General features: G+C 52.8%; 1 protein-coding gene across 1 annotated transcript; it reads left to right on the top strand.

Moving 5' to 3' along the window:
* The first annotated feature begins 31,248 nt into the window (after positions 1 to 31,248).
* Positions 31,249 to 51,693, top strand: CTTNBP2NL (CTTNBP2 N-terminal like). Its single transcript, XM_074163399.1, has 5 exons — positions 31,249 to 31,302; positions 36,343 to 36,450; positions 44,257 to 44,487; positions 46,731 to 46,838; positions 47,665 to 51,693. The coding sequence occupies exons 2-5, from the start codon at positions 36,352 to 36,354 to the stop codon at positions 49,135 to 49,137; spliced, it is 1,911 nt and encodes a 636-aa protein (XP_074019500.1). The 5' UTR covers positions 31,249 to 31,302; positions 36,343 to 36,351; the 3' UTR covers positions 49,138 to 51,693.
* The last annotated feature ends 18,466 nt before the right edge of the window (positions 51,694 to 70,159 follow it).

The following is a 70,159-nucleotide window of genomic DNA, read 5'->3' as shown; positions in this document are numbered from 1 at the left end:
TGGGGTTTCTGCAAGAAATGCACAACCATGCCCAGTTCTCCGGGAACACGGCGAGGCGGTTTTAAAGGTGCTTGTGTTTGGGTTTTTAACGGCAGCCGACAGCTCCCTGCCGAGCACAGGACTTTCCTGTGGCCCCCCCCTTGCCCCTTGTCTGTCAGCGAGCATAACAAACCCCAGTTTTTAAATCGGGAGTGATGAGAAGTTGGTGCAGGGGGGAGCAGCCGGAGGGGATGGTGGGGGGATGCTCTCCCGTGGGGAGGACGGGAGGGGAGATGCTGCTCAGTGGGTGCATGGAGGGCTCGCACCGAGCGCCGCGGGACCCGCTGCTGCTGCTCCTCACTCGCCCAGCGAGGCATTTATCATGGTAATTATGGCATGCATTTCTGCACAAGCACTTGTCCTTGAAGGGGACATTCTTGCTGCTGATACCGGGTTTGTTTGTGCGGGCAGAGACATGACGGATGGCTCTGGGAGGGAAGCAACCCTCCTCGAGACGCCTGGGAAGCCGAAGGCATTACCATGATGATGCTCCGCAGTGCCTTCTGTTTTGTGGTTATTTCTGTGTGTCTTCATTTTGCATCTGATTTTTGTCTGCGGGAGTGGTTTGTGCTCCCAGGTCGCTCATGTCAACAGCACAAATCTGATCTTTCAGGCTTTGGACTTTGTTTAGATACCCCTTGAGTCAATGCTTCCCATCAGAGAGGCTCCCTCAAATCCATCAATAGAAGATTTATTATTAACAGTGGATGTCTGGGCTGCAGCAGCCTGGCAGGGCCCCTGGCAGGGACCCATCACACCAGCCACGACCGTCCCACGTACCAAACCCACGGGCTGTGCCCTGGGGAGAGCAGAGCCAGAGCAGCTGGGAGGAGAAACCAGTGGGTACTGGGAAGGCGCTGGGATACAGGTGTGTCAGAGCCGCGATCACGGTTTGCACGTCGCATCCTCCAGGGCTGCGTCCACTGGTTTTTTCGATGAGAAGGGAAAACCTGACAGAAGTCAGTGTGGTCGGTTAAATGCAAAGAAAGGTCTTTGTGTCTATCAGGCATCTGTCTGTCATGGATCTGTCTGTCGTTAGAGCTGTCGGGCATGTCACAGGCAGCGTACGGAAATAACTGTCTTATTTTGAGGATGAAGGTGATTCTCTACTTGGTTATACAAGAGACACTTTGGGATCCTTTGGAAATGAAGGTGAGGGAGCAGTGCAATTCTCGATACTGGTTTGATGCCTCGCCAGAGGTGCGGCATCCCATTTCCACGGTTCTTTTCTTGCCCTTAACCAAGGTTGCTGGGGCTGCAGGAGTGTACTGGTGACAAACTGGGACCTGCGCGACAGGCAGGGAGCAGAGGGGTGATGCTGCTGCGCTGTCGGCTGAGCTCAGACTCCATGAAGGGCATAGGGTGCAATACCTTCCTGGACCACAGCACCTACTCCCTTTTCTCTTACGCTGGTAGAATGGAAAGCAGTCCCCCTGCAGAAAGCGGTGCCAGCAGCGCAGGAAAACAAGCCCTGGCCGCTGTGAGAGGGGCTGCAGAGCTGGGGCTGGGGGCGGTTTTATCAAGGGGTCAACTCACAGCTCAGAAAGGATGAAGTTTCTGAAGAAGCTGCCCATGAAAGAGCAGCTTCATTTGTGTGTGCAGCTGGATGTAGACGGGGGAAGCTGGAGGTGCAGATGTGTAATTGGCTGGAGGAGCGAGTGTTCACAGATGTAAATTTGCTGGCTGAGTAACTTCGTTCTCTAAAACTGGGTCTTCATCGGGGCTTTAGGTCAAGATGTTTTGCAATGAAGCATTGAGAGCTGCTTCCTCTAAACTCTGTTTTAAAGACTAACAATAGAAGTTATTGTGGATGACACAGCAGAGAACTGGTACAGCTTATGCAAATACATTGCAAATGTGGCCCCCGTCACTGAATGCACAAATCAGACCTAAAATTAGCAAATTAGGCACTTAGTTTCTACTTACATACATCCAAGCATACCCTACGGTCATTAATCCGGGAAAATCCTCATTGAAGCTGCATCGCTGGCCGTTCACACTCAGCAACGCTCTGCAAAAGAGCAAAATTAGGAGATTAATGGTCCCCCCCTTCTGTCCCCAAAACTTCTCCCAGCAGAAATGTCAACAGAACAGACACAATTATTCAGCGGACACTTGCTCCTACAGCAGCTGTACGTTCAGTTATTAATGCCGCATCCCAGGTGCACACCTATGTATGGCCAACAGACCAGTGTAGCTTGAAATCAAAATTAATTAAACCTTGTTTACCATTTGGAATTAGTGAACTAATGAATATTATACCTCTGAGGCATCCATCTTGGTCAAATCCATTGTGCCTCACAGCTGTTGTTTTTGTCTAGATTAGGTTGCTCCAGTTTTTATGAAGATGTCTACGAAGTAATAAGTCCTGCACTTATTTGACTCAAAAAAAAATTATAAAATTTTTATTAGCTTCTGAGGAATTGGGTTTTCTACATTTTGCCTGGCAATAAAGGTTGATTTGTTCTGTATCTGCCTGATCAAGTACTTGGGTGCTGGCTATTACTTAAATCTAATGACTCTTCTTAAAAGGCATTAAAGTTGTCTCCTGTGAGCAAACACAGTGTGTTTGTGAAATTGCGTACTGATTACTCTGCTATAAATGTGGTCACACCTCTGCTATTAAATTTTACCTGTATAAACAATTCCGACACACAGACGTACTGCCATACAGTTATTTATACCCACTTTATTAAGGTTATTTTTTCGGCAATCGCACTGCTTTTAAATCTGCCGTGGCTTATTTAGTGCCAAGTGACAGAAAATTCAGTATGTCACGTGGAAGCATCGCTTTTACCCCTTTATCTCTGCCCCCCCCGGCTTTATTTAGTGCCGCGGGTGATGACAGAGCGCCAGACGACAGGAGATAGCAGTCTGTCTTCCCAGAGAGCTTTCAGGCTCTGCTTTTTTCCAGGGCACATTTTCCTGCCCAGCCCATGTCCCTGCGTGGGCAGGGGGGTGCAGAGCCCTCTCCCATGGGAAGGGGCTGCCTGGGGGAGGCAGGGCAGCCCCCCCGCCCACCCCACGGGGAGAAAAACCTCCCCACACCTGAAACCCCCCTTTTCCCAAAGCAGCCTCTTCCCCTGAGGAGCCGTGAGGTGGAAATCACAGACTCTAATCCTGACAAAGCACCCCGGGCAGAGTAATGTGGATTAAAGTGGGCTTCCTTTATTGACATATTGCCTGTCAGAGTGAGGATATATATATATTTTTAAATGAGCATCCACTTCAAGCAAGTTCAGATGAGTAATACCACTGTCAGCCCTGCAGAGGGGCAGCGTCTTGTATAGAGATTAGCTCTTAAATAAGTGGTCCCTCAGCAGATAAAGCCCAGACCGAAGTCCTGGCTGCAAACTCCGTGTTGCTTAGCACTTGTTGCCACGTTACGGGAGAGCCCAGCATCGCGGCCGCCATCCCGCACTGCGCCGGCACCGCATTAGGAAAAACTGCCCGGATTTGGAGCAAATGGCCTGGTTTGAATATTGCAAAGGCAGCCAAAGCGAGACGTGTGGATAGAAATTCCGTTCCCAGCCGCGGCGGGAGCAGGAGGGGAGGAGCCGGGAGGAGGGAGCCGTGTCAGGGATGTGCTTAACCGTGGATGTGACCTTGCTTCTGCTTGTCTTTTCCTTCGAGCTCCCCAATAAATCAGGCCCTTATCTCTGCTTATTGCTTATTTATGACTTCATTTAACCCGCAGTGCCAGCGAGGGGCAGGTAACGGGGGGGCACAGCCGCCCCTGGCAGTGGCGTGTGGCTGGTGCCGTGCACACACGCGTGTGCGTGTCCGTGTGCCGCCGTGACAAATGGCCAGTGCAGTAAATGACAGCAGAAAAGCCCTGCTGGGGACCTGTCGGCTCCGGCGGCAAACGTCGCTCCGCCATCTGCTCAAAGCGGTTGGACTCCTGTCCTTCTGCGCATTTTGAGCAGGTCTCCCACCCTGCCAGACAGCCGGCGCCTGCAGCGTGTGGACACGGGTCTCGCCCCCGGGGTCACCATGTCCCCTCTGCTCCAGGGCCCCGGTTCTGTCCTTGGCGCTGGGTCTGGGTCCCCCAGACCTGCCCCAGACTGCCACCTCCCGCGGGGTCAGTGGGGAGCGATGAGACCCTGAGGATGCTGACGTGGCTGTGGGTGTTTCTGCAGCACAGGGCCCCCCCCCGCATCCCGCAGCGGAGCCACGTGCCACCACCCTGCACAGCCCTGGGCACACGGGGGTTTTAAGCACTGGGTTTAGGACCATCCCAGTTCCTGGGGCCAGGGAGCCTGGTCCCTGGTGAGACTTACCCTTCTGAGGCAGTCACTTAAATCAGAACACTGCATTCCGGGCAGTCCTGTGCCCAGCTCCTGTGGGAGACTCCGGGATGACTGCAGCGGGACTTCTGCCTTTAAAATCTATGACTTTCTGAGTTCGCTTTAGGCTGGATGGAAACCTGATAAAGCCCTGCGGGATGCAAGGGCTTGTGGATAAATGCGGGGTGGAAGCAGATGGAGAGATGTTCTGCCGCTGTCTGCGCCGCTGTAGCTCAGGGTGGGAATACATATGTCCTCCCATTGATTTTTCTGTTCAAAATGTTTCATCTGGAGTTCACAGCACTGGCTAAAATATATAGATATATATCTGGAGGAGTCTCGCGTGCTTGCTAAAGAGGAGGAAATACAAATCGCCCTTACGCAGCACTCTGACTCACAGCCAGGGTAAGAACCGGTCCCCTGTCTCCAAGATGAAAGATTATTTGTAATCATATTAATAAGCAAACTGGAGACGAGCCTCTCCCAGCCTTAATGAAATGTCCATTGACTCCAGATCTGACCCTGAACTCGGTGTCCGTCAGCCTGGCTCATCCCTGCTCCTCCCTGCGCCTGCCCGGGCTCCCCATCCCCGGCTTCCCCAGCTCCAGCGCGAGGATGAGCCCTGCCTGAAGCCTTCTCGTCAGTAAAGCTTAGTAATAAGGCATTTTCTGTCACAAACCCCCTGGAGCTCCCATGTGAGCAGTGGTGCAGAGAAGCTAAAGGTGGATAAGGACCTTTGCATCCTTCGGAGCCGCGGGGGGACGGGGAGGGGGCGGGCGGGCGATGCTCAGCGCAGCAGAGATGCTGGACGGCGGGAACCTGCGGGGGAGAGATTTATCCAAAGGCCTGTGGGAACCCTCAGCAGGAGCACGAGAACCCAAACTTTCATTTAAACCCTAAAGCTTCACTTTTATGATCGTTACTATTTTAAACTCCCGTAGCTTTTCCTGCGTTCATTTCCATGCAGAATAATGAGGGCCGTATTAGCAGAAGGTGATTTAATTGCAGGAACTTTCACAAAGCGAAGAGTCTCGTTTTCTTTAATCCAGAGCGTTAGCAATTCCCCACATGCTTGTGTTCATTTTAAGAATCAATAAAGCACAAACATGTCTAATTACCCTAAAATATTTTGCAAAATCAGAAGTCAGATTAGATTTTGCTTAAGCATCAAATAGAAATTTTAATGTCCGCCAGAATCGATATGTTACCCACGGGTCCTAAGATTTTCACTTACATGCTTGATCATACATTATAATGAAGGTTTGTAATAACATTAAAATCTTCCTGAATGCATTTTCTGTATAATTTATTTTTTTTTCACTCCCCATACCACAGAGATTCAAATATAATTACTCAGAAAAATAATGCACAGCTGCTTTTCTTGTCCTGTATTCTGAATTTACTTGCTGATGAACATCAGCCTGAAATATTTTGACTATTTAATTAAGGTCTTACTAAAAATACTTCAGCTGCATTGTAATTCTTCCCAAAAAAGGGAGAGAGCTGCATGGCTGTCCTTACCGCCCTTGCAGCGAGTGAAGCGGGGCAGGAATTACCTTCCTCCGTCCTTGAAAATAACCTCAGCTGACACCAGCTTCCAGCCGACGCCGTGATTCCCGCAGAGCCCCTTCCTTCGCGGTGCTGCCCCGTTGGCTGGTGTCCCGGGGGGTGACGGGGACAGCCCGTGCCGCGGGAGGAGGAGCGGGGCTGGGTGGGACGATGGGTGCGAGGGCGACTCGTGCCCGGTGCTGGTGATGCCCCAAACGAGCCCAGGACTCTCTTTTCCTGCAGTTTTCCTGCCCTCTCTGCCCTGGGACGCCCCGTGTCATGGGGGGATGGAGGAAGGAGCTGGGGATACGCTCTGGTCAGGGCAAACCTCATCGTCTCAGTGTTCCGCCTTTTCCCCAGGAGGGTCTCCATGGCCCTTCCCCACCCCCTGCCCCGCACAGAAGGACACGGAGACTTTTTGAGCAGAGCTGCGGTACCGGGGGCATTGGCTGCAGCCAGATGAACGGGAGTTTGCCAACACGCTCCACCGGCCGTCGCCTTCCTTGCCCCACGTGCCTTGGCAGCCGTGATGGGGTTTCTTCTGCTCCCTTTGCCTCTGTTTCCCCCACGCAAATGAGGAAAGCAATTAAATCCCCGGGTCGGGCTCCTGAAAGCCAGATGCTCTCTCACCCTCCGGCTCCCGGGAAGCACCAGCATTCTCTGTCTGCCCTCCCGGCTCCAGCTGAAGCAAAGGCCGTGCCCCACAGATGTGCCAAAGGTGGAACGAGGAGGAGAAACCCAGTGAAGGTGTGAACAGAGCGGCTGGAGTACAGAGACCAGGCAGGATTGATGGTCAGAGCCGTCCCTTCCCAGGAGGTTTCCTGGAATGGGACAGCGAGGATGCTGCCAAGTGTCCCAGCCCCACGGCAGGGGGGAGCCCACCCCACAAAGGCAACCAAGGGGTCCCCCAGACTCCGCTCTGGGTGTTCAGGGGGATTCACCTGACTAATTAAGGTGCAAGTTTCAAGCAGTTTGGTTAAATTGTTTGGAGATTCCATTTAGATGGTGTTGTTTGGAATGAAGGTGAAGTAAACTAAATCGGGTTAGTCCACCTTAATTCTAAACAAAAGTGTCTACAAAGGTATTTAATGCAATTTAGCTAATCCATTTAAAAGTTAATTCAGATTGTTTTCCTGATATCCTCGTGCACACAGGCCCTCATTAACTTCAGCAGAACTTGGCGACGGACCAAGCCCTGAAGAGGCCGTGGAGCCCGACCCACAGAGCTGACTCCAGCCATGCAGTGGGAAGGGCTCTGCTGCCATCCGTATCTAGCATTCATATTTATATTTATATTTATATCGGCTCACCTAGTGTCCAAAGTTGTTGCTTCACCCTCTGTGGGGCTGCAGCTGCCCCGGGGCTGCCCCAGCACCTCCATGGGCATCTCTGGGGCTTCACAAGCCCCGTGGTGCAGAAGGGGCAGCTCTGCCTCTGCCGTCCCTGGGATAAGCGGAGGGTGACCATTTGTGTCGGCTGGGCACCACAATTCCTTCAGATAAACCCCAACTGCAATGTAGAATTGCAATTTTTTCCCCTTCTGCCTTAGAAAAGGGGTAGGCTCAAGTAGCTCCATGGAGCGGTCTGCCAAGCGTGCAGCATTCAGCTATTATTTCTGGCAATTAAAAACCATATTAACATTTGTAGAGTGCTGTCGCCGAGTCTGTAACATTCTCTGCTGGATCTGCTTTACGTATGAATGAGAACATAACAGTCCTTTGCAGACAGATGGAAAATCGCTTTTCTTTCTCATCGACCCTGTTCAGAGAAGTGGGGGCATTAAAAGCTCTGAGCCCCTTGGAAACCCCACCTCTGTAAATCCCAGACATGCCACCGGTGGGGACAGTGGGATCCGAGCCTGGCCATCCATGCAGTGTCTGTCCCCCCATGTGGAAGAGGAGGAGGAGGAGGGAGAGGGCTTTCTCCCTAAGCAGAACACCCCTGCCAGGAGTTTTGCAGGCTGTGACCTTATGTCGCACGTGCATCTCTGTCCCTTCACCGGGCAGGGACCTTTGCACTCTCCCACACACACCATTTGCCCCATCATCGTGTCTGAAGGCAAATTGCTGGTGACCTTCCTCAGAAGCAGAGGAGACAATGGCCCTGCCTGTGTGAATCCCCCTCGCACCAGGAGCTTCTAGATCTGAGCTGGCTTCAGCCGAGGGGCAGTTCCTGGCCACGCTGGGGAGTTGGGACCTTTGTCGCTGAAGTGCAGGGACGTGGGTCAGAGGGAGTTCACAGCAGGGTCCTCTTTTCTCAAGGACCGGGGACGTGGTGCCGGGGGGAAGATGCTGCTCCGAGGCAGGCAGTGCCCGAGCCCAGCCCCGAGCGCTGCTGAAGGCACCTCAGAGCTCGTTGCCTCTGTGACCTGCATATTTTTTCCCTTGAACGCTCTGCCTGCTTCTGCTTGACATTATTAATCAGAGGACCATATGGCTCTGCTCAGCGCCTGCAATCCCTTTGGTGTCCCTGTATACAGCATGTGACATAAAAATGCTAATTATTTAAATCCGATACACTTGTTAATAAAGGGGCAGTGAATACAGTTGTGATTGATTTAACCCTTCCTTAGGGATCTTCTTTTCAAGAGGCTGAACATGACCAAGAGGGAGAGGAGCCTCGCTGCTCCGTGGCTGGTTTCAGTGGCTGTAGGAGAAGCTGGGGCTGGAGAAGAGGTAGGATTTTGGAATATTCCTGGGCTTTGGCTGGGTGGGAAGGGCTGTCCCAGGCCTGGCAGGAGTCCCTCTTGGCCAGCTCTACACGAGATGTCTGAAGTAGCACTGGTCTGTCCTCCACTGGAAGGACAACTGTCGCGTTGGCTGTGGAGGAGGGTCCTGGCATCACCCGCTGCCCCCTTCCACCTGCAGGACCCCATGGGGAGGAGATGGATGAGCAGAGCATCCTTACCCACCAGCACCCCCAGCAGGAGGGCTGCTGGTGGCCACCAGCAAAACCAAGGGGCGATGCCACCCCATCTCAGGGCTGTCAACCCAGAGGGTCGCTCCCTGCGTCTTCCCTCGCAGGTCTCCCTTGGGAGCCTGTGTCGCTCCGAGGTAGTGACAGGGCAGTGGGCATCAGCCTGTGAAGCCACTGAACGGTGCCACTGCGAGGGGGATGGGACTGTGGCTACAGAGGCTGCAGTTCACTAAAAACCAATGGGGAATACAAAAAATTGCCAATTGATTTCTTCCATCTCGGCCAGAAGGAGCTGGTGCTGCCTGCTCCGATCCTGCGCACCCGTCCATCACTGCCATCGCTCTGAAGTTCTCTGAGTGTCACCGAGTGGGAACTCACGAGATGTTTTTTTCAAACGGTGCAAATGAGCCTGAAAAAAAGGACTCATCGCAGACCTTTGTTTCCAGGTGCTTAATTAATATTATTGAGTCTACGAGCATGAGTCAAACTTGTCCGGTCACCGCTGCTCTTGGGGAGCGGGGGGGCTGTGACTCACCTCTCCTGAACTTTCGCTCTGTGTAAGGTTAGTGCAGCCCAATTGTCACCAAGTGAGTTGTAACCGGCTCTTCCAGCCTCATGCACAAAACCATGAACTTTCAGGGCTGCAGCTGCAGACACAAGGGTTTTCTGTCATCGCCCTCAATATCCTTCCCAGAGGAAGTGGAAGCAGCCGGGTCAGGAGCGCCGGTGCCTCGCTGTCCGCACCAAGCCCTCCTGGCGTAAGAGATAACTAAAAGTTGTGCTGGTTTTCTGTAAAGTGGAGCGACCCTCATTTCCACGTCCCTCCTTCTCCTTAATTGCTTCCTTCTCTTCCAAACCTCGCAGCTCGTTAAACCCAATGGTTTTGCTCTGCACATCACAAGCCGCTCCTGTTCTTGAGAAGATTCAGTTAAATGCCTTTTGCCACTTTTGTATTGGAAATTTATGCAAGATTTATAAACAAAAAACTCCCAAGCAGAAATCTCACTTTTTTTCTTCTAAAAATATTCAGAGCAGGACTTGTGGAACATCAGGAGTAATGATTCAAGCCAGCCAGATTTCAACAGCAAGGAGAAAAAAAGAACCTCTTGAGAGGCATATTGAGAAATGGCTACATTAAATACAAAAAAGAAAAAGAGTGTGTAAAGCTTCCTAACTTATTACATTTCCTGCCACAGATCTATCGGATGGGATGCAAAGGAGCCACCAAGTCCTTAGCAAACCCCCCCTCTCCAACGAAGCCACTGGGAAGTGGCTCCCCATCCCGCTGTGCCGGCGGAGGGGGTGCACAGTGCCCCCCCAGCACCCCTGCCAGCGCCCGAGTCATTCGGCTCTTCTGCAATTACTATTAATGTGTTAATTAAAATGCATTATTTACCTAAAATATAGCAGTAATGGCTTATTAATTAAATATAAAGTCTCTCAATGGCTAATTATTCTTACCCTGGCCGCAGTGGCAGAAGTGTTTCTCCAACATTAAAAAGTCTGATTCCGGATTTTATCCCAGGGTCCATTTAGGTTTCAAAAGGCAAAAAGCCCAAAGGTGGGAGTGAGGCTGCGGCAAAGCCCGGTCCATCCGCCCCAGCCCAAAGACTCTGCACAGTCAAGCGCCAGTGATGCACTGAGGTCTTGGGGTGACGGAGGGAGGGGAACCCCAGCAGCCCCCGTCTTGCCTTTCCCGTCCCTCACCTCCTGGGAACGCTGACCGAGAGAGTGTGCCGTGGGCCTGATCCTGCCGAGGCTCCGGGCGGGAGATGCCGGGACCCGGCAGAGCCCCGGGGAGCCGAGGGCTGCAGCTGATGCAGAGGGGTGGCCGGGGACACGTGTCCTGCTGGAGGTGCCACCTTCCCTCAGCAGAGACCCCCCGGCCCCAGAGCCCTGGAGCCCGAGCGGTGCTGCGGCCAGACCCACCCCCCCGACCCGGTCAAATACAAGAGGATTTGGGATTGTGGGATTTTGTTTTCCTTTATGGCAAAAAGTATTACTTGGGCCCAGTTTTTAAAATACCAGAAGGTGCAAACAGGCCCCTAATGGAGTTCCCAGAAGGGCACGGGTTCCGTGCCCGTCTGCACCTCCCGGCGCTCACACACGTTGCGGACTCTGGCCCGAGGAGCTCTGCTGCAGCGTGTTTTGGCAGGACTCACGCTCGAGGTGTCGGGCCAAACCCTCAGCTGACATAAATCACTGACACAAGCAGAACTATGCTGATTTGCACCAGTCACAGGCCTTAAATTAAAATTTAATTGAAAACTTAAGCTGCCATTAATTTTCAATGAATGGCTTTTGCAAGAATGCAGCCAGATCTCCCCCGGTTCCGTCTCCTGCGCGGCCGCCTCTAACAAAGGAAGAAAGAAATGCTTATTACGACAGCCATGTCTGATGTATTCTCATCCTCTGTCCTTACCTTTCCCTTCACACTCTCTGCTGGCACGGTCCCTGTGATCCCTTATATCAGCAGATCAGTCATTTCCATGCAAATCTCATTAGTTATCGTCACCCTCTCCTACAGCATAATTGACTTTCTGGGACCTTGGATGTGTCACGGCTTCCCCAGCGGGTGCTTCTCTTACGTTGCGTCTTCTATTAAGTGTTGCCCTAGAAATGAAAGCAAAAAGCAAGGATTTACAAGATAAGGGGTGTGCGTGCATATGCCTGTGTGTAGGGACATACACACAAATGTATGTATATGCCAGTATATTTATTTTAACAGTATAATGAATTGATTATGACATTGGGCAGGGGATTCCCGTGTAAATATTTGACTTGGATTTCTTTTGGAAGTGGCTTTGGAAGTCCAGGAGAATTCCTGCCTACAAGTAACACAACATCCATGCCCGCTTGCCAATGACTCCCTGCACAAATGAGGTTGTGTCTCTGGGACTCGCGGTGTAAGTACAGGAAACTTTACTTCCATAGACACAGGATTTCCTGACTTTTAAACTAAAGAGTAATCACACAATATAAGATACCCCCACACCAAACAGGGGCAGAATGTTGAGCCTCATTATTAATTGGCTTTGATTTAAACCAAGTGCCAAACATGAAGGGGGAGTCAATAAATCTAACGGCAACAGCAGCACCTGGTTGTGTCGGGATGGTGGTGGGAGGCTCTGCTGGGATCTACCCTGCTCTGCACTGCAAAAAAGTAAGTTCTGGAAGCAAAAGCTTTTAAAGAAAGGTTTATGTTGAATCTTTATCTGTACTGAAAGTATGAAAAACTTTTCTGTGATTCTGAAGTCTTACATTTTATGCGTGTCTACACCTCGTTTGCGTTTCTGTGCTAAGAATATACAGAATGTACTAGTGAGCCAGTTTGTGAGCAGGAGCTTCATGGAAACTGGGGTTATTTTTTGGGTGGGGATAACCTGCAAGCAGTTGCACCTGCAGGTATCTCCACCGAGTGTCGAGGAATTACTCTTCTGAGTAAAACTTACTGCTGTTGTTAAGAAAATGCCGTTCTGAGGGATAGGCTCAAACCAAAGAGAAAAAGCACGTGTCACAAAATAGAAGTGGTTCCTGTTTAAAACGTAAAGACCGAGCAGCTGAACAATTCTATACAAATGATAGAAAAGACCGAGACACTAGAAATTAAAAAATAAAGAGAGTGTTAGAGGGAAGCACTGGCTGTTGGCAGGTGGTGTCTGAAGAGAAAACTCCAGTGCTGGGGTGATTTGCTGCCAGCCCCCCCTGCGCCGCATCCCGGCTCCCGGTGCCCGGCTCCTGCCGCCCGCTGCAGCCGCGCTATCTGGAGCATGAAGTAACAGGGGCTGCAGGGTGATTGATGGGACGGGTGATCTAATTTCCCGATCGGTTAATCCCAAATTAAAATCCTTGTGGTAAGATTTCGGTCTCTGCCTAGCGTGAAGCTGCGGTTTAAAGAGGAGCCTTTCTCATAACGAAGTGACTCCCATTAGCAGGGGCCGCAGCGCGCAGTGTCCCTCATTAAGCAGAACCACGGCTCCTGCAAACGAAGAGAAATGCTTTAGCGGGTATGGAAGTGGGCAGGGAGGGGAGGCACACGGCGAAGGCGCCAAAGTTGACTTCAGAGAGATTCAATTCCGTACGGCAGCAGCGCAGAGAAACTATGCTGATGAGGCTCTAAAATAACACAGAGATAAATTTGTGCTGAAATTCTCATAGATGGGAAGTATTTCTCACCCCCAGAGCCGGTGCAGGACTAACTTCATGTTAGTATAAGCTTCAGAGAAAGATAGATGTTGGGAGACAGAGGTCAGGGAGAAGAGCTGGGAGATATGAGCTGTGAGGATAATTGGAGGAGGAGGAGGAGGAAGAAGAGGAGGGGAAGCCGCCAGCCGGCTCCGATGGGATGCTGCGGGCACCGGCGCTGCCAGGGCTGGGTGGGTAGATGGAGGGGAGGAAGTGGCCAAGGGGTCCCCAGCCCACTCACCGGAGGGTCCCTGGGGCTCAGGGGACACGGGGAGATGAGGCTCCCCTCTTCTATCAGTTTTTAGAGTGTGCTGAGTTATTTAATTATTAATAAAGCGTTGGTTTGCCTGGAATGGCTTTCCAACAGCTGCGTTGGCACACAGCAGGCTTGGTCTCTGTCAGGCGGTTCTCTCAGGCTGGTTTTGGCCCAGGGAGGCAGGTTTTAAAGCTGCTCTTGAAATGACGGGGTGGTGGGGAGCCGGGGCGGAGGGGCTGCGCTTAGCAGGCAGCCAGCAGTGCCCTGTGAGAGGGTCAGTGTCTGCTGAGAGCCCAGCCCAAACCCGTACTGTGTGTTGGTCCGGTGGAGTTTTCCCATGCGCGGGGTGTGGAAATGGACCCTCTGTCTGAGCATCTTGGAGTCTGCAGCTTCCCAAGGCATCGCTGTCCTCCATCCCCTCACAGCCTGGAAACCCTCTGTGCCCCAGTGCTCAGGCTTTCTCCTCCTCCCTTAAATTCAGGGAGACGTTTCAGCTGTATTCCCAGTGATTTGACTGTCGGGTTTAATAACAGATTAAACAAAGAGGCACGTGCCAACCAGCCTTAAAGCCTCTCGCTCGCTCAAACACTTGGCAGATTTGAATATTGGGTGATGGATTTAAGTGAAGTGTTCCTGCTGATTTATTAAGCGCGGTGGCTGGTGAGATCCCGGGGCTGGAGCAGCAGAGGGATGCGAGGGCTCCGCAGCCGGGGCTGCTGCTCTCCATGCTTTGCCCTTTGCGGCCAGTGCAGCTCCATCCCCCGCTCTCATCAGCCGCAATTAATAACAGAAATCTGCAGGGACCCCTGTGGTGGATCCCCATCCTCTGCAGCAACCGGGACTGGTTTTACTGGTTCGTGGTGGTCAGTGTGGGAAGCGCTGTGCCCCCTTGCCGTGATCCCGTGAAGGGATTCAGGGTCCCAGTTAAGGCTGTTGGGCAGCCGGTGTGTCAGGATTAGGTATAAATAGCTCAGGACTTTCACCCGGAGGGGGTGAAGCCTGTCTAACTCACTCCGCAGAACCTGGGGTAGTTAAAAGGTGGCAAACGTGAGCCCTGGAGATGGGGAGGGATGGTCGAGTCCGCTGGGAAGGAGGGCTGAAGAGGGAGGTGACAGGGAGAAGCAGGTCGGGATGGGATAAGATCTCACCTACACTAATGCAAAACTTATCCTGCCGCCTCCCCCTGAGGCTTGCAGCTTGTTTACTTTTCAATCAAAACAGGCCTTAAATTTCTTGTTTATCTTTTGCAGTGCATTCATAAATTGTAATCTGAGATTTCTTTTGAATAATTTATAGAAAGCACAAATTGCATTTAGCAGTGATCACCTGTGCGCTGGGAAACGGGGGATCCCAAGTTTAAGCAAGACAAGGGTTACAGAAGCTGTTTCAGAGCCCATGGGAGCCTTCCTGGGGGCTGTAAATGCGGGGTTTTGGCCAAAGGCATGTTATTGTTCCTGATGTGGGAGCAAGAGGTGGCCAAAAAAGCCAGGGTGCGGCTGCAATAACTTTTCCAGCATTTCCTTGGGTGCCACGTTGCTTTAGCAAGCTCAGAAAGTACCCTGTCAGGCTGCGCTGGAAGCACAGCTTTTCCTTCAGACCAGATTTCAGCGGTTCTCAGCAGGAACATGAGGAAACCCAAATCCGTTGGCTTTTCAGGGTGAAGTCTGTGTGTGTTTCTCGGCACAGCCTGGCTGTTCTCTGCCGCTGGTTGGGAGCAGCCCTGGTGTGGATGGATTGTACCCTGAAGTCAAGGGTGCTGATTTCCAGCTTGAAACCAGTGTGAACTTTGAAAAGGTTTTTCTAATTCAGGAAGATCAGGAAGAAATTGATTCAAGAGTCTGGAGAGACAAAGCAAAACAGCAAACAAAATAGGCAGGGATTTGAGTGGACCATTTATCCTGCCCCAGGGGGTGGCTGGCTGTTCTTTGGCCAGTTCTAGAAGCCACGTCTGGCTAATTCCTACCAGCCCCATGGCAGGGACCCCACAGCTCCCCACCTCCGGTGCTGGGGCTGGCACCGGCCGGGAGAGCGGCAGAGTGAGCCCCGGGGCCAAGAGCATCCCTCGCCCGCACACAGGGATGCTGCCATCAATGCTCATTAGCAGGGAGGTTGTTATTGCCCCTCCTTAGATGCCACGTTCTTGCCCAAACAATCCAGTTATAGTTAAATTGCTTTAAAACCATTAGAGGTAATCAATTCGCATTAAAGATCCGCAATTCTCTGCAATCAATTTACTTGTCTGTCTGCAAAGTTTTTCCAGTTTGAAGAAGTTCCCGGAGCCGGCGGGTGGTTTATGGGGTGACATAAATTGGTGGTGTTGGCCCCAGTGCCCCGGTGAGGGGCTCCTTGCCCGCTGGTGAGCCCCAGGGACCTGCCAGGGGATGGGCGAGGGGCGACAGCAATGACCAGCGCTTGGCTGAAAGGGGAGGAGAAAAGGAAAAAAACAGGGGAGGGTGGAAGTCAAAGGAGAAGCTGTTGGCCTCTGTGTTTGCAAGAGGAAAAGAGGAGAGAACCGATTTATCCATCCAGCAGGTAGGGATATGAGGGAAAAAAATTCAAATTGATCAAAAAATTAAATATTCATAGGACATTATTCATTAAGATTCATCTTGCCAAGTGGGTGAAATGAGGCAAGGGAAGAAATTAGCTTGCTTGAGAGTGTCAAAGTGATTATGTGATTAAATTGCAATTTATAATTTCTCCTTCAAAAATGTTACTCCTTGATTTGTGTTTCTGCCCCCTCTCTGTTTTTCCTGAAGTCTCCCATTATGTGGGTATGATCAATAAACGCACAGGGCTTGTCTTACAGAAAAGCCTGCAGACATCTGCCCGTGCTTGCGGGGTGGCAGACCCCTGTCCCCAACGCCCGTCCTGTGCCAGCTTTTCCCATGATTTATTCTTCGAGAGGCTGCCCACACGTCCCGTGACCGACCCCCTCCCCGCAGACCCACAGCTTCGTTGCCCGTCTCACATCTCCCAGGTGTGGGAAGGGAGCGAGCCAGCCCTCGCCTCCTCGGGCAGCGTAACCCATCCTCCCGCTGGCTGCCCCAGGAGATTTGGGGCAGAAAACCAGTGTTTTGGCGCTTGCTTCTCTAACCTCCCCGGTGCCGGGGGGGCTGCAGCTCAGCCCCGTCCCCGCTCACTCCCTCAGCACGACCCAGACGTGCTCAGCGCAGGCAGCCAGAGCGGGGAAAACTTGTTCTGAGATTTCACCCTCACTTAACTCAGCCTCTCGTTGTTGTTGTTGTGCCCAACCTGGCAACGGCAGCTATTTCTTTCTTGCTGCCCAATAAAGATTTAGAGGCGTATGTTGGCTGTTTGAAAAAATGCAATATTAATTCATGGCTTGTTTATGAACAGCACAAGGCTGGCACAGGTTAATTAGTTGAGGCAGGCTTTTCTTCAAGTGAATGAGCAGGCATGGGGTTTATAGCTCTGTCACCCAGTTCATTTGTTCACTTTCTGTTTTATTTGGAAATACACTTATACAACAATAAATAAAATCAACCATGACAAGGCTTATGTCTGCAGCAAACATTTAAGCCCTGCCAAGGCAGTAATCCCCAGAATGCTTGCGGTACAGGCTGGTCTCCCGTACCTGGGGTACACACGAGAGGGGAGCTGGGAGGGGGGGTAACCCCAGCAGGGCCGGGGGGGCCGGTGCCGCGTGTGGAGGGGCATCTTCTTGGCAGCGACAGAGGTGTCAGGGTCTTCTGTCACGTTGTCCTTCTCTCGCCTTTCCCTGTGTGCTTGGGGAAGATGGCTGAGGAGCAGCCTGGGCTGGGGGTATCTGGGGTCAGCGCCCCACGTCATTTTAGGGATCGCGTGTAACTCGTTGACCCCTTGTTTCCCTGCTCTTGCGTCTGCACGAAGGCACAGCAGAAAGGGCAGGTGATGGAGAGAGGGAGAGGAACAGCCCGATGTATCGCTGGATCTGGAAGCAGAACATTCCTCCAGTCCCCAGCACAGAAAACCAACAAGAATATCTAATGAAGCGCAGGTTCGGGCTGATGAAGTTAGAGGTAGAACATTGGAGAGACACTGAACTCAAGGAAAACTCAGCCCGATGAAACTGCTTTAAATCAGTTTACTTGGTTGTTTCTGCTTCACTTGCAAGACATCGTTATAATTACTTGGCATTGGCGAGCCATTACTCAGAGGTTCTGGGCCAGGGTAGCAGAAGACATGATTGTCTCATGAACCTAATGAGCCATATTGATTACCGGAGGATAAGGACTGAGCTATAAACAGCCCATATTCTTTATTTAACCAGTTGTTAGATCTGTATTTGCGGCCTGGACGTGACAGTGAGTTATTTGGGGATGCTCTTGTGTTACTTCTCACACCAGGCACAGTTCAGCATCTGCGTCCCCTCCCCTTGTAGCCAGCATCAGTGATGGATGGGAAGCGAATTTGGGCCCTGCCTTGGACACTGTCTCCACTGAAGATGACGGTGGTGGGAAGCGCAGCCCCGGAGCATTCCCAAGCTAAGGAAAGCGAGTGGCAGGCCGGGGGTTAGGATACTTCTGGAGTCATCTGCGAAGGGCTGGTCCATCACCAGCGGGCACAGCCCAGTTCTGCCGTTAGAGGAGAAAGTGTTTGTGGTGGGAGTGAGCACGTGTCCCTGCGCTGGAATTCCATGTCTGCTTTCAGGATGGAAATAGATCGGTAGAGAATTGGAACTGGTTCAATTATTAAAATCATCTAGCTCAGCCTGGCTGAAGAATACACACCCCCATCGCCAGCAGGGCTTTGGCATTGAACCAGTTAATCCAGGACATCTGCCTGCTCAGGGCCATCCAGCGTGGAGGGTCCCCAGTGCTCCCAGTTAAACCCCCACAGCTCCCACAGCCAGCATCCTGGTGTGAGAGATGTGGCTCCTGGGAAGCTGTATTTCTGTCACCCTCGGGTCCCTCCCTCTGCGGCTGCACAAAACTCCTGGCCCCCCCCTAACGCCCCAGCTCCTCGCAAGTGGGAGGGTTTTTCTGTAGAGCTGTTGCCAACCATCTACCCTAGAGATATTTTTTTTTTTGTTGGGTTTTTTTATTATTATTTCCTGAAATCAAGGAAAAAAAACTTTCTGGAAATCTTCTGTAAGTTCTGTCTGTGCTACACTGGCTGCCCACCTTAAACTCTGAGGGGCCTGTGGGGTGACTCTGTCTTGTGTGGTCCGGGAATGATGCTGGTGACCAGCAAAGGGGGCAGGATCCGGCTCCGCTCCCCCCGGCACCACAGCGTATCCAGCTGGGAAATGGCTCTACCCTTCCTGCTCTTACCGCAGCTCTTTTTTAATTGGGGATGACTCGGAACTGCCTTACTCTGCATTTTGTACCTTCAAATGACTGACCTTTGATGTCGTGCTGATTAATTATTTAGGTAATGGGAGTGCTTTGCTGCCCCAGATGGTAATGGGGGCACTGAGGGGCTGTGGGGGTCCTTGCCCGCGGGACCCTGCAGTCTCCGATGGAGGTGGGAGCCTCAGGGTTATAGCTGGGGCAGCCCCGGTGCCTCATTCTTGACTGAATCCCGGGGTTTGGTGGTGCCGAGGGGAACGGTGTGGGTCGGGATGCTCCAGGGACACAAACCAGCCCAGCTCAGCCTGGCCAGTGGCACAGTCCTCACCCCGTCCCCGGGGACGTGCTCAGAAATGCTAGTTGCACAAAACAGTTGAAATGAGGCAGTAGGAAATTAAATATGCTTATTAGAGCTAAAAATAGCAGCTCTGTTCTTTGGTGATGCATGAAAAAAAAAGCCCCTTGTACCAGAAAAATGCTTTGGGCCTCTGCCAGGCAGCAGACGCAAGAACCCTCCTGCTGCCTGGCTGGGAGCTGGTGGCATCGCCGCTGAACCTCGGGGGGACTATTTTTAGCAGCGGATCAATGTAGGCTTTTGTCCCCGTGAAGGGACCGGCAGGCTGTCCAGCCAGCGTGGCAGGGGTGAAGAAGCCTGCATTAAATATTAATCCGTGTCAGACAGAGCCGTGGGGTCTCCATCACTCGGGGGGGGTGGGAAATGTGCGGGCTCGATGCGGGGGTACGTGTGGCACTGGGCTGGCCTGGCAGCAACGGGGCACCGTGAACTTGAGGAGTTCCCCCTCCTTGTGCGAGCGATGAGCCTTGGGCTGAGCGCTTTGGTGATCGCAGTGACCGAGGGGTCCATGGATTAGGGGACAGACATGGGTGGAGGTGGCATGTTCCTGAGCAGGGCGTCGGGTACCGCTTTGAACCCTCTGTGTGAGGAGTTCAGGCTTCCTGATATTAGTTAACCTTAGCAATGCCCTTTTTCTTCCACTGCCTGTACCGTTGGCAAATGTGACCATCCTCATAGCTGAGGAGGGGAAACTGAGGCAGGCAGGGGGGACATCTCTCTTCTGTGCCCTCCGAGCAGCAGTGGAGCCGGCGTTATCTTCGTTACCGACCCAGCCAGTTAGTGCGTGTTGCTCCTAAAGGCTTGTGTCGTTCAGAGAAGCTGCAAAGCTGCTCTTTCCTGATAGCGGCTTTCCTTCGGATGCGGCTCTGAATCCCATTTCTGTGTCAGAGGGAGCTGAAATGCTGGCAGAGACAAAGCGGCTCCGTCACCCTGGGCAGAAGGTGCAATGCTGCACCCCTGTGGGAACCAGCAGCCTCGGACATCGGACCTGGGGGCTCTGGGCAGCCGTGCAGCAGCTCTCTGGGATCTGCAGCATCCCCATCCATGTCTGTGTGGGGCCCAGGCACCAAACAAGGGCGGGGGGAAAGGGGGTCCTGGGCAGGCGTTGTGTGAGACCTTGTTCTCAAACCCCTGGAAGTGCAATTCCCTGTGACAAGGAATGGGGAGAGCTGAGATTCCTCCTGCTTGCGGGGATCCTGGAGTTGTGCTCTGCAGATAAGGAGCAGTCAGCGTTGTCGCTTCTCACAGGCAGGTTAATCCTCTAAACTTGAAATGCGTTTCATCTGGAAGTAGGTATATTTGATCATACGAGGGGGAAAAAAAATTAAATAGGAGGCCAATGCAAATAGGAAATTATGCAAATCACCTTATATATTAGACTGATAAAGTTTGTGGTTGCTATTTCAACTCGTGTTGCCTGAATGCAAATTCTAAAGTAATCTGCTAAATGTGAGCGAGCCTGACATGCATGATAATATCGGGGCCAGTCCCCCCGGTCCCCTGCGCGGTGGGGCCCGAGCATCGCTCTCCGCAGCCACCTTTGCCTTTCTGCAGCAGCCGCCAAGGTCTGAGTGGCCCCCGCGCCCCCCGACATCCCTTCCTCTTGCTGAGACCATTGTCATTTGGGAGGCCACAAAGCCAAGCCTGGAAAGTCATTTCTTTCACCCAACAGAATAGAAACGGTGAAGCCGTTGACGACAGCAGCTTTCCATTTGGATTTCTTCCTCTTCCCATCCCATCCCTGGGGTGGTGGGGGGCACGGAGCACCCCGAGCTCTGTCCATGGGGTGCTGACTGCGCCTGGGGCAGCCGGGGCGTCGTAGCAGCTCTCGTGCTCCAGGCACCAACTGGTGTCTGAACAATTCAATACGCGACCAGTTCTCTCCAGTGCCTGGTCGGTACCAGCACAGGGCTCTGCATCCTCTCTGAGGGCCCAGGGACTGCCCGGGGGGCAGTGGGGCAGGACGAGCCTCCCCCAGACCCTCCAGGGGACGCAGCACTCGGAGCTCTCTGTCACCTCGGGGCAGCGTGTGGCCTCTCTGCTCCACAGAAGGTACCAAACGAGGAGCAGCACTTCCAGGAATGACGGCCCATTAGCAAGGTGAAGGAGCTCGACCGGAGAGCACCCCGCTTCCCTCTGCTGGGAGGAGCAAAAATCTCCATCAGCCGCTGTTAGTTCAGTTCCCTCCAATATTTTACACATTATAACAATACTATACATCCTTTCGGACATCCTTTGGTCCCCCTGCTCCCTGCCTGGGAGGGGAGAGCTGTTCAGAGCCGGGGGGGATTTTTCACGCTGGTTCTCAGGGACCACCGGCTGCCTCGACAGCCACCCTCAGATTTACTCGCCTTGGCTTTATGGAAATCTGCCCTTTGAGCTCCCTTTTGCACTGGGGGTTTTTCAGGAAGATCTTTCACGTGGCTGCAGTGGAGCTGCCAGAGTCACTCTGCTCGTGCCCTGGCGAGCCTGGGGACTTCAGCCCGGAATTAGCAAAGAGTGGGAGATGCCGGCAGCCTGGCCGGGAATTAATAGGGGTGGCCACACAATTGTCCTCTCCTTATTAAACTGAATGAGGCATTTTTTCACTGAACTATAATATGTGCTAGAGAAAGGGTTTCCTGGGCAATAACAACTCAGCTGTATTTTTGCAGCAGATGTGATAAAACGAGAACTTGACCAAGTTCTGGAGCAATGTCCAAGGCACAATCCGTCACCTGTGAAGAGCTCCAGCTCCTGCTGCCGGGCAGTGTTTGATGCCGTCGGTGCTTCCCGAGCCGCGCAGAGGGCTCTGGCCCAACTCCTTGTGCTGATTTAATGCTATTGTGACTTTGCTGAAGTGCAGGGTAATTTATGCTTTCTGGGAAAAGAATATGCATTTAATGAGAGTTTTAAACCTTACAGCTACCAGATTGAAAGGGTCACCCCGTGTCCCCCCCAGGTGTGTCTCACACGTACCTGTGATGCATTAGCCCGTTCCCTGCCGTGTTCATATTTAAACAAGGACTTGCCCTCGCGTTCCATCTCCTGCACTGACATTCTCGCTGGGGCCATCCTGCTGCACCTCTGCTCCTCCAGCTGTAGAAAGTAATCTTCACCAGTCACCCTATTAATTTTTTAAAAACTATGTCTGAAGAATAAGAAATATTCTTGAATGACTGGCCCTGCTGCTCTCTCCTGTCTTGGTGATATTAAATATGTTAGGGAGGAAAAAATCAGCCTTGGGTTTTACCGCTGCTCAGATCTTGTCTGGGTTGGTCTGTTTTCAGAAATCCATTACTGCCCATCCATCGTGCCGTGGTGGTTTCCTGCGGGCAAAGGTGGGTCCCACCCCTGGCAGAAGGTGGCCGGGGCATCTGGGTGACACAGGCACAAGGACACAGGGACCCTGGCCATCAGCAGAGGGGGCGCAGGGGCTGGGACAGCAGCAGCGTGCGGTTGGGACACCAGCCCTGAACTGGGCTGGGGGCATCGCTCCGAGGTCAGATGAAGAGCGAGGGTTGCAGATTATCTATATTGGCAATTTTAGAATAAATTGCTGCTGGAATCCTTCCCGGCCAAATCCAGAGCCTGTGAATGTCAAAGGTTTCTGAAAGTCAATAACCAGAGATGTGTCTGCTCTGGGCTTTCCCTGGGAACGGGGGGTGGAGGGGGAGAAATGTCAGATGAGCAGCTCGGATCCCGCTTCCCCACGCTCCTGTCACACTGACCTCTAATTGCCTGTCACCCATGGCTCCGGGACGGCGGGGCTGGGACAGCCGGGACTGGCCGAGGGCTCCGTAAAAAAGGGGGGAAAAAAGAAAACTCACCTGTGAAAACTTGCTTTTTGCTTTGTGCTTTGTTGGAATGCTGGGTGTGAGGGGGGAGAGTTGAATCTCTTCTCCCTGAGCAGGACCTTCCAAATGGCCAAAATTGCAGGTGAGACATGGGAGACGTTGCTCTGCCCGCTCCCCCCGTGGCCCTCACTGCAGCGTGTGCGATGCTGGGGACGGTGCACGGCCCCTTCCCGTGCCGGCCGGGATGAGCTGGGGGACAGGGGAGCTGGGGCATCCGGGTGCCCCCCCGCGCTGCCCACCCGTTGCACCGGAGCCTGGTTACGCTGAGAAAGCACTTGAGCAGAGTAAACATATAATTAGTAAATGTTATCAGAGCGTTATGTCTGTGAGCACAGAGCAGAAATCGTGCTTACAAGCAGCCCCCAGGCCTCTGCGCACGAGGGTTTAATCGGGTATGAAATCACATTGATCTCGTAGCCGCCTTCCATAAGTTATTTGTAAGTGAAGTCCTAATACAGACCAGGGCTCTTATTATTCCTCCTGACTTGCCTCGTTGCCTGTGGCCTTTAAAAATGTTCCTTTCACATCTTCTTCCTTCTCTTCTTCCATTCCCCCTCCACCAGCTCAGAAATAATCCCAGCAGGACCAGTGCCCTCGGTGACTTCTGCTCCTCGGTCAGAGCCGCATTAGCGCGGGCTGACGTCTGTCGTGTTCCTCGGGAAAACAGGGGCCTGAGGCTCTTGGGATAAGAGATTTGCCAGAGGCAAAGGAGGGCAGGGAGCCCGGCACGTCAAATGGCTCAGAAATGCCCCGTGTTGGCTTTAACCTCCCCAGCCGGAGCCTTGGGGAAACGTTCCCCCAGCCCCGCAGCTCGTCCCAGCCACCCCTTCCCCGTAAGGCTGCTGCTGCAGAACATCCAGAAAATCCTTCCAGGCACAAGTAAAGTTTCTTTATATTCTGTCATACTCTCTCCGTTCCGGAAGACTTTTGTTGCAGGATATATTTGTTGTGTATATATGTTCATGTTGCCCGTCAGTCAGTACACACATTGGGTCAGCAGCAATCTATCGCTGGCCGGGGTTCCCCATCCCACCCCAGGATTCACACTGCGAGTGTTCTTCGAGCAGCCACGAGGAGTTAGGTTGGAAGGTTGCGCTGAAATTGTCGGGGGTTATTTATTCTCAGCTTTTTTGCAAGTCTTGGCTTTGAGAGGGGGCTGCAAATTTTGAGGTGGTTTGTTGGACCCCCTCTGCCTCTTGCTCCCAGCCCCAGCAGTTCTGCACCTCAGCAGCGCTTCATAGACAAGAGGAAACCACCTTGTGGCACACTCCTCCTTGGTTTAAGTAGCCAGTAGTGAATTAACCCAGAATTTCTGGCCATAGTACTTGGGGAGGGAGGCATCCAGCACAACAGCCGCCGGGCAGGAGGGGCTGCCGGGGGAGGGATGCTGTGAGCGCTGGCTCACTGCTTGCTTTCTGCCCCATTGATCCCCATTAGGAAAGCCCTTGGTGCGGTGTTGCCTGCGGAGAGAAACCCTTCTCAGCACATTAACATAGCGGCAAAGCTGGCACACAAACAACCAGCAAAAGCCAAGAAAGGCAGAGTCAGGGGGAGCTGCCCGAGGATGTTGCTGGCAGACTTAGTGCGGGGAGCTCAGAAACAGCGGCTCGGGACAGGGCAAGGGCCCAGTTCCTGGGGGCAGAGGACACTCTGTGAATGTGCAAGTGGATAATGTGGATAATGTGGCGCTGGGATCCAGGGATCACACATGGGAGCAGCCCTGGAGAGCTGGGCTCCCATCTCTGCCCGGGCTGTGCCAGGAATTCAGTGTGGAGCAGGATGCTCCCCTGCATCTCGCCGTGGGCTGCACCCAGCATCGGTGCAGGAGCGGGAGCAGAGACACCCCGGGCTCTCACAAAGTGGGATCCAGCCTCCCCCCGGCACCATTCCCCCTCCCGGGACAGTGCTTTCCCAAGGGCCCGTGTAGGGGAGGCTCAGGAAAACTGATTTCTGGAAGGGGCTGGGGGAAAGTCTAGATATTGTAGGCTCCAAATACGTACACTCCATCTCTCGTAGCCCCAAATACGATGTTTTCAGAAGAGAGAGAGAGAGAGAGACGCCTCCAAGGACAGGTCCGGGATTACAGTGCCCTTGCTGGAGGAGAGGTCTGAATCCTGAATTTATTTCTTGTGGAGATGCAGTGAGGTGCGTTTTTAAAGGCATATTAAAAGTCAGGCCACATATATCATTAAGGATGTGGGATTTTAAAAGGCTTTATTATTAATTAACATTTATACTACAGTAATGCCTGGGGAGCCCTAAATGAAATCAGGGTCCCATTATGCTGGGGCTGAACAAACAGCCGCGTGGCGCGGTCCCTGCTGCCAGGAGCAAAAGACACTGTGATGGAGCAGGAAAAGGGGGCAAATGGAGACAGAAACAGGCAACGTGGCCGAGTATGGGGCAAGTCCTCAGCACCTGTCCCTGGGAAAAGGTTGCTCTGTGAATTCTTCTGTATTGATCACCCTGGGCATTCGAAAGCCTCAGCCTGTCTGCAGAGCTGTCCTCCTGGTACTGACCTGCCCCAAGGAGGTGCAGGTGGCCACGCGTGGCCCCGGGCTGGTGGCCATGGGCTGGCTCCCCCTTGGCAGGATGTGGGCTTGTGACCTTCTTACCCATCAGTGTGACTGGTGCTGGGCAGGGCAAGACCCTGCTACCCAGGGCAGTGAACACCACTGAAACAAGGTTATCGCTGGAGGCACCAGCTGCTCATCCCGTTTTTGATGGAAAAAACACAGTGAAGCACAGAAACGCCTGGCTGGTGTCCTGCGAATAAAATGCACCTCTGCCTGCATTGCAATGGAGGCTGGAACGTGAGCAGTTCCTATCCCGGGTGTTATTTTATCTAGTTGTGTTTCTGCATAAACCAAGACTTAGCATTAGCATTTTTTTTTTCCTTCAGTGATAGATCCGGCACATCTAGTGAGCTGTCTGCAGGAGTGTTTTCTGTTCCTCAGACGAAGATGGAGAGCAGAGTCCTCCCCGTGTTCCTACAGCGAGCTGGGCACAGGGCAGGGAGCCCAGAGCCGATGCTGCCTGTGCTGCAGGGTTTGCTCCTCCTCTGGAGAGGCTCCCTCTGCTCCGAAGGTGCAGTTCTCCCTAAAGACACGGGTTCCTACTGCAGCACGTCTCTTATTTTCAGATAGTACCCACAGAAAATAAAGCCATTTTCTACTGACTTCTCCATACCCTGTGACGCAGCACAACATCTCATTCCTGCATCCCTGCTGAGTGCCCGCTCTGCCTGCAGTCACCGGCAGACGTTCCGCAGGCGAAGTGCTTCCCCTCTGTTCCCCAGAGTCAGCTCTTTGCGGTGCCGATTCCACCCCCGGCAGCATTTCAGTAGGTGAGCTGGGTGCTCCAGCAGGATGCTTTCCTAGAAACTTTTCTGCTCTGTGATCCCCATCCTCCGTTTCTCTGAATTTTGGTCCTCTGTAGCGAGTTCCAAAGCAGAACAAACCTGCACGTTCAGCCAAAGCTGTTGCTCCCCACGAGCGGGGCTGCCGTGCTCTCGGTGGAGCCGGGTGCCAGCTGGCTCAGGCTTTGAGTTAACTGCTTCCTTTTGAATGTTTGTGTGTGTGTCGGTGCTGTTAGGTGCACTGTGCTGTGGTACGATCAATCAAGTGTCGGGATGCTAACAGCCCTTGTATAGGCAGCTTTTAGTAACTGCTACTTAAATTGAGCTCCCTTTGCTCATCACAATGGGTTTGGCCGGTTCTCCCCGTCCCGAACCTCCGGGCTGTGCGGTGGGGCTGGCTCTGAGCACACCCCGCCTGCCCCTGGCGCAGAGGGAGGCTCTTCTCCTCTTCTAAATGTGGGAAGAGACGCTCCACGGCTTCAGTGACATGAAATAACAAATGAGTTTCCATGAGGGAGAAATAAACCAAAACCAAGCAGCTCTCAGGCACAGCGCGGCTCAGATGGCCCCGGCAGCGGTGCAGGTCCCCCCATCCGGGGCTGGATGTGGGGGTGCGATGTGCTCAGTGGGGCGAGTGCGGGGCCATGCAGTGGGCCAGGGGCTGCCCGACGGCCAGCCAACACAGCCCAAACCAGGAGCGTTCCCAGCTGAGAATCCAGGCTGGGTCCTTACCCGAGGGAGCACCCGTCTGCAGAGGGCGAGTGCTGCAAAGCCCTGAAAGGTTGTCTTGGCTGTTAATTGCTGAAAAACACCTCTGGATAGAATATTTATAAGGAAAAATGTTAATGAGTGCTCATCCCAGCCAGACGGTGCCCCAGCCCGGTGCTGCACTGGTGCCAGGGGGGTTTGCAGGGCCCTTGTGTAAAGACCGCAGGCCCCCAGCACACGCTGCAGGTTGTTTTCTCGTCATAAACCTCTCGATTAAAGAGGAGGAGAAATCACTGTGATTGCAATGTCCAGTCACAAAATATGGTCAGCCTGGAAATCAATCCAATAAAAATGGAAAGCAGGGTGCTGGGGACAGGGAGGCTGGCAGGGGCAGGGAAAAGGTTTTGCCTGGAGACTTTAATTAAAATGCCATAAAAGGTTTTTCAGGACACACAGCAGCTCTTCCTACTTTGGTGACAAGATAAAAGCATCTCAGTAAATGCTGACACACTCTGGAAACATTTCACTGCTCCCAGGGCAGTTGGGAGATGCTGTTTGCAGAGCCCTCTGTGAAGCTGCAGCATCCCTGCGACCCGCAGCATCCCTGTGAGCAGCAGCATCCGCCTGGGAATGCACGGTGGCGGCCGTGGGACACGGAGCCTGACGGGCTGGGGGCAGTTTGGAACTGGAAAAACAGGGGGGAAAAGGCAGACCCCTGGGCAGGGTTTCTGGAGGCCGGAGCCTGTTGGGATGGTGGGCGCTGGAGCGGGCAGCACCTCGCTGGCTGGCGAAACCCAAGCGGTGTCACCTTGCTGGTGACTCGGATACCACAGTGTGCCCAGGAGACGGCATTTACTCAAGGATGCTGAAAGGATTTTCCCTTTTTTGCACACTTACTTCGAAAGACTGAGGCTTTCTTTGCTTATACACAATATATTTTTATGAAATGTTTTGTCCCTATTTCCCTTAGGTATAATTGGATTTTTCTCAATAAGCAACAAAATAAAGAAGGAGTTTATAGCATCTCTTCCGCATTCACTTGTTCAAAAGCAAATAGTGCCCCAGCCCTTAAAATCAAGGATGCATTTTTAAAAGCAAAGCCAGGCAGTAACTTCTACTTTAAAAAGCCCTACAAGTTTTATGAAGCTATTTTACACGGCTCCAGAGTTTTGGGAGAGAAGAAAAAATCACTCAGTCAAAAACAGAATATATTTTTATAGCGGCAAAATTTCTAGAATGAGACTATAGATCTTCTGCTAATATGGGGAGCCTTCAGAAATACACACCCCCGTGGCAGCACAAACAACACCCGGCTAGAGAGATGGATGTCACATAATATTTAAAAAGAAAAAAATGTATAACTCCCAGGGAGCCAGGGCTGGCTCTTTTCCCAGATGGATTCTTGTTCCGACAGCGTCACAAACATGACAGATGTGCTTCTTTCTAATTGTTTGTATTTGTGGTTTATCTTTCTTGCCTGTGATACTTCAGGAGAAATCTCCTCTCTCCTGCCACTGCGTCCCTTCCTCTTTGTGTCTGAAGCTTTTTTGGCTATCGATGTTCCCCAGCATGGCCCGAGCCAGCCCTGTGCTGGCTGAGGGTGCTGTGCCCGGCCCCTGCCCTCCTCAGGGCTCCCCACAGAGCTGAGACCCCTCGGTCCTGCGGGACCCCCACCCAGCTGGCCCACAGCCCCCCCCCCCCCCACTCTTCAGAGCTGCTTGCTCTTATCTTGGGCTGGTGTCCCACACTATAAGCAGCTCCAGGTCAATCAGAACCCCCTGCACAGGCCTGTGCTCCCCCTGAGGTATGGGCAGCACCGTGGGATTTGTATCTGCCCCCACCCTGGCTCTTCTCTGCTGCTTCCTTACCTCAGCAATCCCCACCGCACGCTCTCAGGCAGATTCCTCATTTTCCTGCCCACGTCTGACACACCTGGCTCTCAGCTGCACGCTAAAAATAATAAACAAAAGGAAGGTGGCCAAGCAGCCTGGAGAGAGATGTCTTCCAGACCTCAAAAGCCCCCTTCTCCTCCTTTGCAGCTGATTTATGCCCCCCCAAATGCAGACCAGCAGGCAACTGAATATATTTTTTCTGCAAGGGTGCCTGGGCTCTGCTAAGAAATATTTTTTCTCTCCTCTGTGCTGATTTGCTGGGTTTCAAGGCTGCGGTTGTTCCGTTTGCCCTTCCTGAGACCACCTGGGACCTTCGGGACTCTCCCTTTGCTCCTCAGCTGCGCCGGGCTCATCCAATGTCCTCACCCAGTCCCAGAACAGAGAGGCTTTTGCTGCCAGATGTTCCCTGATGTAACTCCTGCATCTGTGACCGTTCCATGGTCGATTCATCGCCAGTCCGTCAGCGGCCTCACGCAAAGCTCTTGCCACACAAAGTCTCCTTTCTCCGCTGTTTCCAGGAGCGGGATGGGGCAGCGGCAGGAATGTTTGCGGCAGCGGTGAGGGCGCAGACGGGCTGTGCCAGCCGGGAGACACCAACCCTTCCCGGCCATTGTCGGGTGCAAACACAAATAAGGTGTCAGTTACATGCTGTGGTATTTGGGAAAAACGGTTTCAGTTGCGGCAGTTCTGGAAAAATCAGGGCTGCTGGTTGGAGAGGCTGCAGCGAGCGCCGCGGACACGGGGGGGAGCTGCAGCCCCGCCGACGGGGGAGCGCTCCCCAGCCCTCCCGTGAGCCCGATGGGGCTCCGGGGGAGTGCTCCCCAACCCATCCATGTTCCCACTGGGGCTCCCGAGGAGCACTCCCAAATCCCCCTGTGATCTCAGTGCGGGGCCAGTGCTCTCCAGTCCACCCATGTTATTGGTGCGGGGCTCCCAAACCGACCCGTGATCCCGGTGTGGGGCTCCCGGCCAGCCTGCTGCCCCTTGGCCACACTGGGCTGCTCCCGTGGGTGATGTACGTGATGAAAGGGCTCCTGCCTGAACCCCACATTCCAGGGATAAAAGAAGAGATGAGAGGAGAAGAGCAAAGCGCCGGGAGAAGCACAGTGTAAGAGAAAGGTAATCACAATTACAGGTCTGAACGTATCAGCTGCTTGGCGCTGCCACGGGGCACGGCTCGGGAGATGTACCCCACGTGCTTTTTCCCCCAGGGCTCTGAGATTGCTAGACCAGGGGCACTGCAAAAGCTCCAGTATTTAGCAAGGCTGGGAAATAACACCCAGACAACCTTGTCTAGACAAAACCACCTTCTGAACATAGACAGGAGAGCGCAATGGTTAGACAGGAGGTTCATTGCTGGCATTGTCACTGTGTAAAGTCCCGTCGCTACGTGACACTCCTTTCTGCTGTGGATTCAGAAATTTCTAATTCAGAAGCTGCTGGTGTCACAGCACGTGTCACCAGCCAGCAGCGCGTTAACCCAGCGCTCGCCTGCAGACAGACTCCTCGAAGAGGGAAAGGCCATTAGAAAAGTTTCCAGCTCTTCAGAATTGAGCGCATTAGCAATGCCGAGCACATCTCACGGGAAGGTCAGAGACGAACTATTTGCCATGTTCTCCACAGAAAGGGTTAGTTCTCATTTCAGCTGCCGCGCGGGCTGAGCAAACTGCTGGGTAAGCAGCTCCGACAGCGAAAAAACCTGCTGCCCTCAACAGTGTCGGCGGCCCCGCTCTCGCCCGTGGGCCACATTCCCTCCAGCAACAGTCTCCAGCGTATTCAGGCTCTTTCCTCGGCTGACAGCAGGTAAATAAACCTAAACACGCTGAGCTTCCCACAGCACCTCCGTGCAGGGCCTGCTTCTGCCGGCCCAGCGTCGCTCAGCGCCCGCGGAAGTTGTGACAGACAGACAGACAGCGACGTGCCCGCAGGACGGCCTGCCCAGGTGAGTCACGCGGTGATAGCGCTCCTTCGCCAACACAAGGGTTACACAACACCCCTGGGCAAAATATCAGCCTGGAGAGCGACTGGGGCGTCGTGAGGGAACAGGCCCGGGAGGTGCTGCGAGGGGCAAAGGCCTGCCCCGGGCCAGGCCCTGCGAGGGGGAGTCGGGCCCGGCCCTGTGAGGGATGAAGGCCTGACCCGGGCCTAACCCTGCGAGAGGTGAGGGATGAAGGCCTGACCCGGGCCTGGCCCTCTCCAGCTCCGGGCCCCACGGTGCCCCCCGCTCGCTGGCCTGGCCAGAGGTGAGGGCTCCGGCCGAGGCCCGGCTGAGGCGGTAGCACCGGGCCCCGCCCCCGGCCGCGACGCCCCCGCCCCGCCCGCAGCGGAAGTGACGCGCCAATCACGGCCGCCCGCTCGCTCTGCCGCCGCCGCCGCGAACAAAAGGGATTTTCAGTCCCCGCCCCGCCCTCCGCGCCCCGGTTCCGCCGTCTGATTGGCTGTCGCCGCCGCTACCGTCCGGCCCACGCCCTCTCCCCGCCTCCTCCGCGGCGGATTGGTCCGCGGGCGCGCCCGGCGGCGGCTCTGATTGGCGGGCGCGCCGTCCCTCAGCGGGCGGGCGCGAAGGGGCGGGGCGGCTGGATGGGGAGCGGAGCGGCGCGGTAGCGGCGGCGGCGGCGGCGCACGCCAGGTCGGTGTCGAGGGGGCGCGGTCCCCGTCCTCGGTCCGGCGGGGTCTCGTTGCGTGCGGCAGGGCCCGGTCCGGCCTGGCGCTGCCGCCGCGGGTGGGCCGCGGCAGGTGCGGGGCGGCGGGGGCTGAGAGGGGCGGTGGCGGGGCCGGGCAGGGCCGGGCCCGGCCCTGCTGCGGGCGGGGGCGGCCGCGGGCGGAGGCCGGGGGGCGGTGTTACAGAGGGGCGCGGAGGCCCGGGGGACGTTACCGGGAGCTCGGCGTCGCCGCGGCGTTGTGAAGGGTCGTGTGGCGGGAGGGGCCGGGGCTCGGGCGCGGGTCGGTGGGTCGTCACTCACCCCCCGGTCCGGGCCCTGCCCGCCCTCCGCCCTCCCTCCCACCCTGTACGGCGGGTCTGACGGGTCGGGGAACGCGGGGGGTGTTTGAATTTTCCTTCAAGGAGCGGCAGCTCCCGCTCAGTGGTTGCTGAAGGACTTTAGCGATGTTTTGAACGCGAATTCTGTGTATTTGCTTCATCCAGATACTTCAAGAAATAAGGGGGTGGGCAGGGGGTTGGGGGGGTCCTTTCCCCTTGGGGCTCTGAGATACAGAGCTGGGCGTCAGGCACTGCTCGTTTTAACCTAATTCTTTGCAGTTCTGACGCAATGCCAGGCAGCGTTGTGGATGCACAATTATAAAGTGTGTGTTAGCTTTTTATTATATAAACATCTCATGTAATTGTTTTAACAACTCGCACGTCACACACTACACATGCAGCAGCATTTTTAAAGACTTGTCCATCGGGAGTTTTCAAACGATTTGTTTAGGTTCTCGTACACACGCGGTTACGCGACTGCCCGTGCGAGCTCCTGGAAAAGATCAGTTCCTCTTCAGGGACAGGGGAAAAAAAATGAAGCTGATTCAGGATTGTAGACATAGAGTCATTGTTGGGTTGGTGTGGCTGTAACCGGGCCTTATGGAAGGAAAGGAAATACCCTCCTTCAGAGGGAAAAGGAACGACAAGCTGTGTTCTTTGCAATGTTTTTTTTTAAGAAGTGGAAGAGTTTTGAGCCAAGTGCTTGCAGAGGATCTTGACACTTCCCAGTTGACAACCTCCCTGTCTGCGCCTCGGGCTGCGCTTCGGTTCCTGCCCGCTGCCAGTGACTCAAACCTTCGCTGGAGTCGGCGGGTGAAGCCCTCTTGGGCTGACAGCGCTGGTTGACTTGGTTCCTGCTTACATGTACGTGGGCCCAAGCGAAATGTCACCTCTAATCGCTTCATAATCATCGTAGCGTGATTCAGAGTGCGAAGGAGCTGCCACACTCTAGAAGCTTATCTCTTTTGTTCCTGAAATGGCACATGCCAAAGATAACTTGCCCGGGTTTGTTAGCTTGCATGGGTGTACATACGCTTAAACTGGTCTTGATATTTATTTTCAGTTAAATACTGGGAAATAACTTTCAAAAGAAGAGTTTTATCTCTTCCGAGGGTAGGTGTGGGTCTGCTGAGGGGACTCTTTAGCAATCCGTAGCACAGCTAAAAGGAAGTTTACCTTTGGGCAAGCGGCACATAGTTATCTTTGTTTATGCTCTAAACTTTTGCTTATTGTCCAAAAATGGTGGTATATCTTAGGCTCAGGGAAAATATTTATACCATCAGACTAAATAATGAGGTCCTTGCGGTTTGTGATGTGTGTGATTGGGCTGGTCAGTGTATTTCACAGAGTGTGGAGGGGTAAATATGCCCCGGGTATTTCTAGATCTTGTTTCTAGTGCTGTGAAACTCTATCTCTTGGTTAAAGGTTTTGAAATAATGGGTCGGGTTCCCCAGCTGACAAGGGCAAAGCTGTCTGGCAGAACGGGACTGTTCGCAGGGGAGAGGACTGGGTAATTGAATAGGGTTGGCGGGATCTTTTATTGAAAAGTGGGACGAGGGAAGAACAGGGACCTGTAACCAGAAAGCAGCCTTGGAAAGGTCTGTGATGCTGGAGCCTGTGATCCTGGAGGGCCGGGAAGGGATTCGGATTTGGATAGGGCAGGAGGAGCTCAGGTATATGCTTATTAGCTCTTTGATCAGAGATGCTTCTTGTTCTTGTAAAATAATAATGTAAAATGCACAGAGCTTTTTTATTTCCATTTTTCAGCTCCCTCCTATTGAGTGGCCCTAAAAATGGAGCGCTTGGGTTTGTTACAGATTCAGCAGAACGGGGATCTGCCAGGTGTGCTCCGAGAGGCATTAAAACATTCCCTGTAAATCAGTGCAGAATACAAGTGCCATGTAGAGGGGTTTTTAGGGCAGTGACTTTATTTGTAGCATCTGCTCCCGGTCTGTCGCCACAGCAGCGTGGGAAAACCAGTGCAAACAGCAGCTAAAGGTCTTCTCTAGCAGCGGGTTGCACAGGAGGAAGCTGAGGCTGTACCATTTATATATCTTTAATGCTACCTGTTGTTGTTGCATAAATGATTGCTGTGTGAGCTGGCTCCTGCTCTTTATTTCTATAAGTATTTTTACCTGTATATTCTAAGACAGGGCTTGTTTATGTTATTAAGCTGATTAAAGACTATAGCCATAGAGGCATGTTAAGAATAGCATGGCTTATTTCTACAACACTGTGAAGTACAAGTCACAATGGGAGTATTTAGAATATAGAATAGAAACGGTTACTGCCCCGACTAATAGCTTTAAAATACCAAGCTGCAGTTGGTGCTGTCCTCGCTCTCCGAGTGTGATGTTTGGTAGCTGCTGGAGAGATGCAGCTGCACGTTCCTGTGTCATCTCTTTTTCAGAGAAAAGCACAGCCGTGGTCACATTGAAAGTCCATATTTAGAATGTGCTGTCCTGGGCTAGCGGAGTTAGATGATATGTTTTGTTCTGAGATCTCCAAGAAAACTTCTCCTTTTTACTTCTGGCTTAAAATGCCCCAAAACTAAAATAACTTGATGAGTGTCTGGCAAAAGAAGTTGTTCCTATTTCCCGTCAGTACTGGTTCAGTCTCAGCACCCGTGAATTTAGCCTGAGCAAGGACTGAGATGGTTTTGAAATGAAGCCGTGCACCTCCTGAGCTCAGATGTTCCAGATCTAAACCCTGCCCAGGGAAGTGATGCAGCTCGGACTTAGGTCCCACCATAATCACGTAAATGTTAAACGCTAAAACCAGCCCCCTCTTTTCTTGCCATGATGCATGGCTACTTTTTTATGTTTTAGCATTAATTTGCTGCTTCTGTTGCACTCCCTCCCCTTCTGTGTAAGATGAACACGTTGTAAATCACACTCCTTGTGTGCGGTCTCAGCCAGGCTGCCCATGGGACCGTCAGCGCCGTTCCCGAAGCTGCGGGAGATGCTCATTTCACCTCCTGGGCAGCTCTGGGGAGTCCGTCGGCTGATCTGGCAGTGTAGCTCTGCCCGAACAGTGACCAGCCCTGCCCTGGCTGCTGAAATGGGATTTGAGTCAACAGAGCGAGTTTCCTAAATTACACTGTTGTGTCAAGCCTTCAGCAGGCTTTTTTGGAGTTATGACAGGTATGAGCGGGTTTGCCAAACACCCCACTCGTGTATTTTCCTCTTGAAGGTGTGTTAGTGGATTTGCAGTAGGAACACCCCGGCAGCGCTGACAGATCCGTGGTGCCCAGTTAAATGGGTTTCAGAACGGCCACAATGCCCCAGGCAGTCCTGGTGGCTTCCACTGGAGTCTCTCTGAGCAGCCTGTGCCATGGTAGGGCTGGCCAAAAAAGTCTGGGAGGAACGTTGCTGCTTTATGGATTCCACGTAAAACGCTGCATGAAGCAGGAACGTGACTGCCTGATGAGAAACTTTCCTGCTTAGCGGAGGGGCACGAAGCAGAGCTCTGATTTCTCGTGCTGTATGAAGGCTCCTTACTCCTCTCTGTGCAGAAGACTCTGCAGGCTCTCTGTGCAGGCTCCCTACTCCGCTCTGTGAGCAGAACTTTCTGTTCCCAGCAACTGGAAAACTGCTTTGGCATAAACAAGACAGAACTTGCATTTGTGCACAATTCTCCAAGGCACAGTTATGCAAATCAGCTGTAACATAGCAGTGACTTCAGAAAACTTAGAGTTCAGTTGACTGTTTTAGCTGGATGGGCTTCTCTAGTAAAGGTTAAATTAACCCTTTACCACTGCCAGTGCAGCGGGGTTTGGTACCTCCCCGGAGCTCCCGCGGGCTGTAGCGTTTTCTGATTGAGTGGCGAAAGATGGATGTGACTTGGACTCAGAAAACTGTATTTGATTGTTGCACAAAGCACAAGACTATATCATCAGTGGGTATTTAGTTGACAAGGATTTAGTCTGTGAAATTATTCCCATTGTTAACAAAATAATGTAATAAAAAGGCTCATTACTGGGCAAGGTTAAGAGCATCAGCGAAGATACAAGGGGGAAAAAGGCTTTTTGTGTGCGCAGTTCAGCTGATGGGTCTTTGTTCTTATGTGGGCAGAAAAATTATATTTAATAGATGATGGTGATATTGAAACAGTTGGAAAGAATAGTAATTAAGTGTGTGTTTTTCGTGCCATTGATTTTTGTGAAGTGCTTTGGGCCTGTTCCATTAGTGATGCATCACGGCGTCCCGGGGGAACTCTCACAGCACTGCAACGGTAACTGGCCCCTTAACTTTGTGTAGGTGGCCCAGTTTGGGCCACATTCATCACAGCTCATCACTCTCCTTTCAGGGATGTTTGCAGCTGTGTGATCCAGATGTGTCATTTACAGTACTATGGAGCTTAAATAGCCATGGTTTTCCCTCCCCTATTAACTTTGGCTACTTCATGGTGAATATTCCACTGCCATGTTAGCCCCTACGTTCTGCCTCCACCATCTGGGTGTGCATATGTTCATAAACCCTTGGGAAAAGGTGAAAAATGCATTTTCTACAACTGGTCTTGGAAGTTGGAGAGAAAATGTTGCCTTGTGTATTCTCCCCTTTCCCCCCAGGGCAATTTGCAGTCCAAAAAACTGGAAGCTGAAGTGAAATGGAGATTGTATGTCATAACTTAGAATACTGATTTTAATGTACAAAGAAATACCTGGTAAATTATGTTGCATTTTTTCAGGTTTTCAGGATGAATCTGGAAAAACTCAGCAAACCAGAACTACTGACGCTGTTTAGCATTCTCGAGGGAGAATTAGAAGCAAGAGATCTCGTCATAGAAGCCTTAAAGGTATGTTGTAAATACTGTGATAAGAGACAAAGCTGACAGCAGTACTGCTGTAGGGTCTGCAGAGCACCGGCATCCCACGTGAAGTTCAGAGGCAAAGATTTATTACTGGTTCAGAATCCCGTCTTAATTTCAGCAGTTGTATATCGTTCTACGGCTCGGAATTCATTGTTGAAGGCTGGCTGCAAGAGGCATTTCAGTGTTAAGAGTGTTATGAGTGTGCTCCCCCTGCTCAGGAAGGGTGGGCTCTGGCGCTCGTGGCCAGTTTGGTGTGAGAATGTGGAGCTGAGACAGTATGTAATGAGTGAAACTGCTGCTTTTTGAAGGATGCTCAGTTGATACTCGGCCTCCGTAAGGTGGGAAAAAATATAGTGGTAGAAATGATGGAAGGAGTGGATTTTTGAAGAAATGAGTTGTGACAGGGTTGCATATTGAAGGCTTTTTCAAGCTGACCTGTCACTGCTCATAACGTTTAAACTTTGAGCTGTTTCAGAAGAGGAGTGGCAGCTTCTGGGCCTGAGCTGCGGGGACTTGGTTTTCCAGCAACAGCTTCTGGAGCATGATTCCTCTCTTGGAACAGACTTCAAATTTCTCCTCTGTCCTGGGATCAGTCTTCTCATTCGGTGGGGTCAGAATGTATTACCAGAACAAGCATCGCTTCAATATTGCAGTGTGAAATGCATGTCATGGACCCACGGGAAGGAATGCAGCAGCTCCGTTCCAAAGGCTTTTTAACGTGTACCTTCCAATAGCAGAAAGCAATTATCTCTTCTGTTGAAATTTAACCTGCAGTTCCCTCCCGCATGAGGATATTAATATAGTTAGAACACCCTTTGACACACTTTGTCAAGTACTCATGACTGAGAAGAAATTAAATGAAATTGTAACCTATACTTGATAATTGCGTAGTATAAAATACCAAGCTAATCAAAGGTTACAGCTTTTTTTCCCCTCTTCTGTAAGGGATAAACTGTGATGGTTCATCATGAGAACGCGAGGAGAGCTGGAGGGAGCAGGAAAGGGCAGTAAAAGCTCAGGATCAGATCTGGCTGGCAGAGGCTGCCATGCCCCTTCGATACATGAAGGGAAAAAAGTCCAGTAACTGCTTCATCGGGTGGCTGGACAGAGTTTCAGAAGCAGGAAACTCCTGGCCTCGCTTTACCTGTTTATTTGGAATACACAGTCAGAGAAATTCTGGCCTCACTGTGCTTTTCCTTTTGTTTACTGATAGTAACTGTGGTAACAGCTTTACAGGGCTTCGCCGGCTGAAATAGTTTGTGTGTGACTGTAACAAAAGGAAAACTCACCTTCCTAATCTGTTTCCTCATGTTTTGGTACATATGAAAATGCTGCCCTTCTAAGACCAAATGAAGGGTGGAAACTCTGCGAGCGTTTAGTTTGACCCGTGTGCGTTGGGCACCCTGAGTGATTACAAACACTGATATTTAACGCATGATCTTAAACAGTGGCCGTGGTTTTCTCCAGCGGTTACATTAGACACATAGATGTCACGGGTTAAAAATCAGAGGTTTATATGCCTATTTTCTTCCCATTTAGTAAGAAAAATGCGTTTCCCCTCATGGGCTAATTTGACGTCTAATTCAGATTTAAATGCTTCTGAGCTCTGTGGATGTTTGAGGCAGGTCCTTCGGTACGTTATAGGAAAGAACAAGCACTCGCAGAGAAAAAGAGTACCTTAATTTGTAAACTTGTAATTTGATTGTAGTACAGTCTGCAATAATTGATCTTCCTGCATGCTTAGAGAAGGGCATTTAGCATCTGGCATTTAGCATAGAGAATCCATGCGTGCAGATGACAAAGCCTAAAATAGTTTTCTTCTCCCTCATGGTATCAGGCCACTTGTTGGCTGGCGCTGGCTCTCTTTCTCACAGGGTCTAAAATCGAGCCTCTGAGCCTGGCTTTGCAGAGACTGCTTGATTTGCTCCTTCCCTTGGCTTCCCCTTCCCAGATCTTTCCCTTTCCCCTGTGCCAGGGGGTTCTGCCGGGGGTCTCTGCCCTGCCTGGGGGCTCCATCCCTCCTCTGCAGCTGGGAGAGGGGCTGTCTCTCCCCACCTTTATTTCTTGGAGGGCTCAGGTTCTCATTAGAAGGAGCAGTTGTTGGGTCACCTCTAATCGATGCCTCTACCATGTTATGACCTGCCCTTGCCAACTTCTTTCCTTCACGTTTTTTTCCTATGGTTTACTTTTTTGCCGTGTATTGCTCTCAGTTGGGTCGGGGGTGTTTGTGACAGGGACCGTCAGCTCTCCCTGGGCAGTCACAGGGGACCTGGTCATGGCTTTTGAGATCCGTTTCAAATTGCAGCGTTACTTAGATTGAGGTGCAAGATATTAATAAAAGGATTAAGTGAACAAATTCACTGTATTCAAAATATTCTTTTCCAATGCTTCAGTTTGCTTCCTCTACTTTAAAACCTCTTTGGAAAAAAAAAAAAGCTTTTTCTTTTTTCTTTGGCCTGAAAGTAGCTTCCTGTCCACTACATAAATCTCAACGTTCTCCTCCAAACAGACCTTAAGTCTCACTTCTTATTGTGCTCCTTTTCCTGTAGTTATAATGATATTTAAATCATCCAAAAAACCAGATGCTGTCAGAGTTACATAATTCTAAGGGCTGGATTCTCGGTCCTCATTCCTGGGTAGGAAGAGTTGGATGTGTGATCCACAGGTTCAGCTTCTGAAATAGCACACCGTGCCTGGAAACAATTCAATATTTAAATAGGTCTCTATCGCTATGTTAGAACACACCGTTCCCTGCCCCCTGGTCTTTAAATGAGAATTTTCCATACATTAGAAATGAAGGTCTGTTTACTTCTAGAAAACAGGAAACAGCTTCCTGGCTCATTCTTTTATGTTAATAAGGCCTCAGGCAATTTACACTGGAATAGAAACTATCTATTTTGTGTTAATGACTGGGAGCTGGATTCATTGCTTTGCTTCTGAATTTGGTGATTCACTCTATAAAGCACTATTAATGCACTGCAAAATTAAATGTTCATTTGTCAGTGGGTTTAGAAATGAAGTTTAAGAAGGTGCAGTTTCAGAAACTAAATTCTACCCCTTGTTTAAATAAAAATAATAAAAAAAAAAAAGCTTAGTAATATAAAACCTTGCTGCAGATGCTGGTAAATCTCTCACAGATGGGGCAATGGGCTTTTGCATCCCTTGTGAGGCAGCTGGGCCGTGGGGGGCTCCCGTGGGCACTGTGCTGCTGGGACCAGGCGGTTCTTACAGCTTCTCTCTCAAGTTTGGGGATTTTGTGTTGATGTCTGGCCCAAAGCAGCGCTGTTTGCCGGTACCTTTTGAAGGACTGGTTCTCTGCCCCTTCCCCGGACCCGGCTGGCTGCCGGGCCAGGAGCAGAAGGGTGGGCACGGCCCCAGCTCTGAGATCCAGCCGTCCGGGGGGGTCACAGAGTTCTAAGGGTGTTCTAAGGGTGACAGAGTGCAGTCCCCGGCCATCGTCACACGTGGGGCCGTGCTCATCCTGCTCATCCTGGGGTTTGTGCTCTCTCTGCTACGGACCAAACGTTCCCCGGGGAAAAAGGTGCTGCTTGGTGCTGCTTGATGTTTCCTAAGACAATTCCTTGCATTTTCCAGAGCTGATAACAGGTCTTATGTGGGCAAATCTGGGGAGCTCTCGTTCATCTGGTTCGTTCACTTGATATAATGATGGCAATTAAGACAGATACTGTATTTGAGCAATGTAATTTCTGCTGTGTGGATCTCTGCTAGGTGTTGCTTCAGAGCTGGGCTAAACTCAGGCTGGGAATCGCACTCGAGCCTTTGGACATTTATTTTTGTGCAAAGCAAGTGGTCCCACCCCCCGTTTCCCTTCTCTGTCAGCGATTGCTGTGACCTCAGCTTGTCTTTATTCCCAATATCTGTGTCTGGGGAGAGAAGCTAATAAGGAAGGCAGTAAGTAGCTATTTAAAGATTATACCACTCTCTGCAACATAAAGGAGGAACTTCTGTGCAAATGATGGCTGCAGAACGGCATACACAGTAGCTACAGTTAATTAAGAGTGTGTTTGTGTTGTGCCGAGGGTTAAAACCTAAACTCTAAAATTACAGGCAAGAGTAATATTCTGTTTTGTGTCCAAAAAAATGCTTGAAACAAGTCTTGGAAATTCCCTGTTTGATGTTCCAGTAAAACAAGTCGTAAAGATTATTGAAGGCAGAGAGAAAATGCTGTCTCATAAACAAGGTTTCAGTAAAAGGAAATCTTTTATTAAAAAAAAAAAATAATTACACAAATAGATGATGGGAAACATTCGTCCCAAAACAGTGTAGAAATCTCCAGAGGAAACAGTAGCTCTTCCCCAACAAAGTGAAGCTTTGCCTGCCTGCACAGGAGACATCTCTCCAGTTGAGTCAGATACTGCTTCCGCTCCATAAAATCAGAATTCTCTCTTTTCAAAGAGCCTGGCAGGGGGCGATTGCCCTGACGAGCTCCAAGCTGCCCCATGGAAGTGGTACCTTCTGCCTGCCCCAGTTCTCATTTCAGAGCGGTGACCGTGCAAAGCTGCTTCCTTTATTTAAGAACAGCCCAGGCTTAAGTGTTATCTTTTTTCCTGTTGGGGGAGGGCAATTTAATAGTCCTCAAAATCACCAAATAGTCCATTTAGTTGCTTTTGGAGCTTGAGCGTTTTGATAGGGAGTTCCTGAGTCTGCATATTTGAAATGCTACAGGTGGAGGTGCTAAATTAGAGGATCTTCTAATTGCAGAAGATTGCATCTTATTTCAAAGAGCAATTGCTGTTGTTGGAAGTATGTATGTATGTCATCTCTGGTTTTACAGATTAAATTTGCCACTCCTAAGTTAACAATGCTTGTTTGTAACCTTATTTCCTTATTATTGAAACTTGATTTCCTGTGGATTCGCGTGTTTGAATAGGTTGATGCCGGGATCTGAGTCGATTTTTTTAGGCTCATTAATAGAATATTTCTCATCCATCATCAACTGGTTTCTGTTTTGAAAGCTGAACAAAACCCATATTTAAGACTGAATTCCAGTTCAGATGAGACAAAATCTAAACTGTTGGGGATGTTTGTATGTGACCTCCAGCGTTAGTGGCAGTGGTTGAGCTGAGCAGCGCGAGCCACGGGAGAAGCCACTCATGTATGTGACAGTTCCGTACCTGTATAGGCTGACCTGAATGAAATGACCTGTATAGGTTATGGCACAGTGACTTCATTTTAGAAGAGCTGTCCCCATTGTTTTGGTGGCAGTGGGACCCATGGCATAGGGGTGTCACAGGCAGCAGCCCGACAATCCATATTTGCGTTTCCAGGTGGATGGTGGCCCGAATGCCAAAGCGCTGGATTTCTTCTGGTAAATGAGATGTGGTGGGTGTAGGGTGACCTGTTTGAGTCTTTTCTTAGTCTAGACAACCTTAATTAAATGTTTCTGCTCTGCTGGCTATTAAAGAAGAATAGCTGGACTTCAGAAAGCTATTAATGTTATGATAGACTCATCTGTTTGTCATGCTAGCTCAGGAAAATACTTAATTGCTCAAAGTAGCAAGGAAGAACTCCTTGTTCTTTCCCAGGCAGGAAATAAACCACCCCACTGAATTCAGCAGACTTGGGAGCCCAGTGCCACGGGGAGCGGGGAGAGACCGGGCCTTTGGTACACCCTCACTATGGCAAGGAGTCGGAGGGTAGAGGGAGCCATAGTGAGGGTGTCACCTTATTCCCAGAGCTTTGAGCTTTTATTGGAAAGGAGTTGCCCAGAAGTAAACTTCTCAGACGTCCCCCCTGTTTGTTCACGCGGTTAAAGCGCTGCTGAAACCCTTCCGAAGGGCTTCTCCCGTGTCTCTGCCCACCACCGGGGTGGGCTGGGCTCAGGAAGAGCTGTCAGGGCAGCGGGATAAATATCCCCATTTGTATTTACAGACTTTTTAATGCTTGAGTCACTTAGAAATGCCCTACACACTTGTAGTGAGGTTTGGTTGAGTCATTTTTATAAATTCTTTGGGATAACTGAAGAGTCCCTGTCCCTCCAAAAAAAAAAAAAAAAAAGCCTGTAGTTTTTCCTGTGATTCATTAAAGCAGAGGCAGGTCATTATCCAGGGCTGCCCTCCCATTTCCAGGGCTGATCTTTTCCTTCCTCTTCTTTTTTTTTTATGTAAAGTTAGAACAATATCTTAAGCTCTGATCAAAGGCATCCACTGTTCCTGATGGGTGTTACTGATAAAGAGGGAGGGGTATTTGTGAATGTGTTCCTCTGGATTTGTTTACTGCAAGGGTTAAAATGCAACCCCAAACCAGTATCGTGACACCCAACGTGGGTTTGGTCATGGAGGAGACAGGGAGATAAAAGTATTTTGGTTTGGTTTTTTTTACGCCTCTTGTCAAGGTAATTCATAACTTCTCCCTTTGAGAGCAGAGATTGACTTTTGTTAATTTTTTTGTGCTAATCACATGGTTGCATCTTAGAATATAGGCAGGGCTAGCACATCTCATGAGCTATTTGAGTAAAGCAAAGCTTTATTGTCCATCTGTGGGTGCCCTGACCCATAAAGCGCAGTTCCCGCAGTTTGCTGTCCTGTTCCCGGGTCTGTCCCAGCCGTGCCTGGTGGCCGAAGCAGCCCTGGGGCTCTGCTGGGCTCCAGGGGAGCATTTCCAGCTTCCATGCAGGTTACCAGCACATCAGGGCACAACCATCCCAGTACATACTGGCTTCCAAGTTGTCTTTTCATTTTAGTCAGACTCCGTCTTTCCTCTGTAAGAGGTGTCCTGAGGCCATCCCGCCAGGAATGGGGGACAGCCCGGGATCACTGCCCGTGTACGTGTGAGTTTCCTTAATTCTTTCATGTCACCAGAAGAAACCTAATCATTCCTGTCTTGCCTCTTGAGAAACTAAACTTTGTTTAGTCTGGATGAGAACATTAAGAATTTTATTAACAGTTTGTGGATTTATAGGCTATTGCAAGAGTAAAACTCTAATTGCTCAACATGAAATTCTTTGATGGTGACATAGCTGAGAGAACCACACCACTGCTCTTCCACCGATACGACAGTCAATGATTAAATCTTTAGTTAAGCTGGAATTGGTACTCACCTTCTCTCCTCCCGCACAGTTGGGGAGTGTAAGTCACGGATGTCACTGGCAGGTAGCTGTGGTATGAGGATGTCAGCAGACTGGCTGTACTGGGGAGATGCTGGGGTTTAAGTAAGACTTTGCTTTGTTTCTAGTTTGCTTGGGGCCACTTCATTAAAAGATTGTTCAGCTGGGGGGGGGGGGGGGTGAGAAATTAACAGAGCACATGCTTCATATAACCCCCACACACACTTTTCCGGCTCCCTGTGAGCAGATGCTGTTTGTGTTCCAGCCATGGAAATACAAGTGGGGTTTGCAAACCTTTTCAAGACTTGTGTCTTACGTGGGGAGCGGGTGGCTTCGAGGAGGGGGGGACATCCAGCTGCCTCGTACATGAAAAACATGATGTTTGTCCCCTTGTTGGCCTGATCAGAAGTGGCAGGGGCCAGATGGGCTTTGGAGGTCCCAGAGGTGCTGCTGAGCAGGTAGAGCGCTTGGCCCGTTTGTGCTGTGAATTACCGTCTCTTTTCTCTGGTAACTGGGGACCTTTAACATGACACACTTGAGTGTTTTCCTCTCTGAATACTCTTATTCTTATAGCAGATAACAGGATATGAATCAGACTGTGTTAAAATCGCTTTATCTCTAAGTGGAAAACTGGGGAAGAGGAATATTAACTACAAATTGCTTTCTTCTTCAGCTGTTTTTCTATTTTAAGTATATTAAAATGCAGATTTGTTTTCGTATTGCAGGCCCAGCACAGAGACACGTTCATCGAGGAGCGCTATGGGAAGTACAACATCAGCGATCCATTGATGGCTTTGCAGAGAGATTTTGAGACCCTGAAAGAGGGAAATCATGGCGAAAAGCAACCAGTATGCTCCAATCCCTTATCTATTCTGAAAGTGGTGATGAAACATTGCAAGAATATGCAAGAAAGAATGTTATCCCAACTAGCTGCTGCGGAGAGCAGACACAGAAAGGTAGGTTTTGCTTCATGGAAGACGTGCAGAAGTTAACAGCTGCATTTTGATAATACTTCAACTTCAGCAAAAACACTTAAATGCCGTTAGTTTTGGTAACTGAAAGGACTTTGCACCTTTTTCAAACTTCTCACTCAATACGATGCAGCTGGTAAGTTTATTAATTGTCACTCCAAAATTTGAAATATATGCAAGATGATGATGATAGGGCACACAAAAAAAGGAACTGGCTTTTTCAAAGCTGGGAGGCAGAGGGCTTACCAAAATGTCAGAACAGATTTCTGGCAGATTGAATTCTCAGCAGACATGTCACTCTTCTGCTCGTGATTTCTTCTCAGTCAGCATTGAAGAGCTGGTACCAGGGACTTGTGGGAGTGTGTGCTCCTCCATGTGCTTTCCTAAGAAAGTATGGCATGGCCAAAACTTACTTTCATGCTATAGCTTTAACAGATATCAACACTAGTGAGGGGCTCGGTCCTGGTGTCAGACTGCCCTTCCCCAGAGGTTTGCTTCTCTGGCAAAACCCAGGTCACTCGAGGAGCACAAAGCTGCACCAAGTCTGAGAGCAAGAGTCCACTCGACTCTGCTTCTTGGAGTCTTGCTGCAACATATTCTCTTTATGTATCTGGTTAGCTTTTTTAAAAATATGTTTACATGTTTGGTTTGTTCTACAGTAAATTTAAACAAGACAAAATGATTAAATTATTTGTCCCTCGTATGTAGCTGGGGCAGAGAATAATTGCCCAAGAGTAGCTGGCTGGGATCTCCGGCTGGGAGGAGCTCTCTGGAGCATCCCTGCAGTCATGTGCGTTGCAGACTGGGTCTTAACCTCTTCACATACTTCTTTTCCATCTTAAAAACTAGCTGGGATTTTTTGCTTTTGCTTGTGTCATGGCAGGCTGAGAGGTGATGCTGTGACACTGGTGTCTAAGAAGTGTCTTTCACAATGTCAGATGTAGGTGTACTTCTGGCTAGTGCCTGTTGGGCATTGGGCCCAGACCATCCTGTATTTTTTTCAGGTGTGTCACTCTTGCTTTGATTAAAACTCGTTAAATCCTGTACAAAGATCTCAAGTACAAGTAGTTGCGTTCTGTTCCTAATCAGCAGGTTCAAAGTTGAACCCTCTGTCTCATTGCTCATCAGCATGGGGGTTAAAGTTTATTTTCCCGTAATCTGTTCTGGTGGGGATAAGGTAGAGCGAGTTCCTTTCAGTCTGTGGACAATCCTAAGCATTTCCGTTGCAGAAGCCTTCGTATGACACCAGTGAGCCGCTCGCTTGGCTCCTACATCACAGACCCTGGGTTGGGGGGGCAGCTGGGGGGGTCTTCAGCTTTGGGATTGGCCTCGGAGTCACTGGGTAACAGCAAGGCTGTGTTTCACCTTCCAGCCAAGTATCTGGCTAAATCATGCTATTACAATCAGATGTTTTTCCCCCTCCTTCTATCCTTCCTGTCTCCCTCTGTGAAAAGGTTTCGTGTGTGCTTAAAGGTATTTAAACATTGTTTGGAAGCTTGAATTTCAGGAAGACTGAGGAGCTGCTGAATTCATGGTGAGCACGTGTTGGGAGAGTGTAGAGTTTTGGTGGTGAGATACAGCAGAGTCTCTTGGGAAGTTTGTGTTCTGGCTTTTTTGTTGAGTTAATAGAATTTCAATTATTCATGTAATTCAGCGTTAAAGCTGAAGGAGCTCCTTAACTGGGTCCTTATGGCAAGCAGTTTCATTTCAAGAGCTCATCTTGTTCTTAAGTGGAAGAACAAATTCATGTTCTTTAAAATAAACTTTGCACTGCAGTCCACAAACCGCCTGTAAGAAACTGGAGGAGAAGCCTGGGTGAGAATTACTGCTGAACCCGTAACGAGGATCCCCTTGTGACTGTGGGTGCGCCGTGTCCTTGGGCGTGCGGTCACCATCTGACCAGGGACGGAAAACGTGAACATCTCAAGGCTGTTCTGCAGTCTGGAGGAAAAACATGCAATTTAGATATTTAATAATAAAACGAAGATATATCCAGTGTGAGGTTTCCTGACTTTTCACAAACTGGCTCAACGATACCATAAGATAACATAGTATCGTAACTTGTCCAAAAGCTGTTTTTATGTGATTTTTTGAGCTGAATTTGGCTGTCTGAGGCTGCGGTGGCTGCTCTCCTGTGTCATCAGGCTTTGGAGGGTGTGCGAAGGCACCGATCCCTCCCTGGGTGTAGGTGTGCCCGGGTGCTGACGTGAGGGATGTTTGTCCGGCAGGTGATTCTGGACCTGGAGGAGGAGCGGCAGCGGCACGCCCAGGACACGGCGGAGGGGGACGATGTCACCTACATGCTGGAGAAGGAGCGGGAGCGACTCACCCAGCAGGTACCCAGCCGTGGGAGCTGGTAATTACCCAGCCCATGGAACCCCAGGCTCCTGGGTGGTGAACTCGGGAACGACGTCTAATTGCACCTTCGTGTTGAAAGCACAGAAAGGGACCTCCCTCCCTCTGATAAAAGCTCCTGGCTTTTATCATTACAATATGAAAAACAGCCTTAACTTTTCAGGGTGGTTTGGTAGCTGAGCAGTGCTAAAAGCTATTAATAGACAATACAATGCTTTGAAATCTTACTTCAGCCTGAAAGCTGAGAAGTTCTCAAGAACTGGACTGCACTTACAAGTGATAGGGCTCTCTAGTACTCAAAATTCAGAATGAGTCATGAAAGATCTCCTAGGGGGGATATTCAGAGATGATAATAAATATTTATTTATTTTGTTTGCTCCTGTTTTCTGTTACTCAAGCACTGTAGACTTTATTAAGCATACATAACACATCAGCATTTTAAAGTCTAAATGCCATTAAAAGGCAGAGCGACAAAGTAGTAAATGAGGCGGAAGGAAGCTTCGCTCCAGCTCGGCTGTTCAGTCAGCGCAGGGCAGACGGCGTGTGGGTCTCTGTAAAGGTCAATTGAATTTCATACACGGTATAACTACCAGTAAGTAATAATTCCTAATACGCACAGCTCAAGTCATACAGGGCTGTCTTCCAGATACATGGAGCAAGAACCTCTTTCTTAGCCATTGCCATCTTTTACTGGGGAATTTCTCCAAGATACATAGTAACGCCATTCCCTTTTGGGGCATTGTACTTCATTTATTTTGGGGAGGTTTTGTGGTTCCCTTACAGTCTTTTTTTGTTCTTATCTTCCAGCTGGAGTTTGAAAAATCCCAAGTGAAAAAGTTTGAAAAAGAGCAGAAGAAGCTGTCGAGCCAGTTGGAGGAGGAAAGGGCACGGCACAAGCAACTGTCCTCCATGCTTGTGGTGGAGTGCAAGAAAGCCACTGCCAAAGCAGCTGAAGAGGGGCAGAAGACAGCAGAATTGAGCTTGAAATTGGAAAAAGAGAAGAGTAAGGTGAGTAAACTGGAAGAGGAGCTGGCGTCCAAGAGGAAGCGGGGTTTACAGATGGAAGCACAGGTAGAAAAGCAGCTCTCGGAGTTTGACATTGAGAGAGAACAGCTGAAAGCCAAGCTGAACAGAGAAGAAAACCGTACAAAAGCACTCAAAGAAGAGGTGGAATGTCTGAAGAAAGCCCTGAAAGAGCTGGAGGCTTCTCGCCAGGAGCACAGTCCCACCAAGCCCTCGCAGCCGAGCCCCTCGGTGATGTCCAGAGGTGTTACAACCGACAGTCCCCCAGTGAAGTCTGTGTCTTGTCAGACAGAGTGTCTGCAGACAGAGCGAGCAAGCCCCGCTGGCACAGGCAAAGCCCTACATACCGTGTTTCCCAGCCCCACGACACCTCCCCATTCCTACGCAAAATCCAACGGGCACTGTGACACAGATGTGCAGACGGGCAGTGAGCTGCTGCAGACAAATGCAGCAGAGAGCCATGGTAAGAAGGAGAAATCTGCTGGAGCAGCCCCAGAAAATGCAGTTGAGAATGGAAGTTCTCCTGTAAGAACAGAGTCACCGGTGCATCTGATGTCCCAGGTCCCTTCCAGTGGGGTCTCCCTGTCTCCCAGTGGCACAGCCGCCTCCTCTCTGACACCTTCTCCTTGCTCCTCACCAGTCCTGACCAAACGCCTCGTGGGAGCTTCGGCAAGCAGCCCTGGTTACCAGTCGTCCTACCAGGTGGGGATCAATCAGCGTTTCCACGCCGCTCGGCACAAGTTTCAGTCTCAGGCTGAGCAGGACCATCAGTCGAGTGGTCTGCAGAGCCCACCGTCGCGGGATCTCTCTCCTACCCTGGCAGATAACTCTGCCGCCAAGCAGCTGGCCCGCAACACGGTCACTCAGGTCCTCTCCAGATTTACCAGCCAGCAGGGACCTATTAAGCCCGTCTCCCCTAACAGCTCACCCTTTGGCACGGACTATCGAAATCTGGCAAATGCCGTGAGCCCTAAAAACGAATCGGGTCACTCTCCAAGCCCTGGCAAGGTTTCCAGTCCGCTAAGCCCGCTGTCTCCTGGCATTAAGTCACCGACCATTCCCAGAGCAGAAAGAGGGAACCCTCCACCCATTCCTCCAAAGAAGCCCGGCCTCGCTCAGTCACCCGCTGCTCCTGCCCCACTCACCAAAGCTTCCTCCCAAGCCGGGGTCCCCATGGACGTGGCCAGTAGCTGCTCCAGCACCACAGTTGTGTCCAACGGCAAAGACATTGAGATCCTCCTGCCAAGCAGCAGCTAGTCTCCAGGGCACGGGAAGGGGACACTCCAGGGCTTAGCATCCTTGAGCTAAGACACTGTTTTTCCACTCCATGTTATTTATTTCCATAGTAGCAGATTCTGTCTGTATAAAGCATTTAGTATATTTTTTTCTTTTCTAATAGGTAGGAAAATATTTTTGTTTATGAAGAAACCTTAACTACAGCTATACAGTAGCCTCAAAATATGTCATGGCAACAGTCAAATCATTAGAGATAACAAGAACCATAATCACGTGGTGGGACCTGATTATCAGACTCTAATGGGACTGAAATGCTACTTTTAAATTATGCAGAAATAACTTTTGCAGACTTTTTACTCCAGATGAACATTTTATAAAAAGTGCCTGAACTAAGCCTGCAATATGAATGTGATTCTCTGAGAAAGGTGAGGAGCGGACCATCGAGCTGCAGAAACAGATTCTGCTGTGAGTCATGAATGTTGAAACCAACACTGTTTTTCTTTTTAATTCTTTCCATTTGCTAAAGTAAGCTAGCAAATGTGCTACAGATTCTGCAGGGTGACCACCAGAGTGATGCAGCCAGCCACACGCTGTCCCTTCGGACACTGCTCCCAGCTACTTGAGGACACAAACACAGATTCTTGGGGTAAAATGTAGCCATAACACAACCCAGATTACTTTTCTGTGTTCCTTGTCCCCGTAGTTCTTTTTGCTTTCCTGTAGCACCCTCTGCAGAGGTGCCCGTGTGCTTTAAATGGCTGAGCTCTGGTTTCTGGTGTGTCACCTTGAATTTTCAAGCTCTTCAAGCATTCTACTGTTGTGTGTAGAACTTCTGAGACTATTACTTGACAAAGATCTCACTACTACTTGAAAAAAAAATCACTACTCCATATGATACAGGTTTTTTGCAAGGGTAACATGGGATCTTCTACTATAAATAAAAGCAATAATTTTGTTCCTCGCGTATGGGTTGTGTCCAGCTGACCTGGCTCTTACTCCCCAGTTGGCTACGGGATCTTGCTGGCTTTCCTTGGCTGCAGACACGGACCCAAATCAGTGCTGCCACGTGAAATTGAGTATGTGTATATGTGTAAGTAGTTTCACACACATACATATTAAATACACAGTACATTAGGAAAATCTTTACCTATTCTTGATGTTAATATGAAGAAAATGTGGGAAATCATTGAGGTTAAAAAAAAAAAATCACTTAAAGCGAGGAATTGCCTAAGTTGGAGGCAAATTGTGTGTGTGATAAATTATTTGGGCCCAAGAGGGGAGAAGCGACTGGTTCCTGTGAGAAACACTTGCCACGAGCGGCGCGGCCCTGGCTGCCACGTGTGCTGCCCTCGGCCAGTGGCACCGCGGGGCTGGCTCTGAGTCACTGTGGCGAGAAACATGGGACAGACACACCACAGGGCAGAGGCTGAGCGCAGCCCCGAGCTCCTTATCTCGGTGGTTGTAGCTGAGCTGATCCTAAATTTAGAAGCTGGACGTGCTGCCGAGTGTCGGTCCGTGTTCAGTGTCTCCCTTGGCAGCAGCGTCACATTCACACCAAGCGCAGCTTCCCACTGCCAGCGCCTTCTCCGGGGTCATTCTTCAATATTTAATTAGACAAAATACATCCACCTTTACTGTAGGACACGCTGCTGTACACGGCCTGGGGGGTTCCCTCTGGCTTTGGGTCTCCTCCTGCAGGACATGGCAGCCCTGGTGCTGCTCGGGGGGGCTGCTGGCTGCAGTGACCCCGCTCTTCTCCCCCACCCAGCCCCAGCAGGTATTCAGAGTAGAACAAGAGGGTTTTACACACCTTTGAGTAGCCTTTTAGGTTGTGGTTTCACGTGCTACTGTTCCTAATGCAGTGGAAGGGGCTGTGTACCCACAGCAGGGGACAGAGCAGCCTGGAGATAAATGGGCAGTGACTATTTTGGAAGCACATTTATTACTTTTTTTAAGTATCCACAACAGATTTTTCCTCTTGCTGGGAGCAATTGTAAGAACTGATGGGTTTCGGCCCACGTATGGCTTCGGATTCAAAAGTGAGGCTTTTGTATACACTGCTTTAACGTGTTTCTTTGCTTTTACATTAATCTGAATGGTATTATCCCCTTTCTTTATCAGTAGCTCTAGAGAGAGATGTACGATGCTGACGTCTATTAGGAAATGCACTGAGTACTGCTCTTCTCAGATACCCTATGGGAAGGGGTATGCAAAGGAATGTATTTTTGCTAGTAGCCGATCTTCTGAGAGAGACTAAGCACAAGATAATAAAACAGATCCAACTAATCCAGTAAGACACTTAGAGTTAGTATTTAACTGTTGATGTAGATTCTGTGTGGAAGCGACTAAATATTTCTTCTCTAACTCCCACTTGTTAGAAGCAGACGTTGTTGCAGAGTTTGTCACTGGCGGATGGAGTATAATGAAGTGCAAAATGTATACACTAGTATTAATTCATTAACACTTGTAAATTTGTAAAGCCAAATGTACCAAGCTGAAGTCTTTAATCATTTTTATAGCTGATGGCATTAAACATGTTAAACGTTCATATTATCAATAAAGGATTTTATTTTTAAGATGTGCAAATCGCTTAAGACAATGTTTGGAGTCGGGAGGGAGTGTGTGGACTTTTCCACGTCCCCAGACATCCCGGCTGGGGACGGCCAGGCCTCTCTTCCTGTGGGAGCTGAAGCTTTCAGTGTCAGAAAAGCTTCAGAAGGCGGCAGATCTCGGGGCTGAGGGTGTCCCAGCCTGGGCAAGGCGCTGGAACGCAGCGTGTCCACGCAGCGAGCAGTAGGTTTCCTCCCTGGAGAGCTGGGGGCTGCTGCCGGTGCCCCCCAACCCCACCACGGGGAAGAGCCCACAGCTGTTTGTCTCCCTAATGCCTACATCTAGAGTGACCTGATTTTCTTATCTTTACATCGCTTCAGTTGAACAGGTTTTGCAACAACCTGGGAAGGAGCTCTTTGTTCCTCTCTCCAGGCTGGGTGACATTGGGGAGGAGCGCTGCGGGAGCCAGGGACCTGCTTCGGGGCAGCCCAGAGCAGCAGCCACCCAACAGGAGCTGCTTGGAATCAGGGTTTGGGTGGGAAGGGACCTTTAAAGGCCATCGAGTCCAACGCCCTGCCCTGGGCAGGGACATCTTCAACCAGACCAGGTTGCTCAGAGCCCCTGGCCAAAGTCCAACCCGGCCTGGAATGATTCCAGGGATGGGGCAGCCACAACTTCTCTGGGCAACCTGGGCCAGGGTCTCACCACCCTCAGAGTAAAACATTTCTTCCTATATATATAGACTGAATCTTCCCTCTTTTAGTTTAAAGCCATTACTCCTTGTCCTATCACAACAGGCCCTGCTAAAAAGTCCCTCCCCATCTTTCTTATAAACCCCCTTTAGGGACTGGAAGGGGCTCCAAGATCTCCCCGGAGCCTTCTCTTCTCCAGGCTGAACCCCCCCAACTCTCTCAGCCTGTCCTCACAGCAGAGGGGCTCCAGCCCTCCCAGCATCTCCGTGGCCTCCTCCGGCCCCGCTCCAACAGGTCCATGTCCTTATGATGTTGGGGGCTCCAGATCTTCCTCCCTCCAGCCACCGTCCCCGCTGCCACCGAAGCTGCGGAGCCCTGCCCAGGTAGGAACTGGACCTGGAACCGGACCTGGTGTGTGCCTCGGCCACAGCCCTGCCGGCTTTCTGTAGCCGCAGAGGTGGCAGGTCCTTGCCCGCGGCTGGAAAGCCCCCAGACCCTTTGATGAACACCACCACACTTTGTCTCCCTCGCCCTCTGGTAGCCCGAGCCGTGAATCGGGGCGTTAATCCGGGCTCGGGCTCTGGGTTTGGCTGAAGCCCGTTTCCTGCCGGCGAGCCCAGCCCGCGTCCCTGCTCGCCCCCGGCCCCGCGGGCTCGGTCCCCCCGGACACAGGGAGCCCGGTCGCCCCCCGGCGCTGCTCCGGGCCACCTCTGCCCGGGGCTGCTTGTGCCCGGGGCGGGGGGAGCGGGGCCGGACCGGGGCGGGGGGGGGGCGGTTCCGCCGTCTCTCCCTGGGACGGGCAGCGAGCACCGCCCGGTGGATGCTACGACCGGGGCGCGATGCGCAAAGCACCCCCCGCGACCCGGGAGACCCCGGACCCCCCCGGGCCCCCCCCGCCCCGTTCCCCGGTGCGAAGCCGAAGGGAGCCGGGCGCTGGGAACGGCCGAGCGGCTGCTCCTCCTCCGCCTCCGTCCCGGGCAGGAGCGTCCCCGGGGCGGGCGGGGCCGCCAGAGGGAGCCCTGCGCCCGGGAACCGGCCGGGAACGGGCCGGGAGGGACCGGGGAGGCACCGGGAGGGAGCAGGGGGGACCGGGAAGGCACCTGAGGACATCGGAGAGGCACCGGGAGGGACCGGGGAGGCACCGGGGGCCACCAGGAGAGACTGGGGAGGCACTGGGAGGGACCGGGGGGGGCCGAGGCCCACTCCATCCTTCACCCCAAGTCTGCGCTCGGCAGCGCTGAACCCGGGAAAGGGAAACGGGCCGTGCCTGCCCCGCCACAGGGACCCCCCAGTCGCTGGGACCCCCCCATCGCAGGGCGTCCCCCACCTCAGGGCATCCCACGGGGGCAGCCGTGGATTTACCGCGTTCTCACCACGCGGTAGCTATTCCCGCTATTCCCAGCTCTTTTGGCAAGAGCTGGCTCCCAGTGAGGCTCTGTTGGGTGCCGGGGGGTCCTGCGGTGGGGTGTTGGGGGACGCAGGGCGCTGGTGAGGCTCTGTTGGGTGCCGAGGTTAACACATCACGTAACCGCAGCTCCCAGGAGCATCCCCGGGGGAGCGTGACTGTCCCCCAGATGCTGTAACCCCCCAGTTCTGCCGGGAGAAAGAGCTCTCTCTTTGGCGTGCGCTCACCCTGCAGCCTCGGCCCGGGGCTGTGCCGGCCGCGGTGCCTGCGGACGCGGTTTGTTTGCACAAAGCAGCCGCCAGCCATCCCAGGCCCTCGCCCTCCGCCGGGGAGCACGCCGCCAAGGACGGCTTCAAGCGCTGAGTGTTGTTGTGAAAAGTTTTCATGCTACAGGTTTAGCACAAGCAAACATGCCAAGAAGCTGAGGTCTGCTCACCCCACTCTCCTGCCCTGCTATTTCAGCCCGGGCCACCGCTGCTGATAACCCCTGGGCGCCGTCCAGGCGCCGCGGCCACCGCCACGGCCTCATCCCCCGCCGGCTGCCAGCCACGGGCAGAGACCCACCGCGGCAGCCGGAGCAGCGGGTTAAAGGGTCCGGGAAAATCAGTTTGGGGGTCAGCATCTCTTGGGACGGGGACAGAGGAAGTGGCAGACACAGGGCTGGATTCGAGGATCAAAATGCCGCGCTCCTGGGTTTCAGTTCTCCATCCTGCTGGTGTGTGTTTCCCGGTGCTGCCTCCTCTGCCCGGCTCCGTGTGGCTCTACCTGCTCCGTCGTCGCAGGCAGCTCCTGCAGCCGCAGGGTCGCACGCTGCCTTGGTAAAATCAGCGTGCGTGGCTGCAGCGCTGTTTGTGGAGAGGTAGTCGCTACACAAACCAGTTTGGGTTCATCTCACCAGGAACCAGTGGATTTCCAGCTGAAAACACACTCCCCCAGAGCTGCAGGGTTTCAGCTCCACGGGGCCACTGGTCACTTGTACCCTGTGCCTCGAGCTTCTCCTGGCTCTGGCTGAAAGGCTGCAAGGGGGGGGCGAGGGCGCAGCTCTGCTCCGAGCGAGCTGGAGCCGTGGGTCAGCCTGGTGGTGAGCCCCACAGAGAGACCCCACGGAGACCCCCTGGGAGATGCTTTGGCAGCTGAAGCCGGTGCAGGATCCGGGCTGGCTGCGCTGGTCCCAGCCGGCTCCCGGGCCAGGCGGGTCTCGGGCCACGCAGGGCTCACCCTGCCGCAGGCTCCGGTCCCCCACACCGCGCTCCCACGGGGTGAGCGGGTCCCATGTGCCACGGGGAAGAGGGAATCCAGCTGAAGAGCTGCTTCTGATGGTTTTCATCCTGCTCTGAAAGCAAGAGGGGAATTTGTTTCCTGGGAGTTCCAGAGCCGTTTATGTGTTGATGAAGCAGCTCCATGTGCTGCTCATCAGGAGCCTGAGGAGCAGCACGTTCGTGGGTCCTGGGCACGAGCTCGCTTTGCACCCACAGGCCATGGGCAGAGACATCCCCCCGGAGCTCCCCGCGCTGCCCAGTGCTCCCCACCTGCTCCCGCCCCGGGGATGGGGCTGCCACCAGTGTCTGCAGCCAGGAATGGTGAAAGATTCTCCAGAACATGGGAGCCCCAGAGAAATCCCGGTGATGGGGAGGACAGAGCGGGGTCTGCAGGGTGTCCTGGAGTCACAGCTGCCTGCGGCCACGTTTTGGGCCAAGCAGGAGCGTGGGCCTGAGTTTAATGCAAAGCTGCGTGCTGACAAAATGGACCGAGACAGACACACAGTGCCCAGGTGGGTTTCCGGGACCCCCTCGGTGTGCAACCTGCCCAGACCCTGCCGAGCTCCCAGCAGCACATCCTGGGGCAGCCCCGTCCTCTGCCACAGCTGCCTCTCGTCTGCAGGAGCCTCTCGGGCCGCCCAGCCTCGGCTGCGTGATTAATCTTTTGTCACAGAGGAATAGGGAGAACCGGCAATTAATAAACCCCCGGCTTAGGCAGTAACCCAGCTCTGCTGTCCCCCCCTTAAGCATCGCCCTGTTCCTGCCCGTGACACGGGATGTGCCGGGTGCCGGGCACGGGCGCAGCCCCGATGTTATTGTAGGGTCTGTCTGTGGGGAGCGGGGTCAGGGCTGTTTGACGAGGAGGAATCACCATCGGGAGGATGTTTGTTTTTGTAGCAGCTGGATGTGTCTCGGGGAGGGATGGGAACGTCTTCTGTCACTCGTGGGCCGGGAGGAGGCTGGCAGGGCAGGGATAAAGCTCCTGACAAGTTTGGACTAGCAGGCGAGTTGATTAGCTGAGAGATGAAAATTCACAGCTCGGCTCTTGCAGGGGCCGCGAGCTGCTGGAGATGTGTTTATGTGAGGGGAGAGCACCCCCGTGCACGCTGCCTGCAGTCCCGGGGAGCCACAGCAGTGGGGGGGCTGGGCAAAGCGCTTGGGTCAGCACCGGGTCCCCATGGCGAGGACTCCCCAGGGGCCACGGGGACGAGGGGATGCAGGGCGGCATCTCGGGGGGTTGGGCGTCCCGAGTTCTCCATGGCCCCAGTGGGCACAGGGCATTGCTGGCTGCCTTGAGCACCACCGCGGCAGCCTGGACGTGCCTGTGTCCTGCCATGGCCGTGGGTGTTGGGGTCGGGACACCCGGCGCTGCCTCGGGTGTTAATGTGCAGCCGAGGGTGGAAAAGAAACCCAGGGGCCCTCGTCAGCTGAGAGCCCGGGCTGGGCTGGGTCTGATGGTACAGATTACCCGATGATAGACAGAGATAAATGCATACAGCTGGAGGCAGAATAAATCGATGCTATACGTTGTATAATTGTCTTGAAAATAAGGTAATGACTGGCTCTTGGAATGCTTTGATCTTATCAGAAAGACAAGGAATACACTAATGGCTTTAATTAGACTTCGGGGATGAAATGAATTCGGCCTCCTGGGTGAGCTGGTTTCTGGAATTGACCACTGGTGGGGATAGAAAGGCTTTAATCAGATTTAGGCTCTTTAATACCCACAATAGTGTGTGTCTGCATGTGTGATACAGACCCACTGCTATGCCTGGGTGGGGGGGTCTGGGCTGCCGCTGCTTTTAGGAGCCTTTTCTCAATGATGTACTTTCCCATTTGTGTTTGAGCGCTGCAGAGTCTACTATTTTTATTTATTGACTTTTGAAGGAAAGTTGGAAACAACTTGTCAAAAAGCAGTGGAGGGCTGGTAATTGTTTAATTTCCCCACAGCAGGGCCATGGCAGCTCCCCGGCAGCAGGGCAGCGCACTGGCCACGCTTGAGCATCCAGAGCCAGCAATCGGCAATTACCGCAGCTTAATTATTGCATGTAATGGCTACAGTCAAAGCAACGGAAAAGCCTCTGATCTCTCCAGGCACACATCTTGGTGGTGTCCCCCAGAACAAGTAGAATTGTCAGTGCTGAGTGCGCGGAGGACGAGCGGGCTCTGACTCAGCCCGTGACTCACCGGGTGAAGCCGTTGCTCATCAGCCGCCGTCGCGGTCCAGGCTCGGTGCTGGGTGGGGGCGGTTGAACCCCCCCCGGGGGTCCCAGCCTGCGCCATGGGGATGTGACATGGGGCAAGGATGCCACAGCTCTCGGAGGGGTCTGCCTCTCCTCCCCTTGTCCCAGGGGTGTCCCCAGAAGGACCCCATCCCGGCGCCCCTGGCCGCCAGCGGCTTTGGCAGGGGCTGATGGTTTTCACAGGCTGCACCTGACCTTCCCCTGGTTATTTCCCAGCAAAACTGGAGTTTTCTGAGCAGCAGCCGCCCAGATGCTGAAGCTAAACAAGCAGCAGTTACTCTTCCTGGGCCATGTTTATGTCTTCCCTCTTGTAACTACAGATTTGGATTATTTTGGTAGGTTGACATTAGCTATCGTGTTTCCCTTATGTTAATTTGTTGGGCTTAGATGAGCTCCCGAAAAGGATTTAATAACAAGAGCCGTTGCCAATGAAAGCACAACCTTGTTCAGCAGTTACCGTACAGCCAAATATTTTTAACGCCAAGCCCCCAGGCGTGGTGTAAGCTCCTTGTAAGCAGCCGAGGTTCGGTGTCAGCGCGGGTGGGAGCGTGGAGAGGTCAGCGGTGGCTCCCAGCTCTGCCGGGCCACCAGCCCCCCGGGAGCACCACAACAGTGCTGGGGATGGGGAAAGCGACGGAGCCACAGCAGCACAAGGTGGAGAGCACCGATATTTGGTGATTCTGGCTCAAACGGCAGGGACCCCACAGCAGCCACCCCCAAACCAGTGAGCAAGTCTGTGCCTCCTCCTCTCCCGCATCCCCAGTGATGCCCACCCTCTATCCCCCGTCCCAGAGGGGTGACCCCGCACTAGTGCAGTGGTGGGACCCCCCCAGTCCCGCAGGGCCAGACGCGGGGTCATGGGTGCCCTCCTGGATGTCCTGCCACCAGCACCACGCTGGGGACAGGAGGATGGGGGGTGCCAGGGGAACTGTCTCCCCCAACCACCCCACTCGCTCTGTTGCCCCCTGGTTGTGACAAATCACCCGCATGTGTGCGGAAAGCTCCTCGCCGCAGCACAAACACCCACATGCTTAGTAACATAATCTCTTAAAAGCAAAATCCCAGAAATTCCTTTTTCTTCGTGGAAAATGTTGCCTGGGGGCGAAGCTCATAATGAAGGATGAAAGCTTAATCCTTGAGGTAGAGCAGGACTGAGAGGGGAAGGGTATAAACATGACAGTTGTTGCTCAGTGAGTCGGAAAAAGAAGGTGAAGGGATAAAAGTTGTGTCGGGGCAGGAGGGCGCAGTCTGCGGGGAGCCCGGCACCGCGTCCTCCCCAACCACGCCGCATCCGTCATCCCAGCGCTGGCCGTGACAAATGCAGGGGCTTGTCCCAGAACTTCAGACACAGGAAAATACGATTTGGTAGGTGAAGACGTCGGGAGAGTCAATTACGCTTCGTACCTGTGTAATTCACCAGCGGGGACAGCCCTGGGTTACCAGGTATTGGCACCAGCAATGCTTTAATCAAGATCAGGCCTTGACTATTATAAAGCAAAACACCAGTGTGCCTGCAGAGTGATTTTTCCCATTCTCTGGGCCATCAATACAGGAGCTGGCTGGTGATGTGACACAGCACAGTGGTGGGAGCAGTGTGTGCAGGCTCCCCGGGACGGCGCAGACGTCCCTGAAGGCTGGAGGAGCCCATGGGGACGGTGACCCAGGGCGGGTGCTGGCCCTGCGATGGAGGAGCAGGGTGGGGGATGAACATGTTGTCCCCAGGCCTGTCCTCAAAGTGGTTTTTCTCCATGGGGAGACCTGCCAGCCCCTGGGATGCAGAGTGTACTGGGTGGGCTGGGCAGTTCGGGGTGGGGGTCTCCAACTCCTGCCTGTGGATTTGGGCTTCCCAGCTGCCTCTCTGCCACAGAGCACTGTCCCTGTGCCACCCATGGTGGCTTTTAGGAGCCACGGATGTCAGCTCCCTGGCTGTCGGGGAGGCCACAGTGAGTGGTACCCAGAGGTACCGCTGGACTAGTGGCTCCATGGCAGGCCCCAGCCAGGTCATGTCAGTCAGAGCCAGCGTGTGCCCGCGGGGGGAGTCACAAGACAAAAGCTCCCAAGGCTCTGGGAAAGGGGATTTTGCAGCCCAGCGGTTCCCCCCCGGCTTTTTGGGGGTGGTGCTCTCGCTCCCCACATGGCATCCCCAAACCCCCGGCATCCCCAACCCATCGGCATCCAGTCCAAGAGCGACAAACACCCAGGCTCTGCTTCTCACGTGTGTTTTTTAATTGGGGAGAGGGGTGGTGGAGGGGGGGGTTACACTCTCCAGAGCACAACCTGCTCTGCCTTTGCTCCCCGCGCAGCAGCCGCTGTTTACGCACTTGGATTCCATCCCTCTCCTCTCTCACGGCTGTGAAGATGTATTTCCTCTTGTGCCATTTCTCCTTCTGGCAGGCAGGCTCCCAGGTGGGTCTGGAAAATGTCAAAGTGGGAAATAAAGTTGTTCGCTGGAAAAAAAAAAAAAAAAAAAAAAAGAAAAAAGCCCAAGTGAGTGCTAGAGCCTGTGGGAGCCGGTGGCACTCGGGCAGGAGCGGGTGCTTCGGACACGGAGCATCTCCAGAGCCTGGGCTCCTGTGTCACTGCCACATCCCCAGCACCGGGCACAACAGCTCTGCCACCGCCAGCGCCCGCCCTGCGCCGCGGCTGAAGTCTCTGGGGCTTCTTTGTCCCCAGAGCAAGACAAAGGAACAGCGACACAACGTCCCTGTGTCACCCGTGGCTCTTCGATCTCACGGGCAGCCCCAGCTCCTGCAGTTTTCCTGCCAGGAGCGTGTGCTGCCCCCCCCGGCTCATCTCCCTGGGCCTCATCCTGCTCAGACAGATGACTCTATTTAGCTGAAGTGACTAATGGGTGAGCGCATTCCCGGCTCTGCCATCATCTGCTTCTCCCAACGTCAGTCGTGACCAGCGCTCACGCCCCCCCCGCTGCGTTTTCGGGGCGTTGGGAGGCAGCGAGGTGGGGTGGGGGTGGGGGGGTTGTTCTCACTCGCGTGGATGTTTAAAACCTGGCTGTTTTGGGTAACACACAGCGACGGGTACCAGCAGCGGGTGGAGCGGGGCTGGTGCCACAGCGGCATGGGGAGGGTGCAGTGGGGCACCAAGAGCAGCCAGGACAACGCGGTGCAGCCAGCACCAGGGGGATGCAGAGTGACACACACACACACACACACCCCCCAATCCCATGCCACCCCCGTGCCAGGGTGGTGGACCCAGCCACATGCCACGGCCACCGGAGAGGGACCAGGAGCACCAGCCAGACCCGCTTTCCCCCCCTCCCCAGGCTGGGCAAGTGGTCTCCCAGAGAAAATTAGATGTTGACAAAACAATGTTTATTTCACCAAAACAGCTTTGCTCTTGGTGGAAAATGCTTGGCCCCACGGGTGGGCAGCTGCGGGGGGGGGACAGCTGGGTCAGGAGCAGCCCCCCACGGTGGGAGGAACCCCCCCGGCACACAGGGCTTCCCGTGGCAGCACCGCAGTTAGAGGGGAGCCAAGGAACGCACGGTGTCGTCATGTGGTTCATCCCGTCTCTGCATCCAGCACTGCAAAGGAAAAAAAACAACTAAAAAAAAAAATCCCCAAAGTGATGTCTCTGGCAGGAATTCAGGTCTCGTTCAAGGAGCCCGAGCAGGTGGCTGGGTTGTGGTGAGCAGCCCTGGTGACGGGATGCCGGCACCGCTCTCAGCCCCAGCCACCGTCGCCCTGGCTCTGGCCACCTCTGAAGCCCTCGCCCGGCGGGAGCCGCGTGCGCAGAGGTGACGGGCAGGATCACGGCACCACGAGCGCCCACGGCCACAGCGCGGCGAGGCCACCGGTGCCGGTGCCGGTGCCCGGAGAGAGAGAGGCTCGACCCACACGTGCCGGCGTGCGTGAGCTCCCGGGAGAGGATGGGCCACGACAGCCCGCAGGAGCACCGGGGCTGGGCACAGATGCTGCAGATTAGAGAATTAAAAGCTGGGAGGTTTCTGTTGAAGACATTTTTCCGTTCGTGAGGCCATGGGGTGGAGCGGGCCCGGGGGGGGGGAGGCGGCAGCCGCCGGCAGCAGCAACAAAAGGCAGAAGGGGGAGGGGAGCACGAGGGAGAGATTTTTGATTCATACTCAAAAATTACCCAAACTTTATTGCCAAAATGTCTACATTTTTATGTGCTTAAGCACAGTGAGTTATGGAAATCTTAAAACAATGGAATGATCTCCTTCATTGCCCTCGACGTGTTCGAAGTCACCACCCTCTGAACCAAGTGGAATCTCTTTTTCTGTTTTACTGACTTACAAAAATGTCTCTGCTATCAACACCGTGTGCATCTCATAAATACCAGGGTGGGACACGGGGCTTTTGGTGGGTGTTTTTCACAAACCCGTCTCTGCCCCAACCCTTCCTCAAGAAAATTTCTTATGGCGTTCGGTTGATTTGGCAAATTTTCTGCTAGAACCTGCCTGAACAAGAGGGGCTGCAAATTCCTTGACTCGGGTCCAAGCACACAGCTTTCTGGTTCCCCCGCTCTCGTCTTTGCTCTGTGGGAGTCCCTCATCTGTCAGTCACGTACCGAGCCCATAAATCTCCGGCGGCGCGATGGGAGGGTGGTGCAGGGTGTGCCGTCCACGCTCCCGCTGCCAGGTAAGGGACCGTGGGGGCGAAAGCCAGCGCCAGCATCCAGCCACAGCACGGGGTGTGCAGTCCTGGACATGCAGAATAAAGTAGGGATTATTATTAATTTTTTTTTGTTTGTTTGTTTGTTTGCATTGTGTAGCAGACCCGTTTCTGAGCACAACAGGAGCAGAGACAGGCGGACACGCTCACAGGTCCATCCGTCGGGACCCGCACGTCCATCCGTGGCGAGGTTCGGAGCCGGCAGCACCGCAGCAGGGATGCTCTGCTGCAGGGAAACCCCTTCCTGCACGGCTGGTTCCTCTGTAGGAAACGGTAACGGAGCCTGCAGCGAGGGCCAACAACAAGAGGAATACTCACCGGGGTGGTTTCCTTCGCTGCTGAGATAATTTCCCCCCCGCCCCTCCAGAACAACGCCTTCCTCACCCCCCCGGCTGTGCAAAGCCCATCCACATAGGCCTGGGCTCTGATTTACAGCCTGCTTCTGACAGCTACGAGCAGGGAAAGTGCTGATCTGGGAGAAAATGAGGACCAGAGTGGGGAGAGGAGGGGGTTTCGCTGGGGGGGTTTCAGAGCTGCGTGGGGGGAGTTCAGCCCTGGCCAGGAGCTCTCCCACCGGCCGGGGCGAGGGATGCCCCTGGCCGAGGAGGGGAGCAGGGAGCAACAGCGAGGAAGAAAATCAAGAAGAGCTTTGGGAGGAATCAGGGCAGGGATGGGAAGCCCTCATGCCTGCACAAATTCCTCCGCTAATCCCGAATTTCCCAGCCCTGGGGGGGAAGGCTGAGCCTGGCCCTCCTGCCCCGTTCCCAGCCCGCCCCGGGAGAAGCCGGGCGAGCCGCGGGAAAACGTCTGCAGCCCTATAAACTGACACAGTTGTTTATAATATTCCTAAGTGCCATTGCGTGATGATAGCAATTCCCTGACAGGGAAAATTTACTTTTTTCCTTCTTTTTTTAAATAAAATTAGAAAGCTGCAAGTCCCACAAAAGATGTTTTGGCTATCATTCAGGGTTTGTTTGTTTTTCTGCTTCCTATAAGTGACACACTGAGGGCCATTTGCTGCTGATAATGTTACAGCATTATCCCAGCACCGTTAGCCCAGCACCGCGCTCGGGCTGAGCCAGGGCAAGTCCTCTCCCTGCCAGCACCCGGGGCCAAGGCTTTTGCTGATCTCCCTCTGGCCACCCCATCTAACTCATCCCCACTGCCCTGGGCCTGCAGGACCCCAGCAGCACAGGGGACGTTGGCCGAGAAGAAAGCAGGAGCAGCACCAGCACCGGGCTGCAGTGCCCAGGGGATCCCAGCCCCACCGTGGCACCGATCCTGCAGCCAGAACAGGCACTGATGGAGCCGGGAGCAGTGGGGCTGCAGGGCATGGAGCAGGGAGCAAGGAGTGAAAACCATAGAGAATGGAGCTTGGAGCAAGGACCATGGAGAATGGGACACGGAGAATGGCTCATGGAGAATGGAGCGAGGGGCAAGGGGCATAGGGGACATGGAGAATGGAGTGAGGGGCATGGGACATGGAGCATGGAATGCGCAGCAGCCTCTTGCGGCTCCTTGGCCAAAGCTCCTGCAGCCCCTGAGCCGCCGCAGCTGAACTTCCTGGATTTGAAGGGCTGAAAGTTAAAAGTTGTTGACCTTCTGGATAAAACTTATCTGTGCACATTTCACATCCTGGGGAATGAAACCATTACTTTGTCATTACTTTTTGTGTGGAAAAACTCCTCGGTAGGAGTCAGGCGCTTTGCTGAGGACACTGCAATCTCCAGTTTGCTTATATTGTGCTAAAAACAAACAAACAAAGCCTGACCGGCACTGGAGAGCTGCAGCAATACTCTGGGCTAAAAAAGGAACTATCAGGCCCTCAGTACAGGACACGGCATGGATTCAGCGAGGCCGCTGGGCTGACTGACGGGCACCCCTCCAGTGTGGCTGTGCCTTCGGGTGTCAGCAGTCACGGCTGTTTCCTGTGGCCGGGGATGGGGCTGACATGTCACTGACCCGTCCTCTCCATCAGCCAAGGCACAAGGAAGACACAGCCTGGAGCAGAGACCAGGGCTCATGGAAACCACTGGATGGGCTGATGAAGATTAGGGCTCGTGTCCCTGAGGGGTGACAAAGCACCACAGCAGCCTCCAGAGGAGGCAGCCTGGCAGGAGGCAGGACGAGCTCGGCTGAGGCGAGGGGGGATTCCCGAGAGCACTGCTCTTGGAGGACCCCTGTTCTTCCAACTCTCTGTTTGCTGGGTCATCTGTCAGTGTAAGAAATCAGGCTGGAGGTGAAAGTATCCCTACCTACCTCCATGTCCCTGGGGAAAAAGCCCTGGAGGAGGTGACAGGATAAGGTTAGCAAAGCGGATAGATATGACAGTGACTGCCACAGGCTGAGAGAGTCCCTCCTGCCTGGAGGCTGCCCACCCAAGCCCTCCTCGCATGGATGCAGATGGATGCAGGGCACAGCTCTGCACCGTGGTCAGCAGGACGGCTGCATTGCTCCATGGAAAGGTCTGTAAAACCCACAGGACTGAGTCCATGAGCACTAAGGCAGCAATTCCCTGCTCAGAGACATTTTCCACTGTTGATGCTGGGGAAGTGCTCGCCCTGGTCCTGCCGAGCATCCCCTGCAGCCCCCACACCAGCGGGCTCTCGGGGCACTGTGCTGCCCCGCAACCGTCCTCTTGAAACGCTCCCAGGAGCATCATTTGGCAGAAACGATGCTGATGCCTCCGCAGCTGACAGGGGGTATTTCATCTTGGTCTGTAGCTTTGGAAAACAGGAATTTAGACTTAGAGAACCTTGTTACTTTCCCATCCAAGTTCCCAATTCCCCTCCTGCCCCAAGGAAGCCGGGCTCAGCTCCAGGCTCCGCGGAGCAGCCCAGCCCTTCCCAGGGCTGCAGCGGCGGCTGATGCTGCCCCGGGTACCACAGTCCTGGCCCCGCAGCTCCACGGGCGTTTGCCGACAGCCAGGAAACAAGAGATGGGAAGTTTATAAACATGCCGCAGACGGTTTATGGAAAGAGGTTATGAAATGCAATTAAATGTTTTATAAAGTGTCCTGATTGCTCTCCTCGGTCACTGCGTGATTTTGATCATAAATCAGAAAATGAGCTGGAGAACTGAAGGGCAGGGGAGGACCAGGAGGGCAACGGAGTGACAGGGGTACAGGGGGGCTCCCTTCAGCACTTGCTTGTGCCCGGGGTTCTGCAGCCGGGACATTTATGCCCCACAAATCAGTCCCAAGTGGGAGGGAATCGCCCCTGATGTGCCCGTGCCCAGCAGCCCCCTGTCCTCACCAGTGCCAGCCCCCACCTTGCCTGATTCTGCTTGTTTAATATGCAACGTACCTTCTGATGAGAAGCAAATTGTGCAGCCAGGGTGAAGGGGATGATGGTGGAAGGGGATGGTGGCAGATGGACACACAGGTGGGACAAACCCACTGGCCCCTGGCACTGGGGGAGCAACGGGGAATGTTGGCCTGAGATGAGAAGCAAACATCAAGGGATCACAATGAAAGCACATTGAAGTGTGTGATTTATGGATGGATTCAGGGCAGCAGCACACGCTGCCTCGCAGGGGCTCCCTGGAACAAGCAGCCACCAGTCAGTGTTTACTGGGAACCGGCACAATTAGCTGGCCAAGAGCTAATTGCAGGTCTGAACTGTATCTTCCCAGCTGCGGGGGCCACTCTGCATGGCCAGCGCTGGGACACTGCCTGTCACTGTCCCCTGGAAGTACAACTGAACCAGAGAGCCAGAGAGCAGCCTCCATCCCTGGCACCCAGCGCCAGAGCAGGGAGAGTCCATCCTCACCCCTGGGACCGGCTGCAAGAGGGAGCTCATCACAGTGACCCAGCTGCAGCTGATGCACAGTCAAACACCTCAAAACTTGGAAAAACTAATTACCAAAGCCCTAAAGCCTGAAGTGCAGCACAGGCATCATGTGTCTGACATTTGGCTTCTCATCCCTGAGCTGCTGGTCCAACAGCTCGCGAGCCAGAGGTTAAGCTTCCTGGTTCCTCTTTTTAATCTGCATCATTCACATTTTTCCATGTTGTTGGACACAATCAAAAAAAAAGCCTTTGAATTAGCAGGCAGGGCGAGACGCTAATTGCCTTCCCAGCTCCTCCCGTGTCAGGGCCGGATGCTGCCCAGGGCCCTGCACACACCCGCTCAGCCCAGGAGATCCACGGGGGAGACAGAACAAGGGCTGCAGTGTGGGGTGGGCAAAAAAGACTGCGAAACCTAGCTGAAAAGGCCCTAATATGAGCATCTTTGCGTGAGTAGAGGTGCTGCTGAGCACCCGACAGCCCAGGGATGCCGCCTGAGCACCCAGTAACCCCAGGGATGCTGCCTGAGCACCCAACAGCCCAGTGATGCTGCCTGAGCACCCGATAACCCCAGGGATGCTGCCTGAGCACTGTCCCCGATCCCCACGGGCAGAGCAGGGTGGGGATGCTCCCGTCCACGTGTGGCTCTGCGTGCATGGGCCGACTTGGCAGGAGTCTTCCTATCCATTACCAGCTAATGCAATGGAACTGGCTGACAATGGGCTCGGCAGCTGCCAAAATCCAACATGCGGCCTGCAGATGTCCCTGGGACCGGCAAACCCTGCTGGAAGATCCGTGCGGTACGAAAGGTTACCCTCAATTTGCTTCAGATGCTGCTCGCGCCGTTCGACAGCCATCGTTGGAGGAGGGGGCTCCTTCGGAGAGAAAAGCATAAATCCAGCTCCGCATCCAGACTGTTATTATCTTCTCTGGTTCAAATTAAGTGACTGGGGTCATTTTTTTATATGTTGCAGTTTGTCTTTTACCTGAGGGCATTGTGGAAAGGAAAGAAAAAAAGGTGACTCTAGCACGAAAGGAGGGCAGGAAGCGGAGCCTGTAGCAGGCAATTAGCTGAACTAACATCAGGTTCTCCCTAAAACATCAAAATGGAGATTAAATGTCGACAGACACAGCTAATTCCTTGCCAGTGGGTCTGGCGATAAATCAGTGGCCACGGGGCAGGAGAGGGCAGGGTGAACCCCGCGTGGGATTGCAGGACGGGAGCGGGACAGGAGAGACCCCCCAGCTGCCGCCAGCCCCCCCCAGGCTGCTTCCTAAGGCCAAGGAGCGAGGTGGGAGCAAACAGCGGGCACAGAAACCAGACAGGCAGTGGGTGACACCGGTGACACCAGTGCCACCACCAAAAGCCACCGAGCACTGGTTGTTTCAGGCACTGTGCAATTCAAAAACCAACACCGCATTAAAGCATCTGCCCCGTGTTTCCAGAGCCGGTGACAAAGGGCTTTGCGTGGGCTTCAGCTCTGAGTGTGGGCTGACTTGGTTCAACAAGCATTTGAAAAAATCCTGTGTTTTATCAACTACTATATGAAAGGCAAATGAGCTGCTGGAAGCCCCAGGTTAGGGAATGCCAGCACCGTGGGGCATGTGGGGACCCCGCAGGGCTGCCGGCACGGGCAGGTCACACTCCTCCCTCTCTGACACCCCCATCACCCCGGATACCCCGCACTGAGCTCCGCACGGGGCTGTGTCTGCACCAAGGGCCGCTCACCGCAGTGTCAGCGCCCACAACAGATCCCCCCTCAGTCTGTGCCCCTCAGCCCCCCCCGGCAGCGAGGGCACCGCTTCTCTGGAGCCCAGGGAACCTTCCCACTGCTTCACCCCACTTTAAACAAAAAAAAATCTTACTTCTTCCAGCCCTGCGGAGCCAGCAAAGCCGGCGACCCCGCTGGGTGGAGGCACACGAGGAGCGTGCTTGCCTGGAAATGTTTACTGCGCAGACACACAGAGTGCACTGGTCGGGCAAGCCAGGGCGGGTTTGGGTTCCGGCTTTGGAGAAGGGCACGTCCCTTGTGGAGAAACCACTTGGCGGAGGGGAAAAAAAGGGTGTCTGGTGCTTACCACAATCTGAGGTGCCCCAAAACCAGTATTTGCCCTTCCTTTATGAGCCTGTGGAAATAAGCAAACTTGGATTAGTCCCAAGTTCCTCTTCCAGAGGGCAGGGAGAGGCTGGGCAAGAGGTTGGGAGCCCTCCACCCTGCCCTGCCTGCCTGCTCTGTCCTCCCTGCCAACCCTGCCTGCCCTGCCCTCCCTGTCTGCCCTGCCTGCCCTGCCTGCCTGCAGTGGGGGATGAGGATGCTCCCGTGCATCCCTCGCGCTCCCTAGGGCCGCATCCCTCTCACCACCGGTACCCGCCGGGACTGGCAGCAGCCCCCGTGGCATCGGTCGGCATCTCTCAGCGCCCTTCTCCCGCAGCAAAGCCCAGCCCAGGATGTGGTGGAAGAGATTTATCTCTTCTGGCAGGTTCCACACACGCTACTATTTTTCTTCATTGCTCTTGACACATCTCCTGCCACACGGGGCAAACTCTGGGGTAGGTGGAGAGCCAGTGTCAGGGCTGGGGGGGGGTAAGATGTGAGCTGTTTTCAGATGGTTTATAAAATTTACATCCCCAGAGGATCCCACCGTTTGCAGAGGTGACATCGGTGACTGCACCGTGTCTATTCCGGATGATTTCATCCTGGAGTGACTCCTTACGTAGCTTCTCCTTGTCTTTTAAAGCAGGAGTCACCACCGCCGGCCTGGCCGGGCACCGCAGCCGCCCTGCAGCACCGAGCCCCTCGCCAGCAGAGCCGTGGTCCCGATGAGGGCTCTGGGGACTCTACATCTTCAATACACTTAGTGATTTAATGAAGAATATTATTTCCTTTTTGTTGAAAGCAGATGCATTTTGTGTTTCCACTTTAAGCTTTTAGAAAAGAACAATTTGATGAAAACCTGTTAAACCCGCCCTGTTTGTAGCCCCCACAGAGAACTCGATCTCAACACACAGCACTAGACCTGGTAACCACAAGGCACACGCCTGCTTGGGGTCAGTCTCTTTTTTTCCAGCACTCTGATTATTCTTTCTCCTGAGGATGGGGCTGGGAAGGACTCAGCCTCCAGTGCAGTACAAATCCTGCCCTTTCGGTAAAGTGTAATAAACTTCTTCCCCCAATGCATAGGAAAATGTTTTAAGGCAAGACTTTATAGAGAGCATCAATCACTTCAGAGGTGATGGAATTGCTGCAGAATTATAAGCAAGTCTGAAGTGTCTACAGAGGACTCTAAACACTGTCTTCTATTTATTCTCTGTGTCCTTTGTAAATGTAAACTTCGGTGGAGTCCAGAGGCCCTTTCGTCTCCACGGCTTGTCAATCCAGCACCTTTCACCACTGCTAAAATCACAATTAAAAAAAGGGGGGATTACAAAAACAAACACAGAGCTCGCGCCGGCGAGTGATGGCTGTGGACTGTTGTACTGCCGCTGGCCGCCTCCCCCAGGAGGAGCAGTGGGATCCTGCCCCGTGCCTTCCTCTTCCCACCATTGCCGTGCGAGAGCAGGACCCTGGGGGCCACCTCCTCACTGGTGACCTTCTGTCAGAGCGGGCAGGAGGCACGGCACGAGCAGGGCTGGAGGAGAGTGCGTGTCCTGGGCACAGCACCCGGTCTGGGCACCCACCTGTGAACCCATCCCATCCTCCCGGAGGGGCACGAGGGGGAGAGAAAGACCCAAACTGAACCCTGGAGAAGACAGAGACCTGGCTGGAGGTGTGTGCACCCACACGTGCCCTCGCTGTGCACGGGCAGGTTTTTATCTCCTACAGACATTAGACTACCAGTGAGGAACAGCTAATGGTGCACCACTGAATAAACACAGATTATGGCTCTGAAAGGCCCTGAGAAGATCAAGCAGAGGACAGTGCACTGACAGCGGGATGGAGCTGGGTGTGGGAGAGCCGTCCCAGCTGGAACACCGCTCTGAGCACCGAGAACCTGAGCGGGAAGGGACTTTTGCTTCCACAGAAAGAAAGAAAAAGATAAAAGTTCTTTAAAGTCTATACTAAAACTTCTCTTTGCCAAAATAGCCGGAAAAAAATATTTTATGCGCTGAAATGTCACACAGCTGCTCTGGCAAAAAGAAATAAAAAAACAACAAACAAAACAAAAACCCAGTCTGTTTCGAAAAATACCTTCCATGAGAGGCTTGATCTGTCCCTTGAGCATCCTCATCCCAGCTGGGGAGCAAAGCCAGCACACGCAACACAGAGCCTGCAGCGGGAGAAGCTGCAATGTTTTGTCCCTGCCTTTGAAGGGGTCAGGAGGTGTGTGTGGAAATAAGACGCAGGGACCCTTTCGGTTACTGGCATTAGCAGGTATTTTGGTCATTACAGCAGCTCCTTTTTCACACGGAACTGTGTACGCCCATGAGCATCGCTAACTCTGGGCAGACCTTATGTT

The sequence above is a fragment of the Numenius arquata genome, chromosome 24, assembly GCF_964106895.1.
Source record: "Numenius arquata chromosome 24, bNumArq3.hap1.1, whole genome shotgun sequence".
NCBI lineage: Eukaryota > Metazoa > Chordata > Aves > Charadriiformes > Scolopacidae > Numenius > Numenius arquata.
Note: the sequence above shows the minus strand (reverse complement) of the source record. Positions and strands in the feature narration are given on the sequence as shown.

Excerpts from the sequence above, each read along its gene's own strand:
- CTTNBP2NL (XM_074163399.1), top strand. The coding sequence starts at position 36,352 with ATGAATCTGGAAAAACTCAGCAAACCAGAACTACTGACGCTGTTTAGC. Across the intron at positions 36,451-44,256 it reads TCGTCATAGAAGCCTTAAAG|GCCCAGCACAGAGACACGTT; the intron begins GTATGTTGTAAA and ends TTCGTATTGCAG. Across the intron at positions 44,488-46,730 it reads CGGAGAGCAGACACAGAAAG|GTGATTCTGGACCTGGAGGA; the intron begins GTAGGTTTTGCT and ends TTTGTCCGGCAG.